Below are 72,089 nucleotides of genomic sequence, written 5' to 3' on the forward strand. Positions count from 1 at the left end.
GAAAGGGTCGGGTCGCATGATGAGTTGCATGGCATAACCAAGCCCACCAGGAAGTAACCCGCAAAGAGCACATGAATAGATTGACGTCTTGAGATACTCGGAATGTGTCTCGGGAACTTTGAGTCCCATGTTCCGGATACATAGCAGCCCTATGTTCCGGGTGGTGGGCGCACACGATCCAGTTCCAGATCGTGGGTTCACATGATCCAAATGCGTCCGTACATGTGGAAGCCTACATCCTGGATGTAGGAAGACCCATGATTTGGATGTGCGGAGATCCCATGATCCGGGTAATGGGAGACTCACGTTTGGAGGATCAACTCCCTCCATTTTCGAGAGGAACCGATCCTCATCCTCACTATAAATACCCATAGGCATTCAGGGATGCTCTACTTGAAATTATTGCGATTAAACCCTTGATTCACATCCTCCTAAGAACTGACTTAAGTATCGGAGTGGGATCAACTAGCTCCGCCAGCAAGCACCCTTACCGACCTTACTGTTTTGTAAGAAAAGACAAGAAGAACTTTCCAGAAGCTTGTGCTACCGAACTAGAAACTGTTTTAACATTGTTGTTATTGCTGGAGCCTTAACCGGCATCTTTGTTGAAGTGGGATTAATATTCACACTCATGAAAGCCTTCTTGTTTTACGAGATTTTGGGCTCGAGTAGTCTTTTGTAGGCCTTTAAGCGCCTTGGTAGTCGTCAACTAGCCGAGTTGGTGTGGTTTTTGGGCTTGAATCCCTTCTACTTTTAACGAACTCGGGCCAAAAAAGTTGTCCCCCGATTCCTCCCACTTGGACAACAACAAAAAAGTTCCCCAACAACCCCTAGTAACACTCTTAGTGCGAATGCCCACTTATTATGAAGTAATTGAATGGCTCCAAAGTTGCTTAATTAAGTAATGACGACTTAAGTTCAAATTTAGGAGGAAGGACTATATGTTCTTCCTATCTCCATAATTACATAATATTTATGTGTATAATATGTTACTTTTCAAGTTATTTATATCGCTGCACTGTTTTTTTCTTCTTTAATGGATTATCTCATCATTGCATGCCAATATAAATAACATAACGTCACCCAACCTCCTTCCCTCTGATTCTTCAATTCTGTTACAATAAAGTGCAGTATATGACTCCATATATGTAAGTTCTATTAATTGTTTTACATGCTTCTACAGTTCTCATTTGTACATTTATGATTAGATAATTGGATATTCAACAATTATAGTGATCACAACTATTAGTTGTTTCACGAGTCTAAGCCAATGCGAGGGTGTAACACCAGGAAATAAAACATGTTTATATTAAATATTAAAAATGAGTAAAATACATGCTGTGCTTAACCAAAGATTGGATATGTAAAATCTATAAGCATTAGGTTAAAAAGATAGGAAAAACAAGATAAAAACTTACAAGAAATTAAGAATAGAGAGGTTTCGTTCTAACGAACTAGGTCTGTTTCGAACGAAACAACATCTTTCATGTGTCAATAACAAACACAATATTGTTTGAACAACATAGCATCTCCATATATCATAAGGAATATGTGTATGAAAACAAACAAACACACTCTCGTTCGAATAAAATCGGATCTGCACGTGTCAGTTAGTGTGTGGGTTAGGGGAAGACAAGACGCTGACTCAACATGCATTTTATACTAGTTTGTTTGAATGAACTTTAATCTTGTTCGAACGAGATGAACATTAGTTAGGCAAATTTGTCTATTTAAGGCCGAGTCACTGAAAGAAAAAGTTGTTTTCCTTTGCCTTTCATCCAGTGAGTGCTTTGATAGCATTCATGTGTGTTTGAGAGTGAATCCTGAATGTGTTAATGAGTGTTTGTGCACGTAGGTTGTAGAAAAAGGAAGAATCCGAAAGAATAGCTTCGAGGGTGAGCTTTCTCATAACTAACTCCATACAATATAATTGTTATAAATGTTTAATGATTATTATAAATAATGTTGTTGTCATTTTGAGGCGATACAGAGTATATAAAAATAGTTGTCCACATTGACCAAACTACTCCTTGCGTGTGAATTCTTTACAAATCCAAGAGTATCACGCGTACAAGAGTTGCACCAATTGCAGGCCACCAAATGCAACTTTGCTCCACGAGCCATCAACACTCTTTACCAAAGTCAAACCAAATACGTTAAAGACCATGCCATTCGTTAAGTGGAAACTAAACCATAACTTTGATACCAATTCTTAGGAAGAGAATTGTTTATGGAGTCCACCAAGAGCACCTTAATAGGCATGTCGGGACACCAGTCCAACTCAAAAGCTTAAACTATAATGAGTTTGGGTCCACTTATGAATATTAGCTATTCACTTTGTTTATTTTTCCTTAGTGTAGGACTCCACACTCACATGTGACTCACAACAAGGTCCATAAGATGAAGTTGTTAGAAGATCCATAAAAAAAGAAGAAGAAAAAAGTAACAAAGATAGGCATGATGAAAGGTCTTAACACCGCAAAGCCCCTAGATTTTTAAGTGAGAAAAGTTATTGACATAATTTTTTATATTTATTTTTTTGTTTTGTTTATTTATTTTTTGTTTTGTTTTCTATTTTTTTTTTTTTTTTTAATTTTAATTTTAATTTATTTATTTTTTTATCCGGTTGAATGCGACTCTCACGGGTGGGGAGAGGTCTTCAGAAGCTGGCGCGTGATTCACACGCGCTAGCAATAGAGACTCCCATCCTTCTACCTCAGTTATCTTTGTTGATTTTATTTTCCTCTGTTGTATTTTTGGGCATTTTTGTATTTTTTTTGTTTTGTTTTTGTTTTGTTTTTTTGTTTTTGTTTTTGTTTTTGTTTTTTGTTTTTTGTTTTGTATATATTCTCTTTATATTCTCAGTAATGGTTATCCATGGTGTTTGAGTCATTTGGATTCCTTATACGCCATTTACCACCTTTATTGGTAGCCCTAGTTCTTGGCATCAGTGCCAAGAATTAATAGGCTCGCATCTTCGAAAGCATTACCCTTATTTGGGTCATTTGGATTCCTTATACGCCATTTACCACCTTTATTGGTGGCCCTAGTTCTTGGCATCAGTGCCAAGAATTAATAGGCTCGCATCTTCGAAAGCATTACCCTTACATTCATTTTTAGTGTTTACGTTTTTATGTTTATTTTGGGTGGCCCAGCCCTAGTTTAATGTAATTTCTTTTCAACTGTGTATATATATATATATATATATATATATAAGAAAAAAGAGAAAAAAAAAATAAAAAAGAAAATAGGTGTATGAGGTGGACTCACAACTCCTTTTGGTTCTTGGATTTATAATGACAAATTTAGATGGGCCATAAGTAATGTAGGTTCTCAATTGGAGCTCTAAGGTTGGGGCGACCAACAGTTGAAACGAAGGTGAGAAAAATGATGGAAGCATGGTCCATTGGTCCTGCACCACCATCATCGATCTCCAAGCTGTATACAATTTGGAAGTGGTGAGATGAGGTGGGAAGCATCTTATAGACTAAAATTGATGATGAATTATGGAGAAAAAGAAGAAATTAAAATGGATGATCCATTCATATCCCTTGTGGAAGTCACCACCATTGTCCATTTTGGAATAGACTAGTTAGTGAGTGTCATAGCCACAGCGATTAGCTCATCAAATGAGGAAACATCATTACTTCATTTGAACTATGTAGTGGTCATGCAGACACTTTTACAGTGAACAACAATATGCTTCCATGCCAATATCCTTAAGGAATATTATATTTCATTTTTGGTTGGTTTTATTACCACTGAGCAAGGTGGTGGTTTAGTGGCACCTGGAGATGAATCCAACAATGCGAATCCTTTATAGGATCATTTCCACGCCCCAGCTAGGTGTCCACTAGTGCCTTCAGTAGGGCTGGATCTAGTTATGACTGAACCGACTTGAAGGAGCGCCTGTTATCTCCTAGTCTAGGCACTTTTTTTCATTAGTTTTTAACGAATATGTGCTACTATATATGGTTACGCTCAGATGGATTTTTTGTATAAACAAAAGAAATATTTTGTTGGTTTTATTGCATGCATACGTATAAAGGACAAATACACTTATGTGCTAGCTTCCATACACAAGAAAGAAAAAGAAGGGATTAAGAGTTAAAAGGATATCAAACAAATTTTGGTCAAAACAAAATAAAATTCTAATAGGCATTAGGACAAGTTTACTTATGTGGTAGCAAACAAATTGTTTTGGTGGTGGGAATATTATGCATGCCTTGATGTGTCTAATCTAATGGGGTCGTGGTGGAGACTTAAAAAAAGAATATTATGTAAGATACGTTCATTGGTAGTGGGAAATAGCTTTTTTCTTGGTTAGGGCATGTCAATCTAACACTTAGTTGCATTTTGGGTCCCCAAATTGGTCATTCCACATGATCTGAATGGAATCTTCTCTCTTTCGTCTTTCTCTCATTAATTATCCCCCATGACCTGATTGAAACGAATCTGTCAAACTTTTCGTAGGCCTACTCTATACTATGTTTGTAGGACACCCTGCCAATCTATGGTATAAGAAATTTTAGTGAAGTGGGTTGGGAGAGAGCTAGGTGCTCTTTAATTTCAGTCTAGCTTCCTTGACGTTTTGATCAATAACAATATCTTTTAACTAGAAAAGAAATGTAGATTTTACATACCTAATTTCAACTAAAATTTCGTCTATTTCTCTCCTTTGCTAGATTGGTAGCCATTGTACTCAAGCTTTATTCTCTAAAAACCACATTGTTTAACGAATCTGCGCTATTACTTTAACCATGCATGTACTCTAGTCTTGATGAGGTCATTAAGGGTTTAAGGAAATAGATTGTAATACTTTGGTCTTATATTAAAAATATAAGTAGCCCATAAAAAAAAAAGAAAAAAAAGTCATGTGTACTAAGTTTCACATTACTTACTGCTGAAAATAAAAAGGGCGTCCATATGGGCGCGCCCTTCAGTATTCAAGTCAGGCGATACAATGCCTGGCTTGTCAAATATGATTGGCTGGCATAACACTTGTCAGTTTTATATGATATATGTTATGATTGTCAGTTAGTTTTTCTAGGGAGCAATTATTTTAAACTGCTCACTCCCCATCAACATGGTGATCGAGATTATATATATAGTCTTCTAATAAATGAGTTGAGATAAGAAATTGTGAAAAGATAGAACTCTCTTTCAGTTTTCCAATAAGTGTTTCTAGACTATGAATTTTGAGAATATTACTCAAATACTTTTTAGTAGTATACTCGACTACCGAGAAGAAGAGGTCTATTAGAGAATTATGTGGAATAATTAATATTTGATTGCAATGTAAATAATATTGCACTGCTCTATTTCGCTGTGCATGACAAATTTTTTTTTTTTTTTTTTTTTTTTTTTTTTCTTCTTTCTAATACTTATTTATTAAGTGAAATTGAACTTTATAAGTGAAGTTAGAGAAGCTTTAACTTAATTAGTTATTTAAAAATGATAATAAAGATGTGACTAGCTGTTCATGTCAAATAATATTTATATATATATATATATATATATATATATATATATATATATATATATATATATATATATATATATATATATATTGTTTGGAAAACATATTCGATTGCATTGATTTTCTTGATCGTTCATGACTTTCTATATATGGTTAGTATAAGCTAATTTCTTGGTATATATAAAAGACAAAAGGCATATATAGATATAGGTAGCTAGGTAATTAGCATGGTTAGCATAGTTGTAGGGAATATAATAATGGAGGATTTTCTTGAGTTTGAAGGGAAGAGGGAGGGGAAAAGGGATGGATCGATGAGAAGCGTACATGTTAGGAAAAGGGATCGAAGAAGATCGCGCTGCACACGCACACGTTGCTTTTTGAGGCCTTTTGCTTAGTTTATATATATATATATTTGATCAATTAATCTCTCACTTTATCTCTTCCTACACACATTCTCTTGTACTAATCCCTCTATATCTGCCTTTTTGTTAAACAAATCACTTGTGCTTTCTTCTTTCTTCCGCCTAGTTTTTCACATCTCTCTCCCTCTCTCTCTCTCTCTCTCTCTCTCTCTCTCTCAAAAGTTTGGGAGCCACGAGTGCAATCATTGTGCAAATAAGCACCACAAAACTCTCTCTCTCTCTCTCTCTCAAAGACATTTGTAAACATGCAAATTAAAGATTTGCCAAGTGATTTAGATCATTTTTTGTTTGTTTGGTTATAAATATAACTCCATATGATCATATCAGTACTTAAGAAGCTGTGCACAAATCATGATTATAACCATCTCTTGGTGGGCGTTCTAAAACATCACACCAACCAGAAGATAAATTATAGTTGACTTCTTTCCCTAACCCGGCCGTATACATACACAAAAACTATTTCTTGCTTCCAATATAATTTCAACTTCAACATGCATAATACTATATATATAAATACACACACAAAGAAATAAATGCATCAATATTGTACAGTGTATTATATATGAAGAATAAAACTATAGGGAAAACTTTATATACACCCTCTAAAGTATAGGCGCTTTTGCATCCATAATATTCTCCAAGTTAATGTTGGTATTTCAAGAATTTTTTCCTTTTAATTTCATTCCTTTTTTTTTTTTTTTTTTGGTTAATATGCTTGAAATGCAAAAACTAATAACAATAATAATTCCATCCACATGGCTGTGGGTCACCTAACCCTTAGGATAATTTTTTTTTTTTTTTTTTTTTTTTTTTTTTTTTTTATATATATATATATAAAGACGGGCATTTTAACAAAAAAAATGGGTGAAATCAAAAGGAAAAAATTGTAGGAATACCGACATTGCAAATTTTTAAACTTCGAGAGTATGATTGCAAAAACGCCTATACTTTAAGAGATATAAGTGAAGGTTTCCCAAAAAATTATTACCAAATAGCTTAGAGTACTTTTGAATGCCGCTTCCCTAATGTGAGAATATGATTAATTCAATCTCAAAATACCTTGTAATGAGAGTATTATATCCTTGCATCAACAAAATCTCTAAATGTTAATGAAAAAGTGATATCAGTCTTTCACTAATTTTGATTATCTTTAATTTAGTATCCACCTTAATTATCGACAATTTAAAATTTTAAATGGAACCAATGATAATCAAATTGTGAACCAATGCGCACCGTTAAAGGTTAAAACTATGGCAGTAATAATTGAAAGTAAAGGTAAAACGGATTATAAAAATTGGAGAGGCAAAATGTTTTCCAGATAATTTCATTATTATGTCGTGTCATATATATGTTGTTGAAGTGGAGGACTGTTCTGTAGAATAGTAAAATCAAGGCTGTGTTTGCCAAATCAAATGCATCATTAATTATATATTCCTTATTTAATTGCCATTCATCATAGGCTGCTAAAAGGATTTGCCGACCATATTTGTTTACGTTGAATTCATATATACCATACTAATAATTCTATTTTTCTTTTATCTTCTTTTCGACCGAGGTCTCTACAAGAGCTAATTTTCAGATACATGCTATTGCACGTTAAATGGACCGTTTTTCATCATTGTTATGAAAGTATTCCCATGTCGATCTCTTTCTTTTATTTCTTCTGTTTGCATCAAGAGTATGAAAGACTCACTTTGACCCCTTTCTCCTCCGATTTTGTATCTCGGAAAAGAAAAGAACAAGAAAAAGAAAAAAACCTAGATTATAGCCTCAAAAACCTCCATGTTGACTAGATTTATAAATTAACATGGAATTTAGTGAATTTAACACAAAAAGGGTATCGCCCTTTTACCTCCCTAAGCATTTCATAGTGGCCAATTAAGGTGTATAATGAGCCGCATAAGTTGACTGTACAAGCTGGCACAAATTGGCCTTGGCAATAATAATACTTCATAATACAGTCGACACCAATTCACACCATACTACAAAGTTAGAAGGGCCTTCTTTTTCAAAAAGAAAATATAGTTAAAGAGAGAATATTGTACGCTTTAATGTCACTAGCTACTTAAGGGTTGTTTTACTCGGTGATCTCACCGAGATACGGAGAATGACCGAAACTAATTAAATAAAGTAGGGTCGACAATTTTTGATACGATTAGTGAATTTAATACAAAATTAAATGGTCAAAGTTGAAGAGTTTGATCCGTTTAATTAAATGGATCGGATTAGGGTTAATTAATATAGTTTTATACCCAAGCTTCGTCGACATAACCTGAACTTGACACGTAAACACGAACGGACACCCCTAATATTAAGCCAGAGAAACCATATGTTACCAACTTTTTTTTTTTTTTTTTTGTTAGTAATGCTATTTAATAGTTCGTTATATATACAATTATCATGCAATTGCAATGATATGACAATAAAAATTAATATTTGAATTAATAAATTTTTTTTTTTAAAAATTAATGATTGATTTTTATTTACACGTTATCACAATTATATATCGGTCTGCAAAATATGAAAAGAGAGAGAATGGGACCCAGAGAAATATAGGGTGTGATGCTGTAGGATCCCCATCTTCTGTACATACGATCCCCACACATGAATAACTTTCCTTGCTTTTTGTTTTAGGAAGAAAAGTAAGGATCTAATGTCACTTCATGTGAGTGTAGGGAGAGAAAAGAGGTAAATGAATTAAATAATGGTGGGGGGGGGGGGGGGAGGAGGGGCAGGGGGTAAAAAAACGGTTTAATAATTGGTATATATAGCACGTCATCATTGCCACCCTGGCAGTAGTTCGGGCACTTGGAGTTACATGCACGCGCTCTGATCATTTCTCATAAGCACAGAAATTATCTTACGCTAATGCAAATCGGCGTTTTGTTAGATCTAAATATCCATAGATTCCGTTTGTGTGTGAAACAGGCATTGTATATAAAGGAACAGCGTCTAAAAGGAAAACGCTCTCTCTCTCTCTCTCTCTCTCTCAATCATCTTCTACTACTTCTTTCTCTCCACAGGCGTGGCTTTTTTGCTTTCATTGCTCTCTCTCTCTCTCTCTCTCTCTCTCTCTCTCTCTGTGTCAAAGACATCAAGCACCCATCAATGCCCATGCTTTGCTTTCTATCCTCCTCATTTGCCCCCCTGACACTGTGAGGGAGCAAACAGAACACAAACACCCCTTGTCTTTCAAATGTCTTGCTTCTTTCACATACAATCATGCTTGCCTCCATTAACACCTCTTACTTTCTCTCTCTGTGAAGCAGACAACAAAGAGAAATAATTGATATCTTTCCTGTTTGGCTGTTTCCCTTCTGTATAAAAAGGCATGGATAGGTGGGATAAACCGGGACGAGAAGATCGGCACGGACGCCGGAAAGAGAACCCATCTTTCTCGTCCACTCTTCTCGACGCAATTTACCGGTCCATCGACGAAGGGCACGGCGAAGAAAGAGAAAAGGAGCTCATTCTCTACAGAGAAAGTACCATGAGGAAGAAACAGAGCAGCGGCCAGCTGAAAGAGCAAGAAGAAGAAATGGCGAGCTTTCGACGAGCATGCATGATCGAGAAGTGGATGGACAAGAAAGTTAACGAAAAGGTCGTCGTCCGCCGAAACTCCACGGCGGATTTCGATAGAAAATCGCGAAACGACCGCGGTTTTCATCGTCTGTTGCAGAATTCGAGCTCGAGCTCTTCGGAGTCCAGTTCCGGAGGGGGGTTCTCGTCGTCGGAGTCGTCTGAATCGGTTTATGCGTTGAAATCAAGGTCTTCATGCTACGGTATGCAGCGGCCGAAGCCTATTCGGACCAGTTTTTCTGGCCAGAATCCTCAATCGGAAAAGCCAAAGCACGAGAACGGCTTCGTGAAGACCAAATCCAAGGCCTTGAAAATCTACGGCGATCTGAAGAAGGTGAAGCAGCCGATATCGCCGGGCGGACGCCTCGCAAGCTTTCTTAACTCTCTTTTCACTGCAGGAAACGCGAAGAAGGCAAAGATGTCGTCGTCGGCCTACGAAACCAGTTCGGAGAGAAAATCCAAGTCTACCGCAACGTCTACATGTTCTTCCGCTTCTTCGTTTTCACGGTCTTGTCTAAGCAATACGCCTTCTTCGAGAGGACAATTCAGCAATGGCGGCGGCGTGAAAAGGTCGGTGAGGTTTTGCCCGCGGGTTAGCGTGATTGTGGACGAGGATTGCAGGCCAAAGGACGCGGCCGAGATAAAATGTTATGTAATGGGAGCGAATTATCGGGTTGAGGAAGTCGCCAAGGATTTGTTCAAGAGTTATCAGAAAGAGATCAAGGAAGACTTGCATATGAAAGACGTTCTTCAAGAAGATTCTGATGATGATGATGCCGCCAGTTGTTCAAGCTCCGATCTGTTCGAACTGGATAATCTTTCGGCCATCGGGATCGAGAGGTACCGCGAAGAATTGCCCGTCTATGAGACAACACACTTCCATACTAATCGAGCCATTGCCAATGGCTTACTACTGTAATTTCCAAATAACTCGGAAGTTTTTTTTTTTTTTTTTTCCTTTTCAATGGTTTTTATTTAGCCTTTTTAATCAATGGTATGGGGGTTTACTCGAGACAATAATATTTATGTTATTGTATAATGTGTTTTTTTATTTAATTTTTTAACCTATCTTTTTTTTTTTTTTTTTTTGGTTTTATGTGAAACGAAACCGCTAATCATTGCTATAAAACTTGATAATGTGACAAGAAAACTCTATGTTTAGATCATCACTTAAGATAAAGATAAAAAGAATCAAAGACGGCCGCAATCCTTTTACTATTACAATATCTAGTTATATAACAATTGTATAGCAGTATGCTAAATAATAATATTACTCATATCTATATCTATGTATATGTGTTACTATTTTTTTTTCTTATTTAATTTTTGGGTAAAAGAGAAGTGGGATAGCTTGAGAAAAAAAAAATGGAGGGTGTGATAATTTGTAAAAGATAAAGAAAGTGAGGAAGAAGTCATTGAAGATTCAAAGAAGTTGTTCACACGCGAAAATGGAAAAAAGGTAAAGAGGTGAAGTAGATGAGGTTAAAAGCAAAGGCAGATTTTCTTCTCTTCCAGCCATGTTAAGAAAGAGAGAGTGAGAGTGGGACCTCCTTTTGCTTGAAGATGACACCATCTCTCCATACACACTACGTGTACGAGGCAGTATTAGTCAAAAAAGTGGTTCCTGTTGTTAATCCATTGGTGGCTTTTAATATATTTTTATTTTTATGCAAAACTCTCTTTATTAAATTAGATTTGGATTAAAGTGATCAGTGACCGGAGAATGATTTTTATTATTCTCCGAAATCATTCTCCGGTGGTGGCATTGTTTTACAGGCAGTAAAAGGAGGTGAATTGATGGGTTTTATGGAAAGAAAGGAGGGAGGTAGATGCACGGTCTCAAAAGCTGTGGACAGAAGGATCTAATCTTTGATTCTCTTAAGCCTTGATGTCAAAGTTGGTTGGCTTCTTGATAAAATAAAAATATTGCTCTAATTTGGTTGGGATGTAAGCCAAGAGCAATGGCTTAATTAAAGGTGTTTGAAAGATTTCTCAAATTTCTTCAAATACTGCTATTAAGCCCCCTTTTTTCAAACTACAAAATCACTACTCTAAAGACAATTAACATTTCTCTTCTTATTTCTCAAGAAATGTTATACATATTTTCATGTATATATTTTCTCGCATGTGTGGCACTACAAATCACATTAGATTTTAGATATATAGTTCATTATTAAATTTTAAATTTAATTATAATTTTTAATGATGCATGCGTCAAGAAATTTAAATTTAAAAATGTGTGTATCATTTCTCTTATTCGTTACATGTCTCATGTATATCAATGCTACATGTCTCATGCATATGAATGAGCAAAGTGAATAAGTGACCAAAAGGGCATTAGTTTTGCACATGAAAGGTGTTTCGATCTCTTCCATCATTTGGGGTGAGACTAAAACAACCAGATAAAATATTCATGTGACTGGGACAGGGCATATATGAAATTATTTGCCCTACGAATATAAGTATTATGCGAGTTAGGGCAATAGAAAGAGTTACAGTAATTACAAAGCTCTCCGGTTGATAAGTAAAAAAGAGTCATTCCATGATGTTACTTCTCTGTAAATGCCTTTGCTGAGTGTATGTACTCGATCGTGTTAGTGTAAAATGATTGAATTACATATTGGAAAGATATGTAATATAACACAATTGAGCTCAAATTTATAGGCTTAAGCATTGGGTTAAATGGTGTCCATGTTAAATCACCACTTGTTCTAAAAGCTTAAGCTTATAAGAAGAGATAAATTTAAATTTGTTATCAGAGACAAAGGTCCTGATTTCGAACCTTGACTCCGTTATTTACCTCTCATTTTACTTAAATATTTCACGTGTTGGGCCTCACCTATTAAAAGGAAGTCTGAACCCAAACGTGAGGGGGAGTGTTAAACTATTTTGATTAAGTGATTAAATTTAACTCTTCCTATAAACTTAAACTTTTAGGACAAGTAGTGATTAAACAGTCCAAACATGCAATATTATAGTCTTACGGAAAGACTTTCAAAGTGTCAATATTCGTAATAAGTGGTATTAGAACAAATGGTGGTATGTGGTGGAATGGCGTAGGCATTGATAAGAGTCTTTGGAATAGGGACAAAAGTGACAGGTGCATGTATAGATGATGGTCCCTAGAATAAAGGGCAAAGATTCGTGGTGCAGGCACAAACGAGAGTCCCTAAAGTAAGGGCAAAGGTGCATGCACTGCATGGCACTATCAAACCCACATAACACACATTTGATCAGGGAGACGACCCGCAACCATAAGATTGATAAAAAGCTTCTATTTGAGGGGGGAGTGTAGTAATGTGGTGATTGACTCACATGCGAGGGAAAATTTTTGATGATGGAGTAAGGGCAAAAATCTATGGCACAAACCAACCAGTTAGGCCACATAGCACACAAGTGATTAGGGAAATGACCATAAAATTGATAAAAAGCTTTTTTGTTTGAAGGGGAGTGTAGTAATGTGGTGATTGACTCACACGTGATGGAAGATTTTTTATGATGGAGTAAGGGCAAAGGTATATGGCACAAACAAACCAGCTAGGCACCGTAGCACACAAGTGATTAGGGAGATGACACATAAAATTGATTAAAAGCTTCCATGAGAGAGAGAGTATAGTAATGTGGGATATAATCAAAATCAAGAGATATATTGCAAGATATCACGATTGCTATCGGTAATGAGAAAGATATTGATATTTTAGAATATCATGTACACAAATTATATATATATATATATATAGAATACAAACGTGTATGAAAAATTTAGAAAAAGGAAAATATTCAAATGTATAGGGTAAAAATATGGGATTTTAATACAAAAAATATTACTCGATATCTCATAAATCTAGAAAAATATAAGTCGTTTGACCCCCTCCATTATCATCCATATATTCAAAATTTAAACCTGAATTAAAATGTCTTCATGAAGCTGATATGTGATACAAACTTCATGTAGAACTCATTTTTGAAAACTGACCTATAAATGGAGGATGACCAAGAGATTATATACACAGGTTAAGATTTTACTTAAGCTATGTGAGACACTTAATTGGAATCGTAATATACCATCACGCTCCGCAGTTGAAATTCATGGTGACCCACTCTATTGACACTGACCTGATAGTAGTTATTTCTCTTTTGACGATTCTGCTCATTTATCAGTATTCAATGACTTAACACTATGTCTATATATAATACCAAGACATTTTAATCTAACTTATTGCTCGCCCCCTCCGTACTTGACCACAAATCCGCAACCCCTTCAATCTCATACTCGTTGAGCTGCATCCAATCCTATATTCGACGTGGTGATTGGCTTCGATACCAAATGATACAAATCTCAAGTAGAACTCACATTTCAAAATCGGCTTGCAAAAAAAGGGTATCTAAAAGCTCATATAAACACAATTAAAATTGTACTTAAGTTATATGGAACGCTTAAGATTGTAACAACGTAAACTTCATTTTTATCATAACAACGCAAAATGAAACTTTACAAGGAATCACAAATTCTTTAAATCAAAGGAGCGAACACAAAAGAAAAATTTGCTCTAGTTATTTGGCTCCTAACATATGCTTGTTTATGTTATATATATAACATATACTCTCTCTCTCTCTCTCTCTCTCTCTCTCTATATATATATGTATATTTTAAATTTTCTCTCTTTATTCCAGCAACCAATCCCTATATAAGTATTTTTTTTTGAAGAAGATATAACTTGTGTGAAAGATTAATGTTGTTGGAAAAATTACTCTCTGGATCAGATAAGTCCGACCTATTTGCATGCATATATATTATTTGCAAGTAAACTTTTAATTAGGAATAATCTTATTTAGCAGACGGTTATATAATTATTATACATACAACTTAACAATATGGCCGTAAAAATTAGTCATCAGATCATTGCTCGTAAAAATAAAATAAAAAACTAAGGATTGAATTTTACTATCATATAATCTAAATTGTATGATAGTCGTATATCATTCTGCTGAATAATATTAATCCTTAATTAGTTGTTGTGGTCGACGATAACTTTCTTATTCTAAATGTTAATATATATTCAACCAGTATAATTGTATGAAATTGTCTAAGAGTGGTGGAGCAGGACCCCTAAATCTTAACAGTCAGATAATCTAATTAAGTTATCATAACATAGTCTTAACTAACATATTTTTCCAGGCAAAACGAAGAAGTTAGCTTGAACTGTAGGAAAAGGAAAAGGCTATCCTATGGTCAAAAGTCTTGTAGGCTTGAAATGGCTAGATTCGAAAATGGTATATATAGGAGGGTTGGGGACCAGTGATGCCCTAACGACAAATTAGTTAATGCAATTTGCCATGCCACTTGAAAATTGTTGGCTTGAATATATGTATATATACTTTTTCTAAAGTTTTAATTAGACAATTAAGATTAATAAAGAAATAATCAAGTTTTAAGAGTTGATTTGATAAACTAGCTATATATATAGATTAGTATTACGGTACGGTTGGTGAAGTGGGGAAGTTGACAACAATGATGAACTTATATTGACAGATAGTGGCCGTTGACTATTCTAATGGGTAGACATAGCCCTAATCATGACTATAATCGTTCCCTTAATCATAAGCTTTTTTTTTCCCAACCATTTCTACAAACTCAAAATGCATGTTACAATGTTACATCAAACTTGTTAAGCACATTTCACCAGCTGGAATGATAGATATATAAATAATTGAATTTTGATTAATTTCCTCTTTTGGTGGGTGTTATTTAGACCGTCAATTTTTAACACGACTCGCGAACTAAATACAAAATTAGCGGGTCATAATTGATGGATCTGACTCGTTTAATTAAATGATCGGGTTATAGCCGACTTATAAAATCTTATACTTATGTTTCGACACGACCAAAACCTGACACGGGACATAAAAACTGATAATTTTTGACACGATTTGAGAATCCGACATAAACTCAATACGAAATTAGCGAATTAGGATTAAAGGGTCTGACCTGTTTAATTAAATGGATCAGGTTTAAGATGATCTAAATAATCTTATACCCATAGCTCGACATGCACGACCTAAACCTAACAGGCGAACACGACTTGTCATCCGATCCCTACTGACATCCGAACACGACTTGTCATCCATACTGACATCGAACTCCATACAAAAAACGAGCTGTTACCATCCCTAGCTATGTAGATATGATATGATATGTATTAGTGGGGTGAGACTTGCCTGAGCGTGTCACATAACAACCATGCAGAAGTCGCTAACGGATAACAAATTGAGCAAGACAGTAAGTACAATTTTATGTGGCTTACAAATCGGATGACCAATTAGAGTTAGGGTTCCAGTTCCACACCACAAATTGGTTGATCAGTACCTCGGTCCTGTCCATGTACAAGGGTGCATGCTGGGTCACGTACATTGCAAAAGTCTATGTTTTATTTAGAATTGTTTTGTTCCAAAAGATAGGCAGTCTAACTAAAGCCTCAAATTTCTTATGTTTATCGATATATATATCTTTCCTCACCAATTAGTGTTCGTTCTTGCGTTCTTCTCAATAATTTTGCCAATAATATAATTACAAAGTATGTGGGTTGTCGAATTTGTAAATCTATCTTCGAAATATATAATTAATTGCTATCTTCCAAATATATAATAATAATAATTATAATTATAAAATTCAAGTTTAATGTCTTTATAGCTGGCAAGATGAGATCGAACCACCAAATGGGCTCAATAATTTCTTCTTCTTCTTTTTTTTTTTTTTTTTTTTTTTTTTTTAATTATTATTTTTATTTTGAATATTATGACTAATTACTATAGCTGTGAATCTATATTTACGTGGTTTATAATTGATTCTCAATATGAACGTTACCTGGGGAAGGTTCGAATTATTCTTCTTCAAATTCAAATTCAAAAGGGCAAAAAAAGAAAGAAAAAGAAGTAAAAGGATGGGAAGAAATATTCATGTGTGATTCTGTGAGCAAAAAAACGACGCGGATGTGAACTGAAGTGGTCAAGTGGGGGATGGACCACCCGTGCACTCGCATCCAAGCGTGCCACTGGAACTGACACACAACTACGCAAGTTAGATTTGGAAGCCAGCCGAGCCAGCCCAGTGTACTGGCTTTTTTCACCGCACGTGATGGGCTGGGCCAGCGTGTCGCAGAACTGTCGCGCATGCACACGTGTGCTCCTTCTCTCACAGATCCCCGTAGGATCCGCTATCAAACAGGGACACACATCAAAATATCGATCGCCAGGGCTTTGCTTGGGGGACCGCCTCTTTCATTAACTTTGCCCCCCGACTGCCTAGCATAAAAATCACCACCACTCGCCCTCTGACACCTGTACCACTCGGCCACGTGTGAGTGGTCAAGCTTGTTGCTCTCCCGTTACCATAAAGCCCATGTAAGTTTTGATCGGTGGTCTTCTTTTGGGATGGGTAGTGTTGGGAAAGAGAAAAATAGGGGGAAGAGAAAGAGGGAGACCGGGGCAGCTTTAGCAAAAGAAAAGAAGGGTTTGTGTGTGTAGGAGTAATAAAGAGAAAGTGATGAGAATTTTGGTGATCCCGAGAAGATTGCTCTCATGGTGAAACTGCTTACATTAACGGCAGCGTAGCTAGCTTTTCTTTTCTCTTCATTTCTCTTCTCTCTCTTGGAAAGAAAGAGATCGAGAAAGAGGGGAATCCTGTTGTATAATGAGATGGTGACATTTGATTGGCCTCCATGAGTTTCTCAAATGAATCGATCGAGGAGCTTCCTTTTGAGCAAGTTTAAGTAGGAAATGGTTAGAATATTAATTTAGATGATTAAGAATGTCATTTTCTATCATTTTTAGTTTTTAGAATAAGTCGTGGTTTTAGTTAAATATTCTACGTATTAGATAGAACAAATGGTGCGGTTTATCGATCCCGAGTTTGAAACTTGTTCCATGCATTAATAGTTGTTCAGTCTATTAAGGTTAGGGAATTAAGACTTAGGTTTTGACTGGGAAGATGATATATATATATATAGTCCAGTTTGAAGCCAGTACTAGAAGTGCAAAGTGCTCAAAATGGGTTTTGATTTACATCACCTATATATGAATGGATTATGTCTGTAAGCAAGAATATAATGTATTCCTTTTCACTTTCTGAGCTATCTATAATAATCAGAATGTGTTCAAATTAATTTAAGATTATTACTTCATTATATTATATTTAGATAGATAGGTGGACAGGGTCTGTGACAAAATTAAGCCTTTTTCATTTTTATAATGATCTTCTTCTTATCATGCATGTGTCCTTTAAAAGTACTTTTAGCTTTGAGTTGGTTTATTTTAAGATCCTTTAATTTGCTCATGTGGACATAGAAATTAATTACTAGCTAGCTTTGAATTGAAGGATCCTGCAACGTGCAGTGTAGACACAACTGATCGAGCATGACCTTTGAATACAGTTTATTTTGGTCATTAAGTTGAATCACTGCCGCCATAAACAAATTACTTTCTTGAGCTTGCATGCTTCATATCCCTTTTTCATGTTTATTTCAAATAAACTAACAATCACTAGTTCAATTAATTTCATAAAGTCAATTACCACATCCTTTCTAAAGGATGATATTAAATGAAGAAAAAGTGATCAGAAAATAATTGTGAAAGAAACTTGTATTTTTTTTAATCTAACTTTCTTGTTTAATAAAGTGGCCTATTTATAGTTAAATGAGGCAAGAAAATAAATAAAATATCGTAACTATAAAATTATACAATAATATCAAATAGTACTGAAATTTGTGAGATAATATTTTTCGTAATATGCTGAGAATATTACCAAAATATGCTATCACAAATATGACGGGTAACGTATTCTAACATTAAACTGAGAGATTTTCATCCAGAATTTCTCTTCTTTACTCTTTTATTATTCCTTTTTTTTTTTCTTTTTTTTTTTCTTTCTTTTTTTTTTTTTTTTTTTTTTTTTTTTTTTTTTTTTAAATCTTTTTGTATATGTGCTTCAAAGTTTTATCAGACCTATATATGTTACAGAGCAAGAAGTAATCAAAACTCTTTACAAAGAAATAAACCTTCAGAAAACCTGAAGACACTTCACCTATTTTCTCTCTTTTTACTCTGCCTTTTAATAAGCAGGATACGACCAGGTTTACTAGTTAAACTAATTTGTGTGGTTATGGCTAAGTAGGTTCTTATCGTCTAGGCTTTTACTGTGTAGCTTCTAACGGGCATGTGCTATTATGATTTCATTCAGGTAGAATAACTACAGTTATTCTCTCCCACTTGTCTTTTTCTCAGGAAAAAAAAAAAAGAGAAAACTTTACTTATAACTCTACTTTCACTCATTTTTAAAGAAGATACCTAAACTTTAAAACGTCTCAATTTAAAGTATCTATTTTTTCAGAAAGTTTCAATCTCAGTATTCCGCAGAATTTTCCGTTAAATCTTATCAAAATTCTCAAAATATCCATGGGTTTATTTTATTTTTTTAAAAAAATTTATAAAAAATCTCAAAGATTCATGCATATGTATTTTTATAAATCCCATTAAATTCTATCAAACACCTAAATTTTAGCAATTTTTTTCTTCTTAAAATATGAATATTTTGAAAATTTTGACAGAATTTAACCCAAAATTCTAACGGATGACTGATATTAAAACTTTTTGAAACAATAAATATCTTAAATTAAAACGTTTTAAATTTAGATACATTCTTTCTTTTATTAAAAGGAATGAAAGTTTTACAAGTGTAGTCGTCCAAAAATGAAAGAAAACCGGCCATCCAAGAAGGATAATGATTGCGCGGAATATCGTGACGTTTGAAACTCATTTTAGATATGCATCTCATCAAATTGCGCTTTCAAGTTCGTACATACACACTCACTTTATCTTTTAAATAGACAAAGAGGAGACTCTGCTTTCAAGAACCAGAAAAGAAACGAATTTTATAGCTAAAATTTGTTAACATATCACATGGCATGAGTAGCGCCTATATCTAGCTACCCAAAAGAAACAAGCACTAGCGGCCAGGACCAAAGCATCATGAAACTAGTCCAGGCCAGAAAAATAAGGCTGTCACTTCCATAAATTTAATGCTTAGGATCCCATTTAATTAAGTCGTCGCTGGTAATAAGTTATCATTCACGACATCTCGGCTTAGGTTAGGAAACTATTAATTTGTGACGACGACCTTAAACACTATCAGCAGCGACGACCGTATCGATCGACAGTCGGGACTGTTGTGCAATATATGATCAAAGATCATAAGTGAATAGTTTTTTTTTTTTGAAAAAAAAAAAGGGAATATTGGAAAAAATATCTGTTCCTTTCTTTAATTTGAAGCTTCCAAGTGATCCTTCATAAAGGTTCTGGAGCAGAGACTCTTTCCACATAAGGACAATCAATGAAATACTGCAGCTTTCACGGGGGCTATGAAAGCATGTTAACAACTTTGACTGCCATAATTATAGAGAAAGCGATTGCAAAGGACTTATTACCTAGCTTTCAGTGCAGGCTTGGAAGAAATCTCGATGAATTTTGGCATCAATTATGGCGTTCGTTCAAAGATAATAGAATGTGGAATATAAAAATAAATACGAAGAATTACATGTTTTCGTCTCTTCCTTCGCATTATAAAGTTCAAATCACTAAATTTTACTCTTATTCTTTTAAGTGATGATTACGATATGAGATAGAGATATGATACGTATCTAACGACTTTAATATACAATTTCAACAATTTTTATTTATTTATTTATTTATTTTTTATTAAAAAAAAAAATCAACCATTGGATATGTAGAACTTACATTTAGGAAAACAGATCTAATGATTAGCTTGAAAAAAAACTTAGAGTTGTACGAGAGTTGTGTAGAAGTTATAAGCGTATCATTTCTCTTACAATATAACATACTCATATTTATATGAGAATTAGATAATACAAATAAATTTTAATTACAACTAGATGATAGTATTCAATTGTAGTTTGAATTCTTGAACTCATAATGTACCCTAACACTCGTGATGATAATGACTGGAGTTTTAGTAGCCTGAATGATTAGGAAAAAGCCACCAGCGGCTAGCTACCACGGCCACTAGCTCTGAAGCTCGCCTACCACCACCAAATTATGTCTTTTTCCAGCATCGAAGTTTCAGGAGCATTGACCCCAGAAGCCCTAGTGGTGGGAAAGGCAACGTGAAAGCTTGTTATGAAATGTGGTAGGTCAGCGACTCACCGGCCCACTGTGCGTGTATGCATGCCTCCAGATGCCTTGTGCTTATTGTGGGAAAATCGCTATCTTTAGGCGGCTACCACCATCGAGTGGTCGGCCTAGAAAAATAGTGAAGCACATTTACTCTGGACCTTCAAAAATGATGACTCAAAAAAATGGTTTTCACAGAAGGCACCCCTCTCTTTCAAGAGGATTCCCGGCATGTCAAGCCGCCCTAATAAAGTTCTTTCGTTTTGCATCGAATTAAACCACACGTACGTTCTACCACCTGTGGGAGCCCTGGCCCCAGTAGCTGGAGTGTATAATGTTTAGGAATGAATTCACACCATTATGCAGTCAGTTAATTTGGTAATTGCCAAGAAACAAGGGCCGGCTCCATGCATGGCTGAGCCAATTAGGCTCCTGGCCGAAGGCCTGTAAAAAATTCTCCAAAAAAAAAAAGGTTTTTAATCTTAAATTTATTAAAAAAAAAAAGTAAAAAAAAAAAGAGAAAAAGTAAAAGGCCTCAAGTAAAATAAAATGAGAGAAGGCCATTTGATACGCTATGAGAGTTTTATATATATATATATAAAAAAAGGTTGATGTAGCATGCTTAAAATCTTTGAAAATTTCAAAATAATGCACGAACTCACTTTCTTTTTTTTATATATATATATATATATATATATATATATATATATATATATATATATTTTTTCTTATTTTGTTTCATCACTTCTAATCTTTTGCTCTTTATAATTCTTTATTTCTTTGATATTTTATAGGGAAATGATATATACACGCATTATAAGTGCACAACTCCAAAGCATATTGGGGTGGAGTCTACACATGTAGGTCCGATCTCCCCAATGTCCCTTGAAGTTGTTCACTTGTAGTGAACTTATTATAATTCTAACATTTTCTTATTTTATATGTTATACTTACTATCAGACAAAACATAAACATAAAAATTTGATTAATAATCTCATATCTAAAAAAAGCTAGAAAAGGTTGGCACAAATTGAAAATGGTTCAAAATGCACCCATCAGTTTGATATGGACTGACACAACTTAAAAACGTTGAATGATAGATTGTAATCTTTGAATTAAGATGAAAGCAATTGATTTGTTTTGAAAGTCATTTTTTCGTGCTTTTTCTTTTCTTACTGACTTGATTGAGAGCATTTCTAGACCGTTCAAATGCAGATGGCTACTACCTGATTTTTAGACCCCTTGATAACGACAAAATTTAGATTATGCAAAGCGTGCATGGAAATAGTTTTGTTTGCGGCCAAAACTATTTTTGTGAAAGGAATTAGGCAGGTGTCAAAATAAATTAGATAATGGAAAATTTGAACTGAATACTATATTTTTGTGTCCTAACTTTGCATAGGAGATGTCTATTTATAGTTAAATAAGGTCAAATAATTAAGAGAAAATATTGTAGAATAAAATCAGCATATATATACGGAGAATTAAAAGAACCAGGCAAATAAAGCAAATATGAGAATATATTTTAACACCCCACTCAAACCCAAGGTTATAATGCAGATGCCAATTACTTGAGTTTGGGAACAAGATCATGGAAACGTCTAGGTGGATGTACTTTGGTGAACACATCAGCCAATTGATCAACAAATGCAACAGGACAAAGGCGAACAGCTCCTTGCAAGACATGGTGGCACACAAAATGATAGTTGATGTCAAAGTATTTAGCGTGTTCGTGAAAGACATTATTATGCATGTGCAATTTGAACCGCACGCACTGCAATTGTCTCATAATGTACGAGAGCTAGATGTCTTAGGAATACCTATATCCTGTAGGAGCCTACGTAGTTAGAGTAGTTAAGATGTGGTGTCAGCAAGGGCACGATACTCAACTTCAATTTTAGAGCGGACAACAACAGATTGTTTCTTACTACACTAAGAGACGAGAGAATCACTTATGCTCCGTTTGTTTCGACGTAAAATGGTTTCCGTCGTAAAATATTTTCGACGAAATCAATTTCAAAAGAAATTATTTTCTCGAAAATATTTTTCGGCGTTTGGTTCGCACGAAAAAATTACGAAAAGTGAAAATGCAAATGTCGCCGGAATCCGGCGACAACCGGTCGCCGTCGCCGGAATCCGGCGAACATGTTTGGCCGGATCCGGCCAAAATTGCCGGATTCCGGCAGGACACCTCCTGGCCCGGTCAGATCCGGCCCGATCCGGTCATTTTGGCCGGATCAGTGGCCGGATCCGGCCAGATCCGGCCGGATCAGTAGCCGGATCCGGTCAGATCCCGCCGGATTCTGGCCATTTGGGCCAGACCCGGCCGGATCAGTAGCCGGATCCGGTCAGATCCCGCCGTATTCCGGCCATTTTGGCCGGATCCGGCGGGGTCAGTGGCCGGATCCGGTCAGATCCGGCCGGATCCAGGCCATTTCGGCCAGATCCGGCCGGATCAGTGGCCGGATCCGGTCAGATCAGGCCGGGTTCCGGCAGGTTTCTATCCATGGCCGGATTCCGGCAGCCGGCGGTGTTCCGGCAACCGGATTCCGGCGGCCGGCAGGATTCCGGTGGTCGGATTCCGACGCCGGCATTATTCCAGTGACTTGATGATGCCGGATTCCGGTGCTGCCTATTTTCGAACGACCGACTATTGTAGGATTTGGACAGTCAGATATCAAACGTGCGTGTAAGAACGAAGAATATAATTTTGGAAAACGATTTACGGTTTTAAAAACCGTAAATCGTTTTCCAAAAATTAAAGAAGGTTTTACGGTCAAACCGAAAATGATTTTCGTTGACCGTTATTTTCGCCCCTACCAAACACCGTAAAATACCGAAATCATTTTCCGGAAATCATTTTACGCCGAAACAAACGGAGCATTAGTAGAAAACATAACTCGTGGTTGAGTGATGGTCAGTGAGATCACATGGAGCAACCAAGATTTTAATCCCTGAATATAGAAATCTTAATTAGCGACTAGATTATAATATTTATTAATTCTAGAGAAATTTTAGAGATTATGTGGATATTTTATAAGATTAGTAAAGGATAAAAATATTGAAATAGATAGGATTAATTAATAATAATAGTATTAGTAAGATGATGATGATTATGATTGTTGAGATAGTTTTCGGTACGATGACACAAGTTTGTGTAAAGTCCTTCCTTCACTCCTACAAAATAATAAATATTAGCAAAAGAGCTCCCCATGAGTGCCAGCCGGAACTACTCCAATGCCTAGGTCAATATTTTTGGGAGAATTCAAATCAAGTCTGTATATAAAAATTTATTTGAAAAATACCTGATGGTTTATACCTATTTATAAATGGGACTTCAACCATTCACTTCGAATCAGGTGGGAAATGATTCCTTGACTCCGAGATTTCTTCCCGGCCTACCCGGGATCCATACAGTCCGAATATCTTGAGATTTGATTCTTCCAAGATACTTCTGGCTTCTTGTGAAATTCTTTCTTGATGGGCCTTAGCTTCGACCTTCTAATATAGTTGGATTTTAGGATTGATACATGTAAATAGGCTTCTATGAATTATAAGCCCATTTACTAACTATTGAGAATATTTCCCAACAATGATGATGTTGATGATGATAATGGCAGTATTAATAAATAGTACTAGATTTAAATATTAAATTAAGAATTAAGGGTAAGCGTGGTAAATAATTATCTAGTATAATTTGGTAAGGATTAAGTTGTAGTTTTATAGTTATGAGATAGTTATATAATTAAGAAATTGTTGCGATTTATTTGTGAATAAAGAGATTTAGGGGTTGAATAACAATTAAGTAAAGAAAGAAATAAAAGGAAGGCTGGGCGGTTTTGTTGTTTAGGAGAATAAATTGGGGCAAATTCGTAGATAAAAAAATTGTGGGTTAAAAATGGAATTAAGGGAAATATAGACTTGTTGGATAAGTTGTTAAACTTATGTCCAAGGGTTGCCTTTTTATAAAACATCTCCCCCTCCATCTTATGGGAGTGGTTCCAATTGGCTGACCCGTTTGTGGATCCTACACATCACAACCCTGATTAGAAAAATGCAACTCTAAACCAAGTTCACTAAGTTGACCAATAGATAAAAGATTGAAGGAAAGATCTGGAACTAAGTATGTCGCACACAATCAACTTTCTAATGGAAGCAAACTTGATGTGACTAATGCTTAGATGTGAGCCATTAGTAATGTAAATAGTAGAATGAACAGGTAAAATGAATTTTGATGAAAGTATGGAAGAGTTTGGTTTCATGTGATTGCAGAAGGCAAAGTCAATAAACAAAGAAGAATTACTTGGGATGCTGGACATGATGGTATTGAGATTGGACTTAGACAAAACCTGATAGGTAAGAGCCTAAATTTTAGCGGGAGTAAGAGTTGAAAATTGAAATTTGACTTCTAAATAAAATGACAAGTGTGTGCGCAAAGTGTCAACAAAAATAAACACAGCGGAAAGTAAATGACACAGAGATTTTTGTTGACGAAGTGGAAACTCAATTAAGAGAAAAACCACTCCGGGGCAGGCAAACCCAGGAATTCCACTATTTATAAGACATAGCTAGATACAAGATAGTAACACTCACATATACCCGATGCAGTGGTCGTACCTTGCTCTCTGACGTGTAACCCAACACGAATGCTTCCCAACCAGGTCTCCTACCTGAAAGGGTCTTCAATAGAATCATTTACCTTAGGGCCAACCCCTAAGATAGACTACAGTGTAGCGCAACAACAACACACTTGAAATAGCTTCAGAGAAAATATCATGTCTCTGAGCAGTTGTGGAATTCAATACCAAATTCTTGCAGTTCTCAATGCCCAGGGGCCTCTATTTATAGGCTGGGAGCTCAAATGAGCGTCAGGCAAAATATAGCTGGGCGCCGTCCGGACGGTGGACATGGGCCGTCCGGACGGACAACTGTGCTACAGGATTTTCCAAAAATTTCGCTGAGAAATCTTTCCTGTTTAAGAGCCACGTCTGGACGGGATGGCACATTGTCTGGACGGTCGCACGTCCGCTGCAAGTAATTTCCTTATAAGGCTTCGCGCGTCCGAACCATGGGGGATGAGTGTCCGGACGGCTGAACTTCAACACGCAATTTCCATATCTGCTATGCGCGTGTCCGGACCATGCGAAGCAGTCCTCTGGACGGTTGAAGTCGAATCGGCAATTTCCATATTAGTTGCACGCGCGTCCGGACCAAGACTGACAGACGTCCGGATGGGGATATTTGAATTGCGATTCTTACCTTACATAGACGCGCGTCCGGAAGGGATACCACATCGTCCGGACGGTTGAACGATCTTTCCTTTATCGGAACTTGGAAAGAATCTGAGACTGGTCGAGTACCGAGAGGCGTCCGGACGTGGTGCTGAAACGTCCGGACGGATGATGCTTGGTCTGATTGGCGTTCGGACGGTATGGCACGTCGTCCGGACGGATGGAACAGTTGTCAGATGAGCGTCCGAAGGGGATGGCTTGATCGTCCGGACGGCTGACAAGGAACCGAAATCTTCGCAGTGCAAAGTCTTCTAAGAGAGCTCTGAATAGTGAAATCCCTGTTTACAGCATTTTTTCACATACAAGTGATTTTGTCCAAAATACAGAATGAGCCAAAATACTAACAAACTCCCCCTTTAGCCATTCTGGGACAAAAAATCACTTGACCGGTTTGGAAATATATTCCCGGTCCAAACAAAAATTACTCCCCATTTTTGTCACAAAGGGACAAAGGGTAAAACAGAGTAACAAAAACCAACTGTAATAAAAATTACTCCCCCTAACGGTCTCAGAAGGACCTGGGAAATAGAGTAATATAAGTTAAACAGTTTTACATAATCCAAAAGGAAAGAGAACATCAAGCTGAATGGAGGAAAAAGAAAAAAGAAAAGAAAAAAAAGCAGCATGGATAGGTCCTTCACAGGTATAAGAGCACACGCATGTATCCCTGTCTTGAAAAATTAGACACATGGCAAGTCAAAATTATCCAAACATACAGTTGATAGACAAGAATAAGATAGGCATAGATTCCCTTGCAACTCGAGTAATGAAAGTAGCACTATACTCATGCAATGTGTGGGTGTGTGGAGACATAAGGTATGACTTTCAATATTTTGACCAATAGCAACCAGATTTTCCTAGACAGGAGAGAAAATAAATGGAAGATAAGCAAAAGTCAAACCTTACTAGAGCCTAGCCACCCTCATCTGATACACTCCCCCTGAGATGCAGCACCTAAGTGATTTACTTGTACCATGAAGGACAACGTAAATGTTTTACTTGCACGTGGAGGGCAAGGCATAAAGCAAATGTAGCACATAAGCAGTGAATATATACTTTAAAGCATAGAATTCATAGGATTAACTGCTTGTATCTTATGGTGCTGCAAACTAAAGGAAATGCCAGAGTTTATAGGTGCTAGGTTCAACCAGCATGTGGTCAAATTGGTCATCTTAACAAACACTTCTTCTCTTATCCAGAATTTCTAGAAACATGAGGTCAAAGAAGGAAAGATGTATCTTATAGGGGAGTCGGAGAGAGTGCACATTTTTCATCGCATGAGGAAAAGAAGCTATCAATCAAAACAAGTGAGCAGGAAACCTTTGCATATGTCAGATTTGTGTTCTCAACCATATGTAAGAATAATTCATCAATGCATAGTGAACTAATAAGACAAGTAAAATGCATGAGAGAGCTGACATACCTTAGAAGGGACCAACCTGCTACAAACTCTAAATTTATTTATTTATTTTTAAAACATCATGCTGGCAAACGACAAGAAGCTTATCCCAGCATGGAACATCATGTCTAGGACATGGCACACACACCAATGGCTTTTCGAAGGGACTCAAACCTGCTACCATCTAGAGGTTTGGTAAGAATGTTAGCCAATTGGTTTTCAGTGGGGATGAATGAGAGTGAGACTACCTCGGATTCCACAAGATCACGTAAGAAGTGATGTCTGATGTCAATGTGCTTGGTCCGAGAATGCTGAATGGGGTTCTTGGAAATATTGATAGCACTAGTATTATCACAGTTGATAATCATAGTATCTTGAGAGAATCCGTAGTCCCCCAGCAATGTCTTCATCCACAGTAATTGGGTACAGCAGCTACCCGCAACAATATACTCAGCCTCAGCAGTGGAGAGGGATATGGAGGCTTGTTTCTTGCTCATCCATGCTACAAGGTTGTTCTCCACATAGAAACATCCTCCTGAAGTGCTCTTTCTATCATCAGCATTTCCAGCCCAGTCTGCATCAGAGTATCCTGCAACAACAAGATTTGTTTCTCTAGAATACCAAATGCCATAGAGAAGGGTATTATTGACATACCTGATGATACGCTTGACTACAGTGAGATGTGATTCCTTCGGATTTGCTTGAAAGTGAGCACAGACTCCCACACTGAAAGCAATGTCCGGTCTGCTGCCTGTAAGATACAAAAGACTCCCTATCATGCTCCTGTAAAGGGATGGATCAACAGATTGTCCTGCAAGATCACTGCTAATCTTGACATTGGTGCTCATGGGAGTGCGGGCACAACTTTTTCCATCCAAACCAAATCGTTTGACCAGATCCTTAGCATATTTAGACTGAGAGATGAAGATGCCTTCACTGCTTGACTTGAAGACCAAGGAAGTAGTTCAGCTCACCAATCATGCTCATCTCAAATTCCTGCTTCATTTCCTCAGAGAACTCATGGGCAAGAGAGTCTAAAGTAGCTCCAAACATGATGTCATCAACATAAATTTGAGTGATGCGTTTGTGAGTACCTTGTTGCCTGATGAACAGGGTTCGATCAGCTTGTCCCCTTGTAAACCCCTTAGCCAGGAGATAAGTGGTGAGACACTCATACCATGCTCGAGGGGCCTGCTTAAGCCCATATAATGCCTTCTTCAGTTTGTACACATGATGGGGATGATGAGGATCTTGAAAACCCTTTGGTTGTTCTACATAGACTTCTTCTTGAAGAACACCTTTCAGAAAGGCATTCTTTACATCCATTTGGTATAGCTTGAACCCACGATGACAAGCAATGGAGAGAAGAATTCTGATGGATTCTAACTGTAACGCCCCCAAACCGCTATGGGTTAGGTTCGTCACTTTTCTCTTTAAACTGCAAAGATTCGTAAGGTCTGCCAAATATCTTAACTAATATGCTGATTTAAATAAATAAAAATAATAATGGTTTCAAAATCTCAGAGTTTTTAATAAATGCGGAAACGGTCATTTAATTGTAAAAATACAATAACTGAAAATTATGGGGTAATATAAATGAAATGTCCTAATGCATTCCTAGATCCCATCCCGGCCACCTACATCTCTCTGTTCATAACCTGAAAACAAAAACAAAATAAGGGGTGAGCACAAAAAAACATGCTCAGTAAGGAATCCTCAACCATAAAACAGTTGAGTTAAATTCTTTTGAAAATCTTCAAACAATTGTAAAAAAAAACTTCTTTTAAATATCTCCAAAACATTTGTCAAAAACTCCCTTTTATAAATCTCCAAAACATTTGTCAAAAACTCCCTTTTTATACACAAGATAATATATATATATATATATATATATATATATTTGAAATAATCATTACTCATAGTATGCCCGTATACACTCTTACGCCCTGTGTAAATAGGGTTGCGCGGTCGTTGCTGTTGACCCTGGGTGAGTAACGCGGTTTACCTGTGGCCACAGGCCCCACCCCCGTCAGCTAATTAATTGAAGTGCACTTAGACTGACATAGAGACAGATACCGTTGTCACTAAGCGAACCAGCGGGTGCGCTTCCATCTCGAGCTCCGGTACCGAGCTAAATCTTGAAGGGTCTCGAATCTCTGCGGGTCTAGGGCCCAAATAATAGTCTCCTCCACACACGTGCCCTTTTCAAAAATATTTCTCCTTTATATATAACTCAAAGAGTTTTCTCCCAAAACTTTCTCATACTTTCTTGTATATCTTCTCACAAAACTTTCTCATTCTTTACTAGTATATCTAGGGCAACGTGTTGGAGGGTTTTTACTCAAAATCACGATTTCAAGAATATCATTTTTATACTCAAAACTTTCATATCAAAACCAACAAATCCTTTATATAAATAAAATAATTTGAAATACCGAATCAAAATAGTTAATCGAAATTTTGCAAATAAAGGAATAATTAAAATAATATAATAATTTGAGAAGGGGTAAAGGGTTCCCTTACTTGGATTTCCCTAATATCGGGATCGAGCTTAATCCTCTTTGTATATTTTCTTAGTTTATTAACTAAGAATTTTCACTAGAAAATCTAGTGAAAACGGTGAGTTCGGTCACAGAAAAATCGCCGGAAAAGTCACCGGAAAGTCGCCGGAAAGTTGCTGGAAAGTCGCCGGAAAGTCGCCGGAGATGGGTCACCAGCGGGTCGGGTTTCCGGGTCCGGGTCACGGGTATGGGTCCGGGTCAGTTGGTCTCGGGTATGGGCTGTTGGGTTATGGTCACGGTTTTGGGCTGACCGGGTTGGGCTCGCGGGTTATGGGTTTCTGAGTTATGGGCTCGGGTGGTTATGGGTTCCGGGTCACTGTTTGGGCTCGGGTCGCTGCTAGTTGGCTCACGGGTTGGGGATTTGGGTTGTTGTTAGTTGGGCTTAATGGGTTCGGTTATGGGCTCGGGTTCAAGGGTTGGGCTACGAGTTTTGGGCTTGGTTTTGGGTTCGTGGATCACTGGTTGGATCACTGTTTTGAATAGTTCGTGGTTCCGGGTTTGGGCTGGATTACACGCGGTCTGGTTTTGTCACTGGTTCGGTTTTGGGCTGGGCTGAATCGGTTCGAGCTGGGTCGTCTGAGTTGGGCCGAGGTTCACGGGTTAGGCTTGCGGGTCACGAGATCTGGGCCGGCTATGCTGTCGGGATGGGCTGAGATCAGCCCACAGGTGTGCACGGGTCTTCACGGTTCGGGTCTCCTGGTCCAGAAACACACCGAAACTTGACAAACCCACTGCCATCCCCTGGAAATCGGTCGGTTCCGCCGGTCTTCAGCCCCAGCCGCCAATCGTGGAGGATCGGGGCTCCCTGGGCTTACGGGTCCAAAATTCCGAATTCCTGGGTCACCGTTGGTTCGTCAGATTTCGGTATGGGTTGCACAACCGGTCGTGTGGGTTGCGGTTCACGGGGTCGCCGGGCTCTGGGTTCATGCCGGATTGCTGGGTCTGGGTCCGGGCTTCACTGGTCGGCCGGATTTTCTCCCTCTCGATCTACAATCGGCCGGGACTCGGTTCAAGCGGGGTCACTGCTGGAATCTGGGTTACTGGGTTGTTCACGGTTGCACGGGTCATTGGGTTTGGCCTGAAAAATCATGGCCCTCCGAGAATCGGCCGAAGATCGCCACTGAGTCCGGCTGGGTTCATCGGGTTTGGGGTCGTCTGGTCGATGGTTCCGATTGGGTCACAGTGGATCGCCGGGTCTGTTACAAAAATTTTGAACTCGGCCTGTTTTGCTAGATTCCTCCATCGCCGGATGCTGGATCGTCAAGTCTGGCTTCATTGGTTTCAACTTGGGTCACGATCTCCCTCAGCTCACTGTTCTCTCAATCACTCTCTGTTTTCGCACTCGGTCTCTCCTTCTCTATTTAAGGGGAGAAATGTTAGTGAAAGTGCTGATTGTTATATGTTGTTAATGGGCTGTCCACTGGCCGAAAGGTGCTTGAGGAACGATGAGTTCGTTGAGTTAGTGGGAATTATGTTTACTAATGGAGATGGTGGAAGTTTGTGCGGCAGGTTGAAGGATTTGATTAAAGTAAGTGGAGGATAATAAACACGGAGTGGAGAAGATAATAGGAAGTTAAGCACAGGAGATTTAATGAATAGGCGGCTGAGTGGAGAATTTGGTTGAAGTGGTTTTATTATTATATATATATATATATTATTAAAGCAATAAGTGGAATATATATATTATTAAATGGAATAAAACGCCGGAAGTTAATATCAGATTGGTTAATCTACAGGTATATTTTTACACTAGGTCTTTATCAATTTCTTAATTTACTAGACTGAAATTTTAAACTCAGTAATATTTGGTTATAAATTAATTATCAGTTTTACTAAACATAGTTAAATAAATCGATTGAAAATATTTATAAATAAATTTTATAAAACGAATGATTACATAAATAATCATTTATATTTTAAAATATGTTTTAAAAATTGGGGTATTACATTCTTCCCCCCTTAACAGAATTTCGTCCTCGAAATTATAAGCTATTCGTATAAAGTTTCTATTAAGGAAAAATTCAGATTTTTAAAACAAGTCCAGTAATACAGTTTTATATAAAACATCAAGAAAATGCACGAGTATATGACCGTTTGATTAATTATTGAATATGGAATTTTATGCTCATAACAAGAAGTATACAAATGGGTAAGTTGCAGAAAAGAAAACGTTTCATCTCTCATTAAAGGAAAAATTTCTACAACAAATTTCTTTGTGAGGATGTTTTCTGATAATCTGGGTGGAAAGCTTGCTAAATGGAAACATGGAATCCAGGAAAGAGGAAGTCAAGGCAAGCAATCCGGAAAGGATATGAGTGCGGTACTCATATCGTAGTGCTCTCTCTCTTCTGTCATAGATCGCCATCACCGGATTGAAAATAGATGCCAGAAATGTTTATGGTGATGTGAAGGAAGAGAAAGATACTTCATCTCAGAAGCGTGATCAAGGATAATCTTGCTTCTGGATGATATGATCAAAAATAATCTTGCTTCGATGTTTGTGAATCTGGTTGTGATGCTGCATTTTTCTAACTTTAGGTTTGGAAATTTGGTTATGAAATTTTCATCTTCCCTCTCAGGAAGCGATGAAAGCTCAGACCATAAGCAAAATTTTGGCTCTCAAAGTATGAAGGGTTGAGAGTTCAGAGGTGTGCTTTGCAATGGAGAAGATGAGCGAATTTATAGAGAAAATTTGAGAAGGGTCGATGCAAGTGGTACCGACAGTGGATCGTAAAATCTTCCTACCTTTCTCGAAACGCTCATCCAGCTCATTCTCGGGATGCTCTTCCATGTCTGCTAGGCACGAAAAGTGCGGCGTGAAATCCGGAAAAGTCTTGGTGAATTCGGAATTCGAGAAGGTGAAAATGGTGAAAGTTGAAAAAGAAAGAAGTCTCGTGATTCGAGAGTTGTCTACTAGTGGTAGTGGTAGCTGTGCTCAGAATGACGTTGATTAGACTGCGTCTCGTTCACTGATTAAATCCTCTTTCCTTTCCTTCAGATCTTTCAAACAACAGCCTCATTTCTATCTTTACTCCTTCAGATCATATCTTCATTTCTTAGTCTTTTCCAAAAAAATGGCTTCTTCATCTTCTCAAAATAATTTTGATCTAAATGATGCGCCTGTAGTACCAGAAATTTGGCGTCCCTTGTTCCTATCTCAGAGAGGTCATCTTCTGACTAATGATTCGGTGATGCTGAATGATGCAGTAGCTGCATCCGTAGCTCAAGGCATCATGACTCCTCGAGATGAAAAGTTGTTGGCGGATAGGACTGATGCTCAAGCCATCAATGACTCTTTGGCTTTTAGTATTCAGGGCGCTTCCTCTGTCGCAAATATGGCTCGACGTTTGCAAGTCCGGGGAAATGAAGTTCAAACGCTGAAAGCTCAAATTTCGACTTTGCAGCGAATGTATATAGATTTTAGGCGAAGAAATCGGGTTCTTCAGCAAGAGAATAAAAGACTGAAGAAGATGGTAGATTCGTATGCGAAAGACTTGGAAAAGAGGTATGCTGACTTGGAGCAGAATACCAAACGTCTCCAAGAACAGCACCAGGATCTCTTGCGTGCAGTTCAAGATCTTAGGGTTTTCCGCTCTGAGGCTTAGCCAGGTATTCTATTTGATCTAGCAATTCTTTACTAACAAAATAAATAACTAACTGCAGTACTATGAAATACTCGCAGGTATAAGCATACCTAACTCTCCGGGAATGATGCTGAAACGGTTCGATTTGCAAGTCCATGGTTTTTCTTAAATCTAAAGTGGTTCATCTTGTAAGACAATAATTATTCTCTACATACTGTTCTTATTTCTAATATGTCTGTAATCCTTTAAACTATGATCTTAACTCGGGCATAATCCTTATGGTACTATGTTCTTCTTTCTATTTCTGCATAATTACTATCATCCTCAAATTTCAATAGATTAAAATCTTAGTATTACTCCAACTTAGTTATGCAGTCAATCAATACTCAGATCTGCTAATTATAATCTGCCAAGCAAGGATATCTAAGAGAATCAATGAATCACATGATCAAAATTTTATTTAACTTAAGCTCTAGAAAAACCTCAAATATATTCTCCAAAGTTCGTTAGATGCATAGGGAAAATAATCTCTCCAAAAATCATCAAATCATTTGATCAACTAATTTCCTCATATATAAATAAATCAGTCATCTCCAAAAATCAATGTGTTATCAACATCTAATATTACAATCAATTACCACATTCCTGTAGCCTGATTTAGGAACAACTTCCTTTTGTCCTTCACATAGCATTACTCACTTTTCTAAAATTCAACTAGGCATCAATATAAGTGGTATATCATAACCTATTCTCCATATATGTTCATTCCTTAGACCTCAAACACGTAAATTATATCAGAGAAATCACACTAAGCATCAAACTATAAATTAAGATATGGTTTACCTCAATCATCCTCAAATGCAGCTTAGTGGGAGGCAAAAATAAATTCCTCAATATATTCTAACTTCTCTAAAGTTATCAGATCGCAAGAATATAATTGCTCCAAATATCATCAATTTACTCGATCAACTTATTCTCTTATATGTCCTTTAAACACATGAATCAGCATCTATAGATTAAGTGTCCATCTCCAAAAGAATACCAGATTCCAGATCATAAATATCTTTGTTTACATCCTACAGTAAATCAAGAAATCTCTAAACCTCAATATAATCACTAAGCACATAAAATATCTACGTGATGCTTAATATATTTATTGACTTAATATCCATAAATCTGCCAAGTTATTAAGCATCCGAATTTCTATATCCTTAAAAGCATTCCATAAATCATGACTATACCTCAAAATATGGTGGTCATCAATACCTAATCATCCAAAACAAGTTGGTTTATAACTGATGCAATTTACTATTCCTCGAGAAAGATTGTACAACTTAACACTTAGTTAAACAGGTCTAGAAAACCTATCATACTTGATACTGATCATAACTTACTCCTTAGTATTGATTCCAACTTAGAGACTTCAACCTTAATAAGATCAATCCTAGGGTTCACAAAGTCAAACTGTTATGATGCAAATTCCCTACATGGTAGCTACTGCTAGGTCTACATCTAACTACTCAGACATCAAGTTATAGTGAAAAAGAGTATGACATAATTGAATGCGTTGTACCAGAGTCAAAGAGCACAGTAGCCTGGTGGAATGAAATCAAAAGTGTACCCGTCACTACTTCGTTTGACGTTGCTACATCACCTGGAGTTAGGGTATATACACGTGCAGGCGTAGTATTCCGTTGTTCCCCTGAAATCCTTAGCGAGGTGTTAAAAAAAAAAAAAAAAATTAGGGAATGATTCCCTAGCACTGAATACAAAACAAGAAAAGACGGACTCTGCTAGGCCGGAATGTGATTCCCCATTACCCCACTAAGTCTATCTTAATGATCTAACTACTAAAGTCTACAGAACCTTATAACCTTTGCTCTGATACCAAAACTGTAACGCCCCCAAACCGCTATGGGTTAGGTTCGTCACTTTTCTCTTTAAACTGCAAAGATTCGTAAGGTCTGCCAAATATCTTAACTAATATGCTGATTTAAATAAATAAAAATAATAATGGTTTCAAAATCTCAGAGTTTTTAATAAATGCGGAAACGGTCATTTAATTGTAAAAATACAATAACTGAAAATTATGGGGTAATATAAATGAAATGTCCTAATGCATTCCTAGATCCCATCCCGGCCACCTACGTCTTTCTGTTCATAACCTGAAAACAAAAACAAAATAAGGGGTGAGCACAAAAAAACATGCTCAGTAAGGAATCCTCAACCATAAAACAGTTGAGTTAAATTCTTTTGAAAATCTTCAAACAATTGTAAAAAAAAACTTCTTTTAAATATCTCCAAAACATTTGTCAAAAACTCCCTTTTATAAATCTCCAAAACATTTGTCAAAAACTCCCTTTTTATACACAAGATAATATATATATATATATATATATATATATATATATATATATTTGAAATAATCATTACTCATAGTATGCCCGTATACACTCTTACGCCCTGTGTAAATAGGGTTGCGCGGTCGTTGCTGTTGACCCTGGGTGAGTAACGCGGTTTACCTGTGGCCACAGGCCCCACCCCCGTCAGCTAATTAATTGAAGTGCACTTAGACTGACATAGAGACAGATACCGCTGTCACTAAGCGAACCAGCGGGTGCGCTTCCATCTCGAGCTCCGGTACCGAGCTAAATCTTGAAGGGTCTCGAATCTCTGCGGGTCTAGGGCCCAAATAATAGTCTCCTCCACACACGTGCCCTTTTCAAAAATATTTCTCCTTTATATATAACTCAAAGAGTTTTCTCCCAAAACTTTCTCATACTTTCTTGTATATCTTCTCACAAAACTTTCTCATTCTTTACTAGTATATCTAGGGCAACGTGTTGGAGGGTTTTTACTCAAAATCACGATTTCAAGAATATCATTTTTATACTCAAAACTTTCATATCAAAACCAACAAATCCTTTATATAAATAAAATAATTTGAAATACCGAATCAAAATAGTTAATCGAAATTTTGCAAATAAAGGAATAATTAAAATAATATAATAATTTGAGAAGGGGTAAAGGGTTCCCTTACTTGGATTTCCCTAATATCGGGATCGAGCTTAATCCTCTTTGTATATTTTCTTAGTTTATTAACTAAGAATTTTCACTAGAAAATCTAGTGAAAACGGTGAATTCGGTCACGAAAAAATCGCCGGAAAAGTCACCGGAAAGTCGCCGGAAAGTTGCTGGAAAGTCGCCGGAAAGTCTCCGGAAAAGTCGCCGGAGATGGGTCACCAGCGGGTCGGGTTTCCGGGTCCGGGTCAGTTGGTCTCGGGTATGGGCTGTTGGGTTATGGTCATGGTTTTGGGCTGACCGGGTTGGGCTCGCGGGTTATGGGTTTCTGAGTTATGGGCTCGGGTGGTTATGGGTTCCGGGTCACTGTTTGGGCTCGGGTCGCTGCTAGTTGGCTCACGGGTTGGGGATTTGGGTTGTTGTTAGTTGGGCTTAATGGGTTCGGTTATGGGCTCGGGTTCAAGGGTTGGGCTATGAGTTTTGGGCTTGGTTTTGGGTTCGTGGATCACTGGTTGGATCACTGTTTTGAATAGTTCGTGGTTCCGGGTTTGGGCTGGATTACACGCGGTCTGGTTTTGTCACTGGTTCGGTTTTGGGCTGGGCTGAATCGGTTCGAGCTGGGTCGTCTGAGTTGGGCCGAGGTTCACGGGTTAGGCTTGCGGGTCACGAGATCTGGGCCGGCTATGCTGTCGGGATGGGCTGAGATCAGCCCACGGGTGTGCACGGGTCTTCACGGTTCGGGTCTCCTGGTCCAGAAACACACCGAAACTTGACAAACCCACTGCCATCCCCTGGAAATCGGTCGGTTCCGCCGGTCTTCAGCCCCAGCCGCCGATCGTGGAGGATCGAGGCTCCCTGGGCTTACGGGTCCAAAATTCCGAATTCCTGGGTCACCGTTGGTTCGTCGGATTTCGGTATGGGTTGCACAACCGGTCGTGTGGGTTGCGGTTCACGGGGTCGCCGAGCTCTGGGTTCATGCCGGATTGCTGGGTCTGGGTCCGGGCTTCACTGGTCGGCCGGATTTTCTCCCTCTCGATCTACAATCGGCCAGGACTCGGTTCAAGCGGGGTCACTGCTGGAATCTGGGTTACTGGGTTGTTCACGGTTGCACGGGTCATTGGGTTTGGCCTGAAAAATCATGGCCCTCCGAGAATCGGCCGAAGATCGCCACTGAGTCCGGCTGGGTTCATCGGGTTTGGGGTCGTCTGGTCGATGGTTCCGATTGGGTCACAGTGGATCGCCGGGTCTGTTACAAAAATTTTGAACTCGGCCTGTTTTGCTAGATTCCTCCATCGCCGGATGCTGGATCGTCAAGTCTGGCTTCATTGGTTTCAGCTTGGGTCACGATCTCCCTCAGCTCACTGTTCTCTCAATCACTCTCTGTTTTCGCACTCGGTCTCTCCTTCTCTATTTAAGGGGAGAAATGTTAGTGAAAGTGCTGATTGTTATATGTTGTTAATGGGCTGTCCACTGGCCGAAAGGTGCTTGAGGAACGATGAGTGCGTTGAGTTAGTGGGAATTATGTTTACTAATGGAGATGGTGGAAGTTTGTGCGGCAGGTTGAAGGATTTGATTAAAGTAAGTGGAGAATAATAAACACGGAGTGGAGAAGATAATAGGAAGTTAAGCGCAGGAGATTTAATGAATAGGCGGCTGAGTGGAAAATTTGGTTGAAGTGGTTTTATTATTATATATATATATATATATATATATATATTATTAAAGCAATAAGTGGAATATATATATTATTAAATGGAATAAAACGCAGGAAGGTAATATCAGATTGGTTAATCTACAGGTATATTTTTACACTAGGTCTTTATCAATTTCTTAATTTACTAGACTGAAATTTTAAACTCAGTAATATTTGGTTATAAATTAATTATTAGTTTTACTAAACATAGTTAAATAAATCGATTGAAAATATTTATAAATAAATTTTATAAAACGAATGATTACATAAATAATCATTTATATTTTAAAATATGTTTTAAAAATTGGGGTATTACACTAACCTGGCAATTGGAGCAAAGGTTTCATCAAAGTCTATTCCCTCTATCTGAGTATATCCCTGAGCAACAAGGCGAGCTTTATTCCTAACCATAGTGCCATGCTCATCTGTTTTATTCTTGAAAATCCACTTAGTACCAATGATATTATGTTCAGCAGGACGGGGAACCAAGGTCCAAACATCATTTCTGGTGAATTGATGGAGCTCATCATGCATGGCAGACACCCATCCTTCATCCTGTAGAGCTTCATCAACTTTCTTGGGCTCTGACTGAGCTAGGTAGAAGCTATAGGAGACTTGATTGGCTACTTCACTGTTGGGCTGAATGACTCTGCTTCTTAGCCTACGCCCTTCATTTACGGTTCCGAGGAGCTGCTGATGAGGATGATTGTGCTTCACCAATGCTTGCTTAGGCTGATTAGCAGAAATATCCTCATCTTTGGAAGTAAAGGGAGTGGTATTCGAAGCTGTGGGAGAGGGAGATTTCTCTGGAGACATGTTCGGAGAGGACTTAGTACAATCAGTTGGAGCTGGCTCAACTGTATTGAGCTGACTTTCTTCACTGTTGCTTGGTCTCTCATCTTCTTCATCATCAACAACCACGTTTATGGATTCCATCACAGTCTCTGTCCTTTTATTGAAAACCCTATAGGCACGACTGTTTGTGGAGTATCCCAGGAATATTCCTTCATCACTCTTGGAATCAAACTTTCTAAGATTCTCCCTGTCAGGAAGGATATAGCATTTACTCCCAAAAGTTTTGAAATACTTTACAGTGGGTTTCTTACCTCGCCAAATTTCGTAGGGAGTCTTGTTTGTTTCAGGCCTCAGGTATACTCTGTTGATAATGTGGCATGTAGTGTTAACTGCTTCTCCTTAAAAGTGTTGAGCAAGATTCCTTGAGTGGATCATTACACGAGCCATCTCCTGAATAACCCTGTTCTTTCTTTCAACAACTCCATTTTGCTGAGGAGTGATAGGAGAAGAAAATTATTGCTTGATTCCATATGAGAGACATAATTCTTTGAATTTGGAATTTTCAAATTCTTTTCCATGATCACTGCGGATTCTCATAATCTGGCAGTTTTGCTCAACCTGAATCTTCTTGAATAAATGCTGAGCTGCATCAAAAGCATCAGATTTTTCCCGAAGGGGGATAGCCTAAGAATTTCGAGAGAAATCATCCACAATAACTAGAATATATCTTTTCCCATCCAGACTAGCAGTTCTAGTGGGACCCATGAGATCCATGTGCAGCAATTCTAAATTTCTGGAAGTAAGAATACCTGAGGTCTTCTTATGGGCTGCTCGAGTTTGTTTCTGGTAGCAATCCAACCGATGATTAAAAATAAGAATTTGGTTTTGTAATTTATCGGTTTTCACAACTACGTGGATTTTAATATATTTAACCACTCGCAATAGTATGGGACTTTGTAGTATAGTACTAAGGAGGGTATCGTACCACAAGGATTGGGGAGGTTGTTTAAGTTATGAAATACTTAAGACGTTGCCTAATTTAATTTTGAAAAAGATAATTTGTTTTGTTTTATCACTAAGCTAAACAAGTAAAAATGAAGAGTTTAAGAACAAGGAAAGTATAGGGCATTGATTTCACTCAATCCTCATACACATGGCATACTATATTCCTCATGGATTTCCTTCACAAGTGTAATATGAGCGCGTAATGATTGTCAATCACACGACGACCTCAACATGAATTTACTTTAGTTAAAGACAATGATAATCCATTTATTTACACAAAAGTCATTCAACTTATAACTAGGGTTGAATGATTCATGCTCCCTAGTATGGACTATAAGATCTATTAATAAGCATACACATCTATGGAAAAAGCATAAACCATCTTAGTTAACACATAATCTCCATATAAAATTACACTAGAATGGAAAAACATTTAAGCAGTAACTAAACTAAAAAGAGTGTGGAGTAATATGTGTTCCCTAGCATGAGTTACCAAATTCACATAAATTGTGTCATAAGCACCATTACACAACCCTCTTTAGGCTATGTAATCATTACACTTGTATGGAAATTCACGAACAACACAATCAACCCATGGCACTTAGAAATAGTTTATCAACACCCTACAACTAAATTAGCTACTCATGGAGTTATGGGAACCCACACAAACAAGATATAAAACAACTAACTTAAATAAAGGAATCTAACTTAACAACTAAAAATACTCAAAAACAAGCTTTAAAGGAAAGAAAATCTAAGAAGAGCAATTAAAGAACAAGCTACGGGCTCTGGAATCTAAGGATTCCAGAGTTATATTCAACATAAAATAACACAAACAAGAGAAAGAAGAAGAAAGAAGTGCTGGAAAAATGTAAAGAATACTTGCATCAACTAAACTTCAACTTCACTTTACTAAAAATGAATTTAAAATAAGTTACAACATCAACATACCTTGAAACTAAGCTCTTTGGAAAACATGAAGAAAAGGGTGCATCACTTGAATGCACAAAAACTAAAAAAGGAAAATATTAACTAAAACTCTCTACCTCTCTAATCTCTCACGTCCATCCTTTATTTGTAGAGGATTTGGTACAACAAACCTAACTCAAACAATCACTCTCAGCCGCACAAAATGATGGTGACAACTTCTGATTAGAATCGCACAACTTGAGGATGAATTTGAGCCACACAAAAAGCTGCCGACATCTGAAGATCTTTCTGAAATATCTGAATTCGATCGATCGATTTATTTTGCCTTGGAGATTTCGATCGATCGATTTTTCACTCAAGGAAATTTCGATCGATCGAATATACTTGATCGATTTTCCTCTTCTAGGCAGGAGCATTTGAACTTTAAATGTCTTCATTAGGCTTAACTTGTTGATTTTTTTTCTTGTTTTCAATTAAGACCTAAAAAGGAGATGAAACACTAAAACATAATAACACATTATTTACCAACACAAATTAGGGTTTAACATATGTAAATTAAGGGGCTTTGAATGTAACCATTCAACGCTTATCAGTTTCCCTAGTTCGCAAGAACCACAGATTCCTTTCCCAGTCTTCTCCATTTTGGGCAGATCTTTAACAATTTCTCTGCCTGCAATTTTTAACATATCGGAGAAATTTAGATGTCCTAACCTCCGATGCCACAGCTCACTGTCATCTATGGTTGCTTTATTGCAGAAGATCTGAGGATCTGTAGTGAGACTAGGAAGACCATAACAGTTGTCAGTAGTTCTTTCTCCCCCCATAAGCCATCTGCCACTGCTGTCAAATATGTTGCATTCCTTTTTGGAGAATTGCACCACCAAGTCATTGTCACAAAATTGGCTGATGCTGAGAAGGTTTGCCTTGAGTTCTTCTACGTACAAAGCTTCCGGGGATGTCCCGAGACCTGGAATATTAATGATTCCTTTTCCAATGACTTTGTATTGACTCCCATCTCCATAGGTGATCCGTCCACCTTTGCCCATCTGAACTTCTTTCAGTAATGTCTTGTCATCTGTCATGTGCTTAGAACAACTACTATCCAAATACCACAAACAAGTATCAAGAATTTTCAGTGCAGTATGAGAAACTAAACATAGATTATCTTCCTTTTTGACCCAGACTTGTTTGGAAGTTTTCTTATGATTATTCACCAGGACAAATCTTTACTCATTAGGGGTGAGGTATGCTAACTTCTCACTAATGAGATTAACTTGATCACTTAACATTTTGACTTGTTCTGCAAAACCTGGTTCATCTTTTCTAGGGGCAAGAGTTTTGTTTCTAGGTTTTTGGGACCTAATCTGGAAACAATTAGGACAAATATGACCAGTAACACCACAGTGATGACATGTAGGTATAGACTGATTTACCCCTTCACTCCTACAAATAGATTGAGTATGAGACATAATAGGCTTAATAAACATTGTTCTATGAACAGACATATCATGAGAAACAGAAGCAACTTTATGCATACTCAATTTAGACATTATAGAAGTCAAAAAAATAACACTCAAGAAATTTAATCTTCTCAGAGTGTACCAAGCTCTGATACCAATTGAAAATTGAAATTTGACTTCTAAATAAAACGACAAGTGTGTGTGCAAAGTGTCAACAAAAATAAAAACAGCGGAAAGTAAATGACACAGAGATTTTTGTTGACGAAGTGGAAACTCAATCAAGAGAAAAACCACTCCGGGGCAGCCAAACCTAGGAATTCTACTATTCAGAAGACATAGCTAGATAAAAGATAGTAACACTCACATATACCCGATGTAGTGGTCGTACCTTGCTTTCTGACGTGTAACCCAACATGAATGCTTTCCAACCAGGTCTTCTACCTGAATGGCTCTTCAATGGAATCCTTTACCTTAGGGCCAACCCCTAAGATAGACTACAGATGTAGCGCAACAACAGCACACTTGAAATAGCTTCAAAGGAAATATCACGTCTCTGAGCAGTTGTGGAATTCAATACCGAATTCTTGCAGTTCTCAATGCCCAGGGGCCTCTATTTATAGGCTGGGAGCTCAAATGAGCGTCAGGCAAAATATAGCTAGGCTCCGTCTGGACGGTGGACATGGGCCGTCCGGATGGACAACTGTGCGACAGGATTTTCCGAAAATTTCGCTGAGAAATCTTTCCTGTTTAAGAGCCTCGTCCGGACGGGATGACACATCGTTCAGATGGTCGCACGTCCGCTGCAAGTAATTTCCTTATAAGGCTTTGCACGTCCGGACCATGGGGGATAAGTGTCCGGATGGCTGAACTTCAACACGCAATTTCCATATCTGCTATGCGCGCGTCCAGACCATGAGAAACAGTCATCCAGATGGTTGAAGTCGAATCAACAATTTCCATATTAGTTGCACGCGTTTCTGGACCAAGACTGACAGATAAGGGTGTAAACGAGCCGATCCTGAGTGGGTTTTGCCTGTCCGGGATCGGCTCGTTTAAGTTATAGTCGAGCTCGAGCTCGAGCTCGAGCTCGACACGAGTTGGAAAATTCTGTGCGAGACCGGCTCGTGTAGAGAAAATGTTGTTCGAGCTCGGGACCGAGCTCGACCATTTTAATCGATACCGAGCTCGAGTACTCGGCTCGAGCTCGACCCACTTCATAATTTTAAATTATTGACTTTTAGCTTTAAAAAAAAAAAAAAAATAACCCACGAATTTGCACTATCAGAATTTGCACTATTAGAATTTACACGAATTTGCACTATCAGAAATTGCACTATTAGTAATACAAGATTTTGCATTAAGCAATTGCCTATTTGCCGGTGAATATCAAATCAAAATACACAATTACATAACTAAAGAAATAAAATAATATTACATTTAAACAAATAAAAACAAAAATATAAGAAATTATAATTACAAGGGTAATTTGATAGATATAATAATAATAATGTTTAATTCATTTGTATGCTCTCCAATAAAACCTGTTGCAACACACTAAAAATAAAAGTTAGATTAAATTTAACTCCCTTACATTACTTACACAATTTCTATGTGCTTAGTAAAAATGTCAAAGGAGGTTAAATAATAACACAAATTATTGTGCATAAACCATTGAATAATAAAGTAAACTTTACCTTAAATCTGCTCCCAAATAAAATATGTAAACTGCAACACACTAAAAAAAAAATTAAATTAAATTTAACTCCCTTGCATTACTTACACAAGTCCTATATACTTGGTAAAAATGCCAAGAGAGGTTAAATATATCACAAGTTAATGTGCATAAATCATTAAATAATAAATCACACATTACCTTCGGTCTTCATATCTTGATGAAAATAATATTATACAAGATCTTCAACAAAATAACATAGTCCAACTATCCAACATAGTCCAACTATCCAACATAGTCCTCAAACCAAAAATATAGTTATATAATTTATATCACAACACTTCCAAAAAAAATAAAAAGAGGCAAAGAACACTAACAATCAAATTGTCTCGGGCAAAGTTATCTCCACTTCCCTTTCATTTTCCCCATCATCTTGATTCTCCTAAGATATATATATAAGTAATTAGTATTTAGGACAATATAAAAGTATAATTAAATTAACAAACACTATTAAAATATATAAAAATAAAATAAAAACATACCCCACACTTCTTTTTAAGTCCATATATTGATCTGACCCAATCAGCCCCACATAACAACTTCTGAACTGTCTCAGTTGATAATGATGCTCGATGTGGATCAATAACCCTTCCTCCGGCACTGAATGTAGACTCTGAAGTTACAGTTGTGATCGGTGTTGACAAAATATCTTTGGCCACTTTAGACAAAACATTATACTTGAGAGTATTCGCTTTCCACCAATCCAAGGCATTAAATTCAATGTTCTTGTTAGGTATATATACACCCTCATCAAGATACATTTCTAACTCTGATTTCACAGGTTGAAGCACCGTTTCAGCACTTTTGAGAAAAGACTCCCACATTTCCACACCACCCTCTTCATCATCAACCGCATAGATTGAACGACTACTTGAAGAGTTTTCTTGAACTTTGCTTGCAAGATCCTGTTCCTTGAGATTTAAATTATGTTCATGAAGATACACATCAAATATCTCTTTCAAAATTTTTTGAACATATTCAATATTCTTCGTAGCTTCAGCCTCTTGATAAATCTTCGGAAAACAGAAACGTATGAACACCAACTTAAACCTTGGATCCAAAATTGCTGCAATTGCCATCAACAAATTGCACTCGCTCCAGTATTTATCAAACTTGGCTTTCATTCGACGTGCCGTAGATCTAATGTAATCATTTTCATCATCACATTTCTTAATTAGAACCTCTTTCATTTGCCAAATTTCAGGAAGGAATAAATTTGATGTTGGATAGTCACTACCAGATACAATCTTGGTTACTCGATTAAAGACCCCCAAAAGTTCACAGACAGATTTGACTTTATCCCAATCTTCATGCGATGGCACCCAAGTAAATTGACGATCGTTGAATCCATACATAGAAAATACATCCTTAAACTCATATGCTGCTGACAACATCAAATATGTACTGTTCCAACGAGTAGGTACGTCCAAAAATAACTTCTTGGATGACAAATGCAAGTTCTTTGCAATTTCAGTAAATTGCTTTAATCTTCCCTCAGATGCTACCAAGAATTTTATTCCGTCCTTCACACAATCAACAATATCTCCAATCTCGCCAAGACCATCCTGAACCATCAAATTAGTTATGTGTGCACAACAACGCACATGAAACAACTTACCCCCAACTACAAGAGATTTTCTCATATTAAAAACATCTCGCAAGTGCCTCAATGCTACATCATTTGCCTTGGCATTGTCTACAGTTATTGAACAAACTTTACTCTCAATACCCCAATCTCTAAAACATTTATGAAGTGCATCAGCAATAAGAAGTCCAGAGTGTGGAGGCGGAATATTACAAAAGTTCAACACACGCCTATTTAACCGCCAGTCAGAATCTATAAAATGACATGTCACAACCATATAAGAAACCTTCTGACAAGAAGTCCACATGTCAGTTGTGATGTTAACTTTAGGGACCCGATTCAATAAAGCTTTCAACTTCTTCTTCTCAAAATCATAAGTGGCAAAACAAAGATTCTTAGCGGTAGCTCGAGAAATTTTTTTCCAGTGCGGGGTACAAGCTTTCATAAACCTATTAAACAACACATACTCCACCATTCTAAAAGGATATTCATGATACAAGATCATGTGAGCTAATAGTTCTCTCACCTTACTTTCATCAAACTGGAAATTTGAAATGATGCCTACATCACCAGACGCATTACTCTCAACAGACAAAACCTTTTGCTTCTTCTTTGAACCTACGTACTTCAAACACGACTCCAAGTGTCTACCTAAGGTAGATGTACAACTTGATTTTGATATGGTAAATTTACCCTTACACCATTTACATTGATTTTTTTTTTTTACACCAGAAACCTCAACTTGCTCAAAATGATTCCATACAGTAGAAGTTTTCCTCCTAGGCTTTCTCTTATAAACATTCTTTTCATTTGGATCCTCATTAATAGGAGTATCAATGGTTGCTTCAACAGTAGCCTTATCACTAATTTCAAGAGAATCCTCATTCTCATACTCTTCAATTGGCTCTAGTTCATGCAAATCACTCTCCATGCCCTTTAATTTTTAAATTCTATATTAGATATTGTTGTGAAAAAAGAAAAAACAAGTGTTCAAAACTTAAATAGTAGAATTTAAGTTTGCATATCATATAATTGTTCATTATTTTTTGTTAATTGCTAAAATAAAGAAATTCAAATCTGTACAATTTTTCATATTTAAGTTTCATTAATAGTTTTTAAGGATATTTTTGCCTAATTATTTTATTTTGTTAACTGTTTTATTTTAATTGTTCATTTTCATTTTTAATTGCCAAGAAATTTCAATTCTTTCATATTCAATTTTTGTTATTAAAAGACTGTATAACTTCTAGAATTATAGTTTTCTGCCCCTATTTTTTTAAAAAAAACAGATTTTGATTTTTTACAAATTGCCAAGGAATTTCAATTATTTTCATATTCAAGTTTGGTTATTAAAAAAACTGTGTTCTGCCCTATTCTTTTTTAAAAAAAATCAAGTTTGGTTATTAAAAAACTGTATAACTTCTAGAATTATAGTTTTCTGCCCCTATTTTTTTTTTTTAAAAAAAAACAGATTGTTCATTTTTTACAAATTGTCAAGGAATTTCAATTATTTTCATATCAAGTTTGGTTATTAAAAAAAACTGTGTTCTGCCCTATTCTATTTTTTAAAAAATCAAGTTTGGTTATTAAAAAACTGTATAACTTCTAGAATTATAGTTTCCTGCCCCTATTTTAAAAAAAAAAAACAGATTGTTCATTTTTTACAAATTGTCAAGGAATTTCAATTATTTTCATATTCAAGTTTGGTTATTAAAAAAACTGTGTTCTGCCCTATTCTTTTTTTTAAAAAAAAATCAATTTTGGTTATTAAAAAACTGTATAACTTCTAGAATTATAGTTTTTTGCCCCTATTTAAAAAAAAAAAAAACAGATTGTTCATTTTTTACAAATTGTCAAGGAATTTCAATTATTTTCATATTCAAGTTTGGTTATTAAAAAAAACTGTGTTCTGCCCTATTCTTTTTTTTAAAAAAATCAAGTTTGGTTATTAAAAAACAGTATAACTTCTAGAATTATAGTTTTCTGCCCCTATTTAAAAAAAAAAAAAACAGATTGTTCATTTTTTACAAATTGTCAAGGAATTTCAATTATTTTCATATTCAAGTTTGGTTATTAAAAAAAACTGTGTTCTGCCCTATTCTTTTTTTAAAAAAATCAAGTTTGGTTATTAAAAAACTGTATAACTTCTAGAATTATAGTTTTCTGCCCCTAATTTTTTTTAAAAAAACAGACTGTTCATTTTTTACAAATTGTCAAGGAATTTCAATTATTTTCATATTCAAGTTTGGTTATTAAAAAAACCGTGTTCTGCCCTATTCTTTTTTTTTTAAAAAAATCAATTTTGGTTATTAAAAAACTGTATAACTTCTAGAATTATAGTTTTCTGCCCCTATTTTTTTAAAAAAAAACAGATTTTGATTTTTTACAAATTGCCAAGGAATTTCAATTATTTTCATATTCAAGTTTGGTTATTAAAAAACTGTATAACTTCTAGAATTATAGTTTTCTGCCCCTATTTTTTTAAAAAAACAAAAACAGATTGTTCATTTTTTACAAATTGTCAAGGAATTTCAATTATTTTCATATTCAAGTTTGGTTATTAAAAAAACTGTGTTCTGCCCTATTCTTTTTTTAAAAAAATCAAGTTTGGTTATTAAAAAACTGTATAATTTCTAGGATTATAGTTTTCTGCCCCTAATTTTTTTTTTTTTTTTTTAAAAAAAACAGATTCATTTTTTACAAATTGCTAAAGAATTTCAAATTTTTTTCATATTCAAGTTTTGTAATTACCAAACTGTCTAACTTTTAGGATTATAGTTTCTGCCCTAATTTTTTTTTTTAAAAAAAAAACTTCATTTTTTATAAAAAAAAAACTGTAACATAGAGCATACATTTCTAAATTCAGAAAAAAAAAAAAAAAAACAAAACAAAACTCGGCATACATTACATAATCACAACAGAATTTGTAAAACATAGAGCATACATTACATAATCACAACAGAATTTGTAAAACATAACAGATTGTTCGTAGAAGAATTTGCTAATTATAAATTTATAATCATTAATCATAACAAAAAAAAAAATAATGTAAAAAAAACACTGCTCGTTTTTTATTAAAAAAAAAACTGTCTAACATAGAGCATACATTCCTAAATTCAGAAAAAAAAAAAAAAAAAAAAACTCAGCATCATATAATCAAAAGATTCAGAACATACATTTCTAAATCCTAACAATGTGAAAATTTTATAAGCATTATGAACAGTTTCCAAACAGAGCATACATTACATAATCACAACAGAATTTGTAAAACATAACAGATTGTTCATAGAAGAATTTGCTAATTATAAATTTATAATCATTAATCATAACAAAAAAAAATAATAAATAATGTAAAGAATAAAAAAGTGAAACCTGAGTTGTTATAACTTGCAAAATCAATGAGGACCTGAGACTGGGGTAGTAGCCTAGTAGAGGAGAACGGACGTCCCTGACTCCTGAACAATCATATGGAATATCAACGATTCAACATTAACATTTGAAATTTGGAACTTAAAAATATTGAAAGATTAGCCACTAAGTCTAAGTGAAAGAAAAAAAAAAAATTGAATATCGGAACATGTAAATGAAATGATGGAAGAGAAGTAGAGAACAAATTTTTGATACTTAACTAATTGAGAATTGAGTCTTGATTCTTGACTTATGAGGAGTTGAGCAGCTGAGGAGCCTGAGTCTTTTGACTCTCTTGCTCTCAATTTTATAATTGAAATTTGAGAGCAAGAGCATCACAATATTCACACCGATCACACGCATCTCAGTGATCTCACGTACAGTCCAGTACTTGATTACCACTTCAGTCAGATCAAGAGTGTTCTTGGTCGTTGGACTTGCTGCCATCAATATGTGTGACTGTGTGAGAAGAAGAGAAAAAAATCACAAAAGTTGGGATTTGGCTGCGCAGTGGAAAGATGGAACATCAGATGATTTAGATAGATGATATATCGGTTTCTTTTGGTTCGATTTCAACTACAAATGTAAAGAAACTCCTAACAGATTTCAAAACTAAATCCTGTTGAAAGATCGAAGCCATTCGATCAAAAATTAAAAATAAATCTAAGGCTAAAAAACGAAGAAGAAGAACAGGATAGACGAAAGTAGTTGAGAGAGGAAACTTCGCATTAAAAGCAAAGCATTAATTGTGTTCTGAACCATCAGCAGCACAATAAATTCTCTGCAAGTTGCCTGCATGGAGCGTAAGAGACTGACAGAGTGAGAATTTAAAAATACAAACTAAATTTGATGTCAAAGGAAGAAAGAAATTTTCAAACAAATGAACGGTTCGATTAGAATTTGTCTTCTAATTTTTTGAACAATCAACGGCTTTGAATGTCATTCGGTCAGAGACTCAGAGAACTTGAGGAACAAGGAAGACACTGTAGTTCTCAAGGAAAGAAAAAATCGGGTGGCCGGGGGGATTTTTTTTAAAAAGAAAAAAACACCGGTGCATGTTTCAAAATCAAAATTTCAAATTTCAATTTTTTTTTTTTAATTTTATCTATAATTAATAATTAAACAAAAAAATCGTTTGGAAAATAATTCCCTACACCCGTATACAAATAAAACCGGATCTACTTCTAATCCTAACCGTTGAGTATTATAATCAATGTCAAGATGAAATTGAAGTCGTTGGATCTCATCTAATGAGAGTTAACACGTGATAATTATAACACCAAAAAATTTCTCAGAGTAATAGTTGAGTATAGCTGTAACCAATTATTTCAAAATGAACGGTTGAGATTCACGCTTGATTTGGCTTCGACAATCGGACGATCCAAAAATTTCTCGAAGATTGAAACGTCACGCGTGCCGCGGCGTGCGTCTCGGCAACTGGAGCGTCATCTCGTCAGTAACATCAGGCACTCAGGCGCCATGTCCAACTTCTATTTTCGTTGAGCTGTAGCCCATTATCTCAAAATGAACAGATGAGATTTATGCTTGATTTGGTTTGAATGATCGGACGATCTACAAATATCACGAATATTGAAGTGCTCAACGTGTCGGCCTGTCACGCTTGGCCTTGCTGCCTTGCAAATTCGTCACTCCTCTGGCGTCAGGTCAGACGCGCCATGCGAGGAACGTTAGGTAATTATTACCTAGTTCCTAGTTCCCTAGTTCATCATTATTACCAATTTCCCTTTTAATTTTAAACGCTTAATTAGTTAATTCAGTATTCAAACGAATCAAACCCACTTCCCCTCCCCTCCCCCACTTTCGCACTCTGCCCTGTCAGTACGGTGCAGCAGCTGTTGGCTTCTTCAAAAAGCTTCAAATTATTGAATTCCCATTTTGCCCCCAACCCAAAAATAGCACTCCTGCAAAAAACTATTCCATGCACAGTGCCTATAAATGGTGAATTTATTGTTATATTATTTTAAAATTTCAAATGACCTTTATATATTTTTATTTAAAATAGTTAATTAAAAATTATTTTTCTATTTTAACTAATGACTTTTCAAATACACTGTAAATATGATTATTTATTCTTTATTTATATCCATAGATATTTTATATTTAATTGTTTATAAATATATATAGTTGTTATATATAATTATAGTTGTCTGAAATTATGAAAAATAATAATTCAATTGAACTATAGTTAAATTTATAAAATAATAATAATAATGATTTTTGACCTCTAACCTCAAATCTGGACTAACTTTTAATAAAGTTTTACTTTTTAATATGGGCTTGAAATCAATTCACGGTTTCATTGTCAAAACATTAAATACAACCCAGGAAAAAATAAAAAATAATAAAAATATCCAAAAGCAACACTTCAAAAAAATATTTCATGCACAGTCAGGTACGAGAGATTTCGGATTTTTTGGGGGGTAAGGGGTCTAGGCACTGTGCATGAAATATTTTTTTTTTTGCAGGAGTGTTGTTTTTGAGTTGAGGGTAAAATGGGAATTCAATCAACTGAAGCTTCTTGAAGAAGCTGACATCAGCTGCACCGTACTGACAGGGCAGAGTGCAAAAGTGGGGGAGGGGAGGGGAAGTGGGTTAGTAAACAGGGCCTTGGTGAAAATCAGCTACATATTCGGCAGACCTTCAGAGTTCAAACTACAAATTTGCTATTATAAACGGTCATGATGCATTCATGCACCCTACACACTTTGACCATCGATTGACATTCAATCTCATATACTGTAAACCCAGATGGCTAAATCCACGGACCCCATAGATCCCACAAAAGTTCCTTGATGATTGCGTCACCTAATTTTTTATTTTTTAACGAAAATTGTTGATAGATACTTAAGTTTTTAATAATTATTCTTAAATCATATGACGTGTCATGTGACATTAATAAATTAGTTTAACGTGATTTAATCCGGCCATAACATCTTCTGAAGTTTTATTTAATCATGTTCAAAATGTTTGATTCTTATTCATGAAAGAAAAAAAAAATATTAAATTTGGCCTTAAACATGATCTATTTTTTTATTTTTTTTTATTTTTTTTTTTTATATATATATATATATAAATACAACAGAAATCATTACAAAACTAAATATTAAAAAAACACAAATACAGGCTTGGGCAACCCATTATTCTGAAAATATTGACGAATTATAAAATAAGGTAACTAATATATATATGAAAACTTCAAATTATACAATACCACATTACCACTAAATACTAATGAATTATAAATATATATATATATATATATATATATATTATCTAATGTGTTGTGAAAGTATGCATTTGACATAAATGGTAAAAGCTTGTAAAGCAATAAAAATAACAAGTTCAATTAATCTTGACTCTTTAGGGTAGCCGGGTAGGTGCTAGTGTGCTACCATGGTATGTTGGTAACGCCCGTAATGGCGGAACCGGAAATTCATGCTTGAGGAAGTTGAAATGAAACATAAAATTTTCAAAATCTTTTATAAATTATAATTATAAGATTACAAATTTACAATACTTACATAGTTTGATAGTTACATGTGATATGGATTTAGTCAATACTTACATAGTTACATCTTACATACTTAATAAATTAATATAGATAAATATAAATCATATAAATGATAATGATGTTTTCATATAATAATATATATCTAAGCACTATGATCTCAAATAAAAAAATATTATCATTTGATTTTTGGCATTAAAATAAATAAATTAATAGTCAATGTAAAAACTAACTAACTAACTTATATTAAGTTAAAATATTAACAATGTCTTACAATGATAATTACTATATATATGATTCATATGGTCTTATATGATAATACTAATTAGATCATATCTATTATCTAACAACTAACGGTTATATAGTAAAATGTTAAATTATATGATCTAAATTATAACGATAATTCAAGATTGTGAATTGTAATTATAAGTTATGAATTATCGTTATAAATTTATAATTAATATAATTCACAAATCACAAGTTATGAATTATCATTATAATTGATATATAAGTAATTTCAATCATAATAACTTAATTTGGGATTGTATGAATTACATTATTATTATATATGAATAATATGATTAAGTTTCATAAGTGTCATTATATCATATGAATAATGTGAATTCATACTTACTGTAACTTACATATATAATCTATATACATAGTCATTGCATCTAAATATTACTAATAATTATTAAATACTTAAAATCATAAATCATACTTATTAAGTGTATGAGTGTATCTAACTAAGTATCTAAATACTAAACCATTATATTAGTATGAATTTGTATACTATAGTCTATATCATATATGACACTATGTAGGCATGTAGCTATAATTATATATGTTACTAATATAGTAATATGTATATATATTAATGATTATGAATTATAGATCATATCACATCACATCACTTGATTTATGAGATTATCTATGACTATGAATCTATAATAAGTAATTAAGTATGATTATTATAAATTTATGAGTCATAAATCATAATTATCAAATTTATCATAATTAATTCATAATTACCTACTAATAATACTAATATCATATGAACTAAGTATTATCATATGATAGAATATTTAACATATTAACATGATCTAACAATCCGTATGTAATGATTATTAAATATTTAATGATAATACTCATAACATATAATAAAATGATTGCATATTTTATATTCACATGTGACATGTCATAATGTCATATGGTACTATGGTAGTATAGTAAAATGTTATATTATTATATGATCATATAATCCTATAAATTATAATCTTATTATATTACATGAATAATTTGATTTGGATTGTCATTATATCATATGACTAATAATTAATTATTGATATTATTCATTTTTACTATTTTATATAAATATGACCAATTAATATATATTGACTAATAACTATTGTTATTTGTTACTTAATTTATGTTTACATAATACACATAGTATATTATTCATTAATATATATATATATATATATATATATATATATATACACGAGTCGAGCCTTATACGAGCGGGTTCACGAGCTTTAGTCGAGTCGAGTCGAGTTTATACGAGTTTGCATCGTTTAATAATCGAGTTTGATTTTCGTGTTCACGAGTAGCTCATTTAATAATCGATTCGAGCATGAGTCTAGTTTATTCGAGCCGATCTCGAGTAAGCTCACGAGTAGCTCAGCTCGTTTACACCCCTACTGACAGACGTCCGGACTGGGATATTTGAATTGCGATTCTTTCCTTACGTAGACGCGCGTCCGGACGGGATACCACATCGTCCGGACGGTCGAACGATCTTTCCTTTATCGGAACTTGGAAAGAATCTGAGACTGGTCGAGTACCGAGAGGCGTCCGGACGTGGTACTGAAACGTCTGGACGGCTGACAGGGAACCGAAATCTTCGCAGTGCAAAGTCTTCTGAGAGAGCTCTGAATAGTGAAATCCCTGTTTACAACATTTTTTCACATACAAGTGATTTTGTCCAAAACACAGAATGAGGCCAAAATACTAACAAGAGTGTTGGGCTGGGGTGCAACGATAGTGAGAGACCTATTTGATGTATCAATATGAGCGACACTAACAACCATTTGGCTAGGAGCCCCATTATTTCCTTGCGAAAACTGTTTTTTACATTCATTGTACTTGTGGCCAAATTTCTGATAATAATGGCACTGGATATTCCTGTTAGAAGAGGAAGATCCGGTTGGAGTAGAACTAGAAGCACGTGTACCAAGTTCTCAAGTAGTAGCCATGACCATCTCAAAGGTTTGCAACTTCATAGTAGAGAATCATGTCTTTTATGAAATTATTTCACCAAGGGCACTTTCTAAAGATGACAAGGATGAGGGATGGAAAAGAGATGCCTGAGTAGTTTCAAACTCATCCCGAATTGCCTTTAGAAACTGGATGAGGTGCTTGCTGTCGTGAAAAGCAGAGTTTTGTGATGCATCGATTGCGTTAATCCATTCTAGATCACTAAAAAAGAAATTTATCCCAAAGATAAGTCATCTCTGAATAAAACTCAGTAACAGATTGACCTAGGTTTTTGGTCATTCAAGTGAGCTTGGTTACAATCTGAAAGTGCTGATGAAGGTTGAAAGTGTTGTACCGTTGAGCTAACATATCTCAAACATCTTTGGCACTGTCAAATGTTACAAAGGTCATGCTGATAAACACGACACAAGTGTTTGAAAACTAGGAGATAATCCCGTAATGGATATTTTGCCATGTTCGGAGGCGGCTAGCAAGCTCAGCTAGTACACCCTTCTTTTCTAGCAACAGGCTTAGGTTCTTCATTAGAAATATAACCTCAAAGGCAATGTCCTTTAAGCCACCAACTCATAGCTCAAGCTCGAGCATGGTAGTTCTTCAACCATGTATAACTATATATAGTTGTTAGTATTTTATGTTGGTTACATTCTGGATGAATTAAACACTTTATGTAATGATTGCAATTTAAACATGATGATCGGTTTCTATTCAGAGTCTTCATGTAATATGGACAGTGTTCATTTCAAGTCATGTGACTAATCACAAGTTTCTAGAAGATGTCCATAAAGATTCCATACAGTTTCGAAGTCAAAACAGTCGGTTCCTGTGCAACTGTCCAGACAGGCCTTTGAAGGCATTCAGACGCCTCGCAGTGTCTAGAAGCTTCAGCGTTGAAGACGTCCGGACGTCAGAGCAACACCGTTCGGACGTTAGAGCAACACCATCCGAACGCTAGGTCAAGCTTCTCCAATTTCTACACGGAGTTGGATTTTAGTCGACACTTTTTGAGAAGTCTCTACAAGACGTTTGGACGACGTGGCAACACGTCCGGACGCTGTCCAGCATTTCAGAATATTTCGGACTTCGTTTTCCAGCGCGGAAGAAGTTACAGTGAAGATCGTTTGGACGCTTGGCCAAGTCGTCCGAACGTGGTCCTGTTTTGGGAAGAATCGCGCTATTCTGGAAAGACGGTTGCAGAAGACCGTCTCGACAAGGCTATCTTCCGTCAAGAAGCTACACAGCCAGAGTCCAAATTTGTCTAGAATTAGGTTTTCTGAAGCCTATATAAAGAGGGCTCTAGGCTTGTTATTTGTAAGAATTCAGTATAGAATTTCATAGTGCTTAGAGATGGTGTTTAGGCAGAATTGAAGATTTGCTAGCTCTCTAGCCATTGCTGGTATGTGCTCAACAGTTTGTATGAAGTCTATCTTAAGGGTTGGCCCTAAGGTAAAGGAATCCATCAAAGACCCCTTCAAGTAGGAGACTTGGTTGGGAAGCGTTCACGATGGGCTTCATGTTATAGTTAAAGGTATGACTACTGCAATGGGTTTTGTGAGTACGAGTGCTTTGTAACTTGCTTTGTTTTTGGATAGTGGATCTTCTGGGTTTGGTTGCCCCGGAGTGATTTTTCTCTTTACAGAGTTTCCACTTCGTCAACAAATATCTTGTCTTCTTTAAATTCCACATTTAAGATATTTTGTTGCACACAAACACACACTTGGTTATTTAGAAGTCATTAATTTATTTTCAATTGTCATTACAACGACGCTTTGACAATTTATACCAAACAAGAGTTTAGTCTTTATATCTCAAGAACTACGCTTTCTCGAGCACTTCGCCACTTCTACGTTGAGATTCTACTTCTGCATGGCTTTGCTGCTCGAGAATTCTTCCCTCACAACTTACACATTTTCTTAGAGGTTTGAGAGATAGAAGAGAGAATTTGAGTAAAAATCCCTAAGAACTCGACCTCTTTCTGTAATTTTTTTTTTTCGAACTGCTATAGTTTTGATTGATACCCATTATAATGGTGTTGTGCATTGCACACTTATTGACATGTGGATATTTTTTTTTCACATGGTCAATGCACGTTCAAACCGTGTTGTGTTGGTACTAAAAATATCTAAGCTTTGTTGGTGCCACATCACGCCGCACATGGAGTGACAGGTGTAAAGTTTCTCCCCTATTGATACACATTCGGACGACACTGATGTTCAACATTCAATGCATGCATCAAAACAATCTTTTCAGCACGTGATTAAATCTGGGTCATTGATCTTCTAACATCGTGTGATCTCATAATGCCACATGGAAAGTAATCCCATTCGAATGACAAATTCTACTTTCAAATGCGGTTACTTAACTTCATTTTTCCTACGTTTTTCCCTTACCACATGTTGCAAATCTCTGTCCTTTTAGGTCAATCTCCAAAGGAGGAATTGGTTGTGTTAAGTCTGTTTTTTCAATTATAGTATGTGTTCCTCTTGGTCTGTCAAACTGCTCTTTTCTATTTGAAATTTGGTTGCATGCAAAGTGAATACTTGGTGAAACACAAAGGTGCAACTAAGGTTTTATTAAAAAGAAAAAAAATTCTTAAAAAGAATTTATTACATAGTTAGGAAAATTTTACCTTACGGAGAATTGAACCCATGCCCTAAATATCACTTTGCCAACAACTGTTAAACCATATATATCGTTTAAGATATAATTACAAAATACATTTTCTTATCTTATACTTAGTGAGTTTTTGATCTATTTTACTAAGTTACTTAGGCCTAACTAAATGGCCAAGCACACTTTAAGTCCATCACCTTGGACTTGCCTATGGTTTAATCTAGACTACGGAAAGGGGTGTTACATGTCATCTCAAATACTATTCATCTTCATCTCTCTAATTACACGTCCATGGTATTTAACTTTTTCTATAATATTAATTTTGTTAATAATTTGGATGGAAAGTGATTGAAAGTAGTTGATTAAAATAACTAGAGACCTTAGGGTATGTGATTTAAAAATTTTGTAATCCAGAAATTGTAATATAAGAGATATCAATATATTAAACTAAACATTTTTTAAACAAACAAACCTTAGGTAAGATTGTCATTTCTTTCTTAAATTCAAAATGGATGTTAGTTGATCATCCAAAAAGTAAAACTGACCTTTTCATGGACGCCACAAGACATGGTACTAATAGCCTCAAATGTATTTTCTTAATGTAGATAAATTTATTTGTAATTGTTTTAAATGTATATAACCCTATAAGTTCTCACTTCGATATATAACTTGGATAATTATATGAAATCTATCTTTTTTATTTTTTTATTTTTAATGTTATGAGTTGCATTCTACCTAATAATTTGATATGCCACTTACAAAATAATAATAATAATAATAATAATAATAATTTGATATATATGTCTTTTCAGATCTCTCTCAATCTCCTTTTCTTCTTCTTCTTCTTCTTTTTTTTTTTTTTTTTTTTTTTTTTTTTTTGTAAATATTATACGATAGATCTTGTAGAATGAATGTCCACTCCAACATGTTGTATATATGATATATCTGTTAGATGTGTCTTCTTGTTGATTCAAGGTTGAGATCACATCATATCTTACCCTACCCACTAATGCCGAAATAATTAGGGGTGTAAATTGTACTATATAGGCATATAATATCCTTATTCCGCATCTGCATTCACATCTTGTAAAGTGCGGATTTTAGTAATTTCCTCTGCTTATTCAAGGGGTGAAATTCGCCTATAATTGCATACGAGCGTGTTGTATTTGTTTTTATTTTTATACTAACCGCCCATGACATCCCTTTGCATTTTGCTCTTTTTTGGAACTATGGACTTAATTTATACGGGTTTGTTGTTTTTTTAAAGCTTTTTTTAGATGAGCTTAATTCAATTTTTGAACTAAATACACTTGTAAATTGTAATATGAAAATACAAATTAAATTGTAAACATTAGTCAATACAAGTATTTATAAAATAAATTCTAATTTGAAAAAATAGATCAATTTATAAACTTTGGGCAATAAAAGTAAATTAAAAAAAAAGAAAGGCATAATACAATTAAATCGTTCTTTGAAAAAAATAAAAATGAATAGACTTCAATTGCCTTGAACTAATGTCCATAGTTGGGATTAAATCTTGAAACGACATTGTTTTATATGACAACTTTATATGTCTGCCTCCGCCTGCCCATATTCTGCTATTCATCCGCATATGTGTGGATAACGGATATGGTATCCGCCCACTCGGGATTAAGAGCTAAAAATCCATCCATAACGCATGTGGATGCAGGGATAGCCGATGTGAGGGTTTTCAACCTCCCACTTGAACACCCCTAAAAATAACCCACAACTTGTTGAATGGATATCATGAGTCCCAAAACCCACAACCACTTGGATCCTCTCCATTTCAAGTAAGACAGGGATGATCCATTGTGCAGTTAATATTTTGTTTTGTTGTATCTAACGATGTATATGATTTTATGTGATTTAAAGTTTTAAATTATGAGACAACATATTCACCATGTACGTGTTAACCTATGTGGAGCCTGTTTTGTGTCCAACCTGGCTTGCACCCGATTTTGTTCGAAATCCGAAGCGCTACGGTTTTAAATAAGTTTTTTTGTTTTGTTTTGTTTTGTTTTTTTGTTTTTGTTTTTTTTGTTTTTGTCTTTTGGTTTCCTTCTTATTTTTCACTTCTCACTGGTTTTGAAAGATATGATTTATTTCCTAACACCAAGTGGCTATATATACATAATTAAATATGTAAACTCCAATCTATAAAATGGATCGACTTAAATAATCTTGAGAAATTCGTGATTGTGCCTAATGAGATTAGTCAGGAGTTTAATGGCAATATACTCCCAAATATTCCCATGTAAACAACTCTTCAACACAACAAACTTTTATTTGAATAATTATTTTTTCAAAATAAAATATTATTATTTTAGATTTCTTCTACAAACATGCATTATTAAATGCTTACTTATATGGGTTATTTTTTTATCAACTTCCAAAGTATATAGAAAAAAGTTCAAGAGAGGCTCTTATGGATAAAATTGGTATAAGAAGTAGGGCAATATTGACACTATTGATTATACTCATGCCAGTTGAAGTGGATGCCAATATTGACACTATTCCTCCTCATCCCTCACATAATCTCTCTTCCACTTCACACAATGACGAGATAAAACCAAAACGTCAAAATTGCATGGCGAAGTGTGCCGAATCTTGCAGGAAGTCTTTCAAATCTACCCAAGGGTATGAGCTTTGTTTGGTTATATGTATTACAATCAAATGCACTTTCCCTAAGGGCCCCATTGAATTACAGAAAAAAGTTCGTAAAATGAATCATGAAGAAAAGAACTCTTGATTGTGGAAGCTAGGTACGTTCATGTGCTCCAATTCTGGATCTAGTTTTAAATTTTCAGTCTCTCTAGACATGCATGGTCACAACTAGAGTTCACAGATATGTATATCCCTAAATTTTCAGTTGACTTTTTACCAGCTAAACTACCAAGTGGAGGTGGACTGTTTGGGGGTGGTTTTGGTCACCTCCAATTGGCCAAAACGGTTACATGCTCGACCCCTTTTAGATGCGCTAGAGCGTTTTGCCTTATAGAATGCTAGATTATCTTTCTAAGCTCTAAAATTGAAGGATTTACTTGCGTTTTTTCTTAGATACCTAAGAATGCCTAAAACATAAAAACAACACAAAATGTTATATTCCAATGAATCTAAGAGGCTAACATAGTGAGTTAAGGGGCTTGAATGTGCAACAGTCAGCGCTTATCACCCCTCCCCCCCAAAACTTACATATTGCTAGTCTCTTAGCAATGCAAAACTGAAAATAAAATGAGGCAAAATGCAAAACTACACTACTTTCTTATGCCAAGGTCATTTATCCAACAAGTCACCCTCTTCACTCCAAGATATTGAAAACAGACACAATCAGTTTCGCATGTCATACCCCACAAACTGTGTGCTAATGTGCTTGTGGTAGATTCAAAATGAAACATGTGAAATCTCATGTGCCAAAGGTAAGTTCCATGACTTGGATTACTTAATCAAATGATTGTGTTCAAAATTTTAAGCTCACCAATGATATGCAAATCACTGTTAAAGTTCAACCCAATTCTCAGAAATAACATGATCAGACATTCACAACATGTAAAATAGGAAATCAAAATATTTTTCCCTACCCCTAAACTTAAATGATGCATTATCTTTTATGTATGGATAGAGATACAATACCGGGTGGAAGGAAAAGATGAGATGAGAGTACTCCCCCAAAAGATGAGATGTAACAACATCTACTCTAAAAAACAAAGCACTACTCTAGCCATAGAAAAAAAAAATGCATCATAAAAAACAACAGGAGAAGTGTCAGTAAGAGAAAAAAATTAAAATAATGCAAAATAAAAATAATTAAAAATAAAAATAAAGAAAGAAACAAAAAGAAAAACATAGGAATGTAGTGGGCTGCCTCCCATAAGTGCTAAATTTAACATCTTCAACCAGTCCCTTAAAAACTGACATCCTATGGTTGATCAATGAATGAGAGTGAAAAATGATCCTTTGTTAGGATGCCGGGAAATAAGGCTTCAACAAATTCTTTCAGTATGTCTAGGAAGAAACATTCATTCTTAGATGACGGTTACTAGGCGGCATTGAGGATGTTGAGCTTTACTCTCACATTCTCAATAGGCTCTTCAAGATATTGAGGAAAATGAACTTTGGGCTCATATTCCATTGCAAGATGAGATGGGTATGGATTTGGATTTTTCGGGGGTTCAAAATGCTCATCTTTCCTTTTCTCCACCTCATTGTCAACTATCCTTCTAAGTACGGTATTGGCCTGGATTTGGTCATGATAAGAACTACTTGAAGCATTCTCATCAAAGTGATCAAACCCAAAGTGAGTTTGATAACCTTCATTTGAGTCCATAGCCTTGGTTCAAGGTCAAGGTCACAAAGATTAATGGAAGTGACAAAGAAAGGCGACAAATCATACTCTAAATAAAACAAATACCAATATATACAAAAAAAATTCAAAGGTTATAGCTTTTGTGGTGCATGCAGTAGCTTCAATACTACTTGGTTGTCACTGGTTTGCCCTGGGCAAGTGCGCTCGAACTCAATGGGTATTGGGCTCGAGCTCAGCGTGCAAATTTCCTAGGCTCGAGCGCTTTTTAATGTGTGCTTGATCCACTTCTGACAGTGCTGAACCTTGAACCTGAAAAACTAGAAAAGAATATGAAAAATCTATATATACAATGTCCTAAACTACGAATCAAATTAGATTCAATATTAAAAACTTAACAATGCAACTGTAGCAGTCCCCGAAAACGAAATCAAAAATTGATGTGGTCTTGAGTGTATCAATAATAAAATTACAACTTACAATAGAACAAATCTTTGTGGGATAGGTTTATGTTAGGGTGTCGAAACTCAAGGACTGTGAGTTTGGTTGTTAAGTTACTAAGATTAACTCTAATCTAATTCAAAAAAAATGTTTGATTTTTGAGCTGTGATTAAAACTAAATAAAAACGTAAAATTAAAAGTAAGATAAGTTAGAGAAGATATAGGGGATTGATTTTATTGCTAACCTCATAATAATGGTAAATTGTATTTAACATAGGAACTTCACATACATGAGTGATATAACTCGTGTGTGTTTGTCAAACACCCAATGATGTCGTCAAGAAAATTCTCTTATTAAGAATAACACTTTAGATTTTAAGATATAAAATATAATATCTTAAAATAGAATTTAACACTTAATAATAGAAATGAAATAAATATTCATCAGTTTTGATATAAATATTTATATAATTAAATATTTATTAGAGATATAGTTATAGGTCTAATTTATTAAATGGCTTAAATAAAAGGAAACATGGCTGAACAGTGGACCCGTAGAGTCGATCGATCGATGGAATATGGCAATCGATTGACCTGTCGATCGATCAACCTCATTGTCGCTCGAGAGACCTTGTTCTGCAGGTTGAAAATTAGGCGAACACCTGGCTGTCCGATTTTGAAACCAAAATCATCTCATATCAAACTTTCTCCCCAAGTACGATTTACAGCCTTTAGATTAGATCAAGGTGGAGCAATCTCCACCGTTCAAACGTGTATAAAAAGAACCCATTCCCCCTTCGATTGCATCACTCTCTCGAAACTCTCTTCTCTCTCAATTTCTCTTCTCTTTCTCTCTGCAATCTCTCTTCTTCATCTCTGTTTTCTCTCAAAGGTAAGAGCTCTCTTATCCCCCTTTATCTGCATCTTTCTCTATAGGTGCAGTATCTGCATCTCTCTTCTTATTTCTCTCTTTTTTGTCTTGTCCGAAAGCTTTCTCTCCCTCTTACGTTTTCTGGCCGGTTGCATCAAGAAGAAGAAGAAGAATCTCTTCTTCTTTCTCTCGGGTCAGCAACTTTTAAGAAGGTAAGGATCCTCGCCATAAGTCTCTCTCTCTCTCGAGCTCTCTGTCCTTCTCCCTGTATGTGTGTGTTGTGAAAGGAAACAAACGAAAGAAAAGGAAAACAAAAAGAGGAAGAAGTCTCACTCTCTCTCATGGTCGAGTCTCTCTCTCTCTCTCTCTCTCTCTCTGTTTGGAGTTTATTCTAAAAATATCACCAAACTAGGTTTGTGATATTTTGGATAAGTTTTTAAATAAGGTTTTAGTTATTTTACAAAGTTAATGTTATTTTTTTAATAAGTTATGTTTTAAGTTGTGTTTTAAACAGGGTTTTCAAAGTGGACTTATTAAGTTATAAAACACGCCGTTGTGATGCCTGAGTAAAAATGAAATATTTTATAAATGCGCCGTTTCGCTGCCCAAATGCTTTTAATTATTAGGCATTTAATATATTAATGTCGTTATTGTATCCATATTTTATAAAGGTTAAAATAAGGATTATTTGTATTTATGCCGTTGTGCTATCCAGTTGTTTTTAAAAGGTAAATTATTTATATTAATGGAGTTATTATGTTTATTCGATATAAAAATAAATATATATACTTTTTAATGTTAAAGCTTTTATAATGCCATTTTAACTAAAATAGTATTTTGGTCATTATTTATAAATACTTTTATAATGCCCACATGAAATATGCGGCATTATAATTATTTATTTTATATGCCTTTATAATCTCTAAGTAATATTAGAAATTGGGTTAAGAGATTTAGAAGTCGAAAGTGATAAAAAATATTAAATAGGTTCTTAGTATTTTATACAAATCGCATGTATGTAACTATGCAGTCGTCTTTTCTATGGATTAATCTTTGAAGTAGAAAACCGTGAGTATTCAACTCACTGAGAATGATATTGAGTTATTTAATGTGGTGATTTATGGGTTTATTTAATGATATGCAATTGTTTAGGTATATGTGTAAGTAGGTATTACTAGAATACTTACTGAGTGTGATACTTGTTTGATTATATGGTAATATTGGTTTGTTTGATTATATGGTGATATTTGTTTGTTTGATTATATGGTGATATTGGTTTGTTTGATTATACGGTGATATTGGTTTGTTTGATTATACGGTGATATTGATTATTATAATGTTGTGATCTTGCTATATTTAATGATATGCGATATAAATGGCATTGCATATTATACTGCCATGAGATATAAACCTTTTAATAAGAAAGACCTAGTGTTATTGTCCCAAGGCAACGACTGTGGGTTAAAGCCCTAAGGCATCAATCAATCAGCTTGACCGAGATTTAACATCTCGAGGCAAAGATCAAAGGTTTAAGTCCTAAGGCGCCAATCATGAATATAGGATAAGACCGGTTTGGTTAGAGACCCACGGTACTGATGAGGAAAAAAGGGTGGTTAAAGTCCACGATATTTGTACATGATAAGACTGGAGATGGTAAAAGACCCACGACATCTAATTGATTAGACCGTATTATGTGTTAAAGTCTCATGGCATCTATTCATCCATCTATCTATGATAAGACCAGAGATGGTAAAAGACCAACGGCAATGATAAGATCGTATCATGTGTTAGAGTCTCATGACATTTATCTTTCCATCTATGATAAAACCGTATCATGTTTTAAAGCCTCACAACATCTATCTATGCATCTACATTAATGAATGGGACTGTGCATATAGAATTGTTAATAAGACTGTGCATATAGATCTGTCATTATATCATGTTATAATATTGTTTATTGTTAAATGAATCAATATGTCATTATATTATGGGATGCGGTTGACTCACTGTTTTACAGTATGATATTGTGGTGATAACAACAATCACACGGAAGTTTATGCAGGTCCGGATGAAGGACGGAACTATTAGGATTATCATGTTAATTTTATTTGAGACCTTTTTATGTTGATATGTTGGATAAGACAATGGTTATGTATTATTAAGTGCCGTATGTGGCACATATGTTATTGCTTTGATTGTATTTATTATATTAGAACACATAGTTCGTATTTTTATATAATGAGGTAATTCAGTCAGTTTTGAAGTGTTATATTCCTAAGTTATTAAGAAAAAAATATATATTCCGCTGCCAATTTCTTAACTCTGATGATGTCGTAATGTCACGTGGAAATCGAAGTTTTCACTTATGTTTTTTTTTTTTTTTTGTAAAAAGCGGGACGTTACATTAAGAAATAAGAATAACTTATATTCAATTGGCATGGATTGTCCACCTATCCACTAAGATGCAGTATGATCCGTCTTCCTTTAATATGAATTATCAAATCTCTTAGTTAGCATATACGTAAACAAGGGATAAGGATAACTCATCTTTCGTCAAGTAAGGATTGTTCTACCTAAATTTTAAACTAATTAGGATGTAGAATAATTCCTCCTTCCAAAGCATGGCCTATCAAACCCTTTTGATTTCGTGTCCATTGAAACTGTTGCAAAACCATCCCCCGTACAATCACAGAAAATACGAAAGTTGAGTTGAATAGAAATAAATAACCTTCTAAGACAAGATAAGAGGTTTAATAAAATTGAATGTAATCATTAAAACACAATCTCAAGGTTAAACAATCATCATTCATATGCATAAAATTCTCAAAGAACAATACAATTACACCATTGTTACTTTGAAAGGGATACATCAATACTCTATGGATGATTTATCCGCTTATAGAGGTGTTGAAAATTGCCTTTATTAAGGAGAAATCCATCACAAGAAACTAATGGAATTTTTGCACTTTTCTTCCAAAACCTAGCCACTAATCCTATTGATTTCTAATATGTAATGTGTCTCTCCTCTAATGCACGAATATAAAGTGTATTTATAAAGTACAAGTGAAATCATAGTCTAATCCGTGGTCTTTTAGAACATCCAGTACAAGTAGAAGAAGAAAAACTTATTTCCTTTTTTGGTTTCTGCCTCGCTGTCAATTTTGTTGCTCGAATGCGCTCAAGCCCAATTGCGACGGACGGGGGTTTTTAAGAGAAATTCTTCACGAAATATCCCTAGCAAAATCTTTTTTCTTTTTCCTTTTTTTTTTTTAAAAAAAAAAAAGAAGAAAAAAATTGTTGGGGGTGGCCCCATGGACCATTTGGGCGTGGTTGAGCCACCCCCTAGGCCAATAAGGGGTGGCTCGGCCAACCCCATTCGGTCGGCCTGGCTGTGGCGAACCACCCCCATGGCCAATGGGGATGGGTCGGCCACCCCCATATGGCCAAATGCGGGTGGCCAAAACCACCCCAATCACCCCCAAGCCGGCCTAATGGGGGTGGCCGAGCCACCCCCCAGACCAAATAAGGGTTGCTTTAGCCACCCCCATTTGGCCACATGGGGGTGGCCGAACCACCGCCATGGGCCATGGAGTTAGTTCGCTAGCCCCAGGCCAGCCGAATGGGGGTGTCCAAGCCAACCCTCCCCAATTTTTTTTTTTTAAATGTTTTTTTAGGAGTAGTTTTGGAAGATTTTCTCATAGAAACCCACTTACAATGCACATGGGTCTATTTCTGTTAAAAAGACAGACTCAAGTAACAAATTGGCAACTTTGAAATTTTTGAAAACTTGGTTGGGGCACATTACATTTTTTTTTTTTTAAAAAAAAAAAAAAAAAAAAAAACTTTGGAGGCAAGATTGAAAAAGAGGTGAAACATTAGGGGGTAAAATGCATTTTTTCCTAAATTATATTTAGAATCAATTAGCCATTTGAGGATGGTTCGGCGACCCCCCAAATGGCCAAGAGGTAGTTCAACCACCCTCTCAATTTTTATTTTTATTTTTTCCAAAATTAATGGGGTGGCTGAACCACCCCACAACCATTTGGGGTGGTTCGGCCCCCTCCTCCCCGCCTCCCCTCGGACTATTGGGTGGTTCGACCACCCTATGTTTTTTTTTTTTTTTTTTTTTTTTTTTTTTATTTTTTATTATGTTTATTATTATGTTTATTGTTATTATTATTATTATTATTATTATTATTATTATTATTATTATTATTATTTTGCTTTAAAAAATTGTAGTATTTAGTTTATATATATAAAAAATCATTTTAATTTTATGAAGGATATTTTTGTCACTAGAATGGACATTGACATATTTTGATAGTTTGAGAGAACATTGACTCAATCAATAGTTCGGGAGCAACATTGACAACGAAGTGATAGTTTGAGGGGGTAGAGTGCAATTGCATAAATTTGGCTTTAAGGACGGGCTGCTGTTAGTTATGACTTTAGGAATCTCGTCTTAATTCCTGAAGGATAACATTGGTAATAGGTGGCTTTATGATGTCTAATGCTAGGCACTCTTGTCCCAACTCCAACATTTTTGTTTGGGAATCGGTTCAACTCTATTTGAAATGAAATGGATACTATTCATTTTTAAAAAATTCTTCTTCTTTTTTTTTTTTTTTTTTTTTTTTTTTTTTTTTTTTTTTTTTTTTCAAATATGCCATTAAATCTATAGGGTCTTATAGATCTAATTGTGGATTTGAAAAAAGATTTGGAAGGATAGTAGATCTCTTCATTTTATAGTCATGATTTAAATTTGAGCATTTAACGGTGTAGATGATTCTACACTATCTAAATATTTTATAGGAAAAGTTACATTTTAGCCCCATAAACTACCAGTCGTTTTGAAAGTAGCCCCTAAACTACCAACCCTTGGAATCTGGTCCCCAAAACTACCAAAAAGTTTCAAAAAGCCACATTTTGTCAAAATATGCCTATAATACCCCTGCCATGTGTCATTTTTCAATTAAAAAAAAATTTTAATTTTAAAAAAATACTAAAAAAAATAAAAAAAATATTGGGGGTAGCCGGCCACCCCCATTTTCGTCAAGGGGGTGGCCCAAGGCCAGCCGGTTTGGGGGGTGGCCAAACCAACCCCATGGTCATTCGGGGTGGTTCGGCCACCCCCAAACCGGCCTTGGGGTGGTCGGTAGGGGTGGGCACGGGCCGGATTGAGACAGATTTTACTATTTTTCAAAACTCTGCTTCTGCATCCCGCACATTTAAATGTCAATTCATTGGGTTTCGGGTATAATGGGTCGGGACGGATTCAGGGCGAGGCTGGTATTCCCGATCTGTTTTAGTGGCATTCAGCACTGCCCATTTTGGCATTTTTAAACATGGTTCAAATGTTTTTGACATTTTGAAACATGGTTACTATGATGTTCCGGCCATTTTAAAGAGAGAGACTGAAATATATTTTGGCTGGAATGGGAAAGAATCACATCAAGCCATTTTCACAAACAGGGTTACAGTGATGTTCCAAACATCAAGCCATTTTTTGCAAGAGAGAGAGAGAGAGAGAGAGAGAAAGAGAATAGACTTAAGGAAAAAGCCGAATTTCATAAGACCTGGAATATATTTTGATTGGAATTGGAAAGAATCACCTTATGCCACTTGATCTTCAAGATGGGGACGTGCCCTCTGCTAGATTGAGACTGAAAGAAAGAGAGGAGTTGTGCGGTTAGGACTGATTTTAGGGTTTTACTGTTGGGGGTAATCTGAATCATTCGTGTTAGTTTTATTGGCTTGATCCTGTTGACAAAATCACTATCTTGTAATGTTGTTGTCTTAACAACTATACCGTTTATTTCAGAGTCTTCAAATATTCAAAGTTTATTTCTCTAATATGAAAGAGCCTTTTTATGACAAGTTTCAAGAAGGCAATTTTAGAGTTCTAGGAAGATTCTGCGAAGTTTCCAACTCAGCAAAAATCGGATCCCTTGTTCCCATCTGGACGGTTCAGTGAAGCGTCTGGACACCCTTCTGTGCCTAGAAGATTCTGTCAGATTAGCATTGCATCCATCTGGACATCAGGGCAACACGTTTGGACGCTCTTCAGTGTTCGAGAACAATCCAGAATTCCTTTGCAGACACGGATCGGGAGAGACAACTTGCAACCTTCCGGATGCTAGGGCAACACCATCCGGACGCGGCCTTAATATGGAAATGCATGAAGCGCGTTATGGAAAGGCGGTTGCACAGTTCATCGTCCGGATGCTCTATGACTTCGTCTGGACGCCACCTTGAGAAATTCGAATTAGTAACGATTTAGGTCTTCTTAGCCAATAAATAAAGGCCTCTAGGCATGTATTATTTACAAAATTTAGTATTGAATTTATAGAGCTTAGAGAGGGTGTTTGGTAGAAATTGTGAAGATTTGCTAGCTCTCTAAGTGCTGCTAGGTGTGTGGTTCATGTTCGTGTGAGGTCTAGTTTAAGGAGGAGCCCTAAGTTAAAGGAATCCATTGAAGACCTCTTCAGGTAGGAGACTTGTTTAAGAAACATTCATGTTGGGTTATGTGTCAGAGTGTAAGGTACGATCGTTGGATTGGGGTATGTGAGTGTTACTGCTTTGTTACTAACTTTGTCTTCTGAATAGTGGAATTCCTGGGTTTAGCTACCCCGGAGTGGTTTTTCTCTTAATTGAGTTTCCACTTCGTTATCAAAATATCTTTCTCATTTAAATTCCGCAATTTGATATTTTGTTACACATTGTTTACACACACACGCACACACGGGTAAATTAGAAGTCTTTATTATTTTTCAATTGGTATCAGAGCTTGGTACACTTTGTTTAAGATTAAGTTCTTGAGTGTGATCTTTTGACTTCTAATTATTTTTATGATTTCTCAATCTCTTAATTCCATTCCTGCCTTTGATGGCATGAACTATGGCTATTGGAAATCTCGTATACGCTTCTTTTTAAAATTTATTGATGTTTGGCAAATTGTAGAAACTGGTTGGACTAAACTAGAGGCTACAACTGCCAAGCTATCTGTTGTTCAAAACAGCGCACGACTTTCCAATGATAAAACCCTCCATGCTCAATGTCAAGCGCTTTCACCATCTGAATTCTCAAGAATTTTGAATTGTGAATCCACTCAAGACGCATGGCAAATCTTAAAAACAACATATGAGGGCACCAAACTAGTTAAATCTGCCAAGCTCCATATGTTAATTTCTATATTTGAAGAAATTAAGATGCTAGAGGATAAGAAATTCAATGAGTTTTACACCAGTATCAACGACCTAAGAAACTCGATGATGAGTCTCGGGAAGTGGGTCTCTGATGTAAAACTCATCAAAAAGATTCTAAAGTCTTTACCAGAGCGTTTCAGGACTAAAGTAACAACTATTAAAGAATACAAGGACCTGGATTCGATGAAGATTGAAGAATTGGTGGGATTTCTTCAAACTTATGAGTATTCCCTGCCCTAAGTCAGAAAGGCAAAGGCGATTGCCCTCAAGGCGGCTAAGAATAAAAGCAGAGCCTCCACTGATAAAGACTCAGAAAATGAAGAAGAAGAAGATGCAGTTTCCATGCTTGCCAAAAATTTCGGTAGATTATTGAAGAATGAGAAAATCAAGGAGTTCATCGAAAGATTGAGGGAAATTCCCAGAGAAGCCGAGCCATAAGAAGATGAGAAGAAGGATCCTAGAGATCCTAGATGTTTTGAGTGCTTCAGTTTTGGGAATGTGAGGGCTAATTGTGGGAATCTCAAGCAGGCCAAAGGGAAGGCTTACAACGCTACTCTCAGCGAATCTGAAGAAGAGGAGACCTCAAATAAGGATCAGAAGTTTCTGGCCTTCGTAGCACCTCATGAAGAATCTAAGGGGTCACAGTCCTACTACTCAAAGAGCAGCGATGAGAACAGGCAAGAACTTAAAGAGGCCTACAAAATCCTCTATTTGAAGTTCTTGAAGTTGAGGGAGACGCGCCAAAAGCACGTGCAGGAGCTAAATAGTCTGAGGATAGAAAGTGAAAAATGAAATTGACTTCTAAAATAAAGGTAAATGTGTGCACAAAATGTTAACAAAAATTAACAATGCGGAAAAATAAATAACACAAGAATTTTTGTTAACGAAGTGGAAACTCAAGATGAGAAAAACCATTTCGGGGCAGCCAAACCCAGGATATCCACTATTCAGAAGACAACACTAGTTACAAGATAGAAGCACTCACATAACCCTGATGCAGTGGTCGTACCTTGCACTCTAATGTGTAGTCTAACACGAACGTCTCCCAATCAAGTCTCCTACCTGAAGGGGTCTTTAATGGAATTCTTTACCTTAGGGCCGACCCTTAAGATAGACTTCAGTTTAAGCGCAGCAACATCACACATAACAACGGCTTCAGAGAGAACAAATCAGCTCAATAACCTGACAAAATATCTCTCTATGCAATAGTTGATTTCAATATCGAATTCTTGCAATTCTTAAGCACAGGGGCCTCTATTTATAGGCTGAGGGCTTAAATGAGCGTCTGGCTTGATAAAGCTGGGCGCCGTCCGAATGGACAACTGTGCAACCAAAATTTTGAAAATTTCACTGAAGATCTTTCTTGTTTGAGACCCGGGTCCGGACGGTGAGGCATTATTGTCGGGACGGTCACACGTCGGCTGCAAGTAATTTCCTTATAAAGGCTGCGCGCGTCTGGACCAGGAGGATGGATGTCTGGACTGGTGATCTGCTGCACGCATTTCCATATCTGTCATACGCGCGTCCGGACCATGGAAGGCAGGCGTCCGGACAGTTGAGTTTGAATTGTGAACTTGCCTTAAGGAGTAGCGCATCCGAATGGGAATCCACGTCGTCCGGACGGTTGCAGCAATCTTCCCATATTTGATTTTGGAAAGAAAATCTGAAGCTTGGTCGAACACTGAGAGTCATTCGGATGGCCTGCTGAAA

General features: G+C 35.9%; 2 protein-coding genes and 2 long non-coding RNA genes across 4 annotated transcripts; 1 reads left to right on the plus strand and 3 right to left on the minus strand.

Moving 5' to 3' along the window:
• The first annotated feature begins 8,787 nt into the window (after positions 1 to 8,787).
• LOC133865055 (protein BIG GRAIN 1-like A) lies at positions 8,788 to 10,519 on the plus strand. Its single transcript, XM_062301524.1, has one exon. The coding sequence runs from the start codon at positions 9,233 to 9,235 to the stop codon at positions 10,397 to 10,399; it is 1,167 nt and encodes a 388-aa protein (XP_062157508.1). The 5' UTR covers positions 8,788 to 9,232; the 3' UTR covers positions 10,400 to 10,519.
• Positions 10,520 to 28,858: 18,339 nt separating this feature from the next.
• LOC133862339 (uncharacterized) lies at positions 28,859 to 30,012 on the minus strand. Its single transcript, XR_009899205.1, has 2 exons — positions 29,875 to 30,012; positions 28,859 to 29,009 (listed from the first exon to the last, which is right to left on the minus strand). It is a non-coding gene; the product is annotated as an uncharacterized LOC133862339 (long non-coding RNA).
• A 5,498-nt stretch (positions 30,013 to 35,510) lies between these two features.
• LOC133865040 (uncharacterized) lies at positions 35,511 to 36,625 on the minus strand. The gene is made up of 2 exons (XR_009899601.1): positions 36,537 to 36,625; positions 35,511 to 35,661 (listed from the first exon to the last, which is right to left on the minus strand). It is a non-coding gene; the product is annotated as an uncharacterized LOC133865040 (long non-coding RNA).
• A 7,826-nt stretch (positions 36,626 to 44,451) lies between these two features.
• Positions 44,452 to 46,648, minus strand: LOC133863197 (zinc finger BED domain-containing protein RICESLEEPER 2-like). The gene is made up of 2 exons (XM_062299170.1): positions 44,615 to 46,648; positions 44,452 to 44,514 (listed from the first exon to the last, which is right to left on the minus strand). Exons 1-2 carry the CDS (start codon positions 46,646 to 46,648, stop codon positions 44,452 to 44,454), a joined length of 2,097 nt encoding a protein of 698 aa, XP_062155154.1.
• Positions 46,649 to 72,089: the final 25,441 nt, after the last annotated feature.

The sequence above is a fragment of the Alnus glutinosa genome, chromosome 3, assembly GCF_958979055.1.
Source record: "Alnus glutinosa chromosome 3, dhAlnGlut1.1, whole genome shotgun sequence".
Classification (NCBI taxonomy): Eukaryota; Viridiplantae; Streptophyta; class Magnoliopsida; order Fagales; family Betulaceae; genus Alnus; species Alnus glutinosa.

Coding starts and splice junctions, on each gene's coding strand:
- LOC133865055 (XM_062301524.1), top strand. CDS start 9,233: ATGGATAGGTGGGATAAACCGGGACGAGAAGATCGGCACGGACGCCGG.
- LOC133863197 (XM_062299170.1), bottom strand. CDS start 46,648: ATGGAGAGTGATTTGCATGAACTAGAGCCAATTGAAGAGTATGAGAAT. Junction 44,515..44,614: donor GACTTAAAAAGAAGTGTGGG/GTATGTTTTTAT, acceptor TATATATCTTAG/GAGAATCAAGATGATGGGGA.